Source organism: Gorilla gorilla, chromosome 5, assembly GCF_029281585.2.
Source record: "Gorilla gorilla gorilla isolate KB3781 chromosome 5, NHGRI_mGorGor1-v2.1_pri, whole genome shotgun sequence".
NCBI classification, from domain to species: domain Eukaryota; kingdom Metazoa; phylum Chordata; class Mammalia; order Primates; family Hominidae; genus Gorilla; species Gorilla gorilla.
The window spans coordinates 68661347-68733435 of record NC_073229.2 but is presented as its reverse complement, the minus strand read 5'-3'; the positions used below and the strand labels follow the sequence as shown (position 1 = coordinate 68733435).

At 36.5% G+C, this 72089-nt stretch overlaps 2 pseudogenes; both read left to right on the top strand.

Annotated features, from left to right (window-relative positions):
• The first annotated feature begins 35517 nt into the window (after positions 1–35517).
• On the top strand, positions 35518–36056 carry LOC101141755 (ferritin heavy chain-like; annotated as a pseudogene).
• A 7317-nt stretch (positions 36057–43373) lies between these two features.
• Positions 43374–51241, top strand: LOC101141398 (transportin-3-like; annotated as a pseudogene).
• The last annotated feature ends 20848 nt before the right edge of the window (positions 51242–72089 follow it).

The following is a 72089-nucleotide window of genomic DNA, read 5'->3' as shown; positions in this document are numbered from 1 at the left end:
CCTCCTCGCTAAGATTAATCATTTCTCACTTTTGATTTAAAGTGAGAGATGTGCAACTCTCCCTTTAACTTGAACACTTAGAGGTCATTGTAGGGTTATTAATTGGCCTAATTTCAATATTGTTGTGTCTCAGGGAAAGGGAAGCCCCATAAGAGGGAGAAAGATGGGGAATGACTGGTTGGTGGAGCAGTCAGAACACACACAACATTCACTGATGAAGTTGGAAGTACATGTTGGAAAAACAACATGTACTCTCTTGGTACATGTTTGTGGCAACCTGGGGTTGTAAATAATACAATAACTACAAAGCACAATAAAATGAAGTATAATTGCATGAAAGTATTTTAAAATAAAATGTTTAAAATAAATAGGCAGAAAACTGCCCACATTAATGCTTAATTAATGCAGGGATATAAAGGAATCAGTTGGTCCTTCTAGAAAGTTAGAAAATTGGAAGAGTGTAAATGGGAAAAGTAAGTATGAAGAATGGGTCTTATCCAGAGCATGGTGGAGTAAGAAGGGAACTTAGACTGATGAAAAAATTTACTTCTGAACCAGAAAGAACCAGGGATTTTTTATGTTATTTCAAAGAGTGAAACACAACACACTGAGAAACTCTCTCCAAATCCAAGCAGATCTTTGCTGCGCCTCCAGGAACCTTAATGCCCAGTGAACTAGGGTTCTAGGACCCTGCAGGCTTTAGATAAGCACAGCCTCCCACATTTTGCCCACCCACCATTTCACAAATGCCAAAACACATAAAAACACCTGTCCATGATCATAGTTACAAACTTATATTTTGTGCTTGTTGGCAGCAAACTTTGTTTCCAGTGAAATCTTATGGGGAACTACAATAAGTTAACTAATCTTTAATAAGTAAAATAAGTAAAACACAGAAAAGCCATAAATAATAATAATTATTATGATGGTTAATATTGAGTGTCAATTTGATTGGATTGAAGGATGTAAAGTATTGTTCCTGGGTGTGACTGTGAGGGTGTTGCCAAAGGACATTAACATTTGAGTCAGTGGACTCGGAGAGGCAGACCCACCTTCAGTCTGGGTGGGCACCATCTAATCAGCTGCCAGCATAAAAGCAGTCATGGAAAGAGCCGACTTGCGGAGTCTTCTGGCCTCCATCTTTCTCCTGTACTGTATTCTTCCCGCCCTGGAACATCAGACTCCAAGTTCTTCAGTTTTTGGATTCTTGGACTTACACTAGTGATTTGCCAGGGGCTCTCAGGCCTTCAGTTACAGACTGAAGGCTGCACTATCAGCTTCCCTACTTTTGAGGTTTTGGGGCTCAGACTGGCTTCCTGGATCCTCAGCTTGCACACAGCCTATTGTGGGACTTCACTTTGTGATCATGTGAGTCAACTTTTCTAACAAACTTCCCTACACATGTACATCTATTCTATTCTGCCCCTCTAGAGAACCCTAATACAATAACTAATATGATTATTAATATAATAATAATGGCTCATGCCTCTAATCCCAGCACTTTGGGAGGCTGAGGCGGGCGGATCACGAGGTGAGAAGATCGAGACCATCCTGGCTAACACAGTGAAACCCCATCTCTACTAAAAATACATTAAATTAGCCTGGTGTGGTGGCAGGCGTCTGTAGTCCCAGCTACTTGGGAGGCTGAGGCAGGACAATGGCGTGAACCCGGGAGGCGGAGCTTGCAGTGTTTCATTATCGGGTCTACATTACAGATGAGGAAACTGAAGCAGGGAGACATAATTCCCTCCTCCCGCTGCCCCAAGTATATTTTAAGAGAGGTTTATTGAGTACAACTACATACAGTAAAGTCTACTCTTTTTCAGTGCACAGTTAAATAAAATTTGAAACACGTACATGTATATAGTCCTCTAACTACTACCACAAAGATATAGACTATTATCCTATCCCCTGAAAAAAATTCCTTTTGGGCTCTTTGTAGTCAATCTCTCTCCCATCCTAGCCTCTGGAAACCACTGATCTGCATTCTGTTCCTCTACTCTTGCTTTTTCTAGAATTTTACATACATGAAGTCACACAGTATGTAATACTTTGTGTCTGACTTCTTTCACTTTGCATAATGCTTTTGAGGTTTATCAAGGTTGTTGCATTTATTGGTTGCTCATTTTTTCATGTTGCTGAGTAGTGTTCCCTTGTGTGGATTTATTACAACCTGTTTAGCTATTCACCAGCAGATGGACAACTGGGTTGTTTCCAGTCTGGAATTACTGTGAATGATGCTGCTATCATCAACATTCACATATGTAGCTTTTTGTGAACATATGTTTTAATTTATCTTACCTAAATATTAGTTTGATGCAAAAGTCATTGTGTTCTTTGCCATTAAAAGTGTGGCATGTGCCTGTAATCCAAGCTACCTGGAAGGCTGAGGCAGGAGAATCGCTTGAACTCAGGAGGAGGAGGTTGTAGTGAGCCGAGATCACACCACTGCACTCCAGCCTGGATGCAACAGAGCGAGACTCCGTCTCAAAAAAAAAAAAAAAAAAAAGTATTGTATTGAAAGTAATGCCATTAAAAGTAATGGCAAAAACCGCAATTACCTTTGCACCAAACTACCTAACCTAAGAGTGAGGTTGCTGGGTCTTACAGCAAGTCAATTCTATGTTTAAGTCCATAAGAAACTGACAAACTGTTTTTCAAAGTCACCGTACCATTTTGCATTCCTACCAGCAATGTATGGGACTTCTAGTTGCTTTACATCCTTGTCAGCACCTGGAATGCTCTATCTTTTTAATTTTAGCTTTTCTAGTGGGTATGTAGGCATATCTCAATTTTAATGGGTTTTAATTTGCATTTCCCTGATGACTAATGATGTTAAGCATTTTTTGTGTGTGTGTTTTCTGACCATTCATACATCTTGTCTATTGAATTGTCTATTGATTTTTTTTTAATCAAGGATTTGTCTTCTTACTATTGAGTTGTAAGAGTTCTTTATATATTCTGGATATAAGTCCTTTATCAAATATGCATTTTATAAATAGTTCTTCCCATTCCATAGCTAATCTTTTCATGTTTTTAACAGTGTTGTTCAAAAATTATAAAATGTTTACAATTTTGATGAAGTCTAACATTAATTTTTTTCTTTCATATTTCTGTATCCTATCTAAGAATGCTTTGTCTAACTCAGAGTCACAAAGATTCTCTCTGATATCTTCTTCTAGGTACTTTAAAGTTTTAGCTCTTACATTTAATTATGTGTTCTGTTGTAAGTTAATATTTATGAATGTGTAAGGTAATGGTTGAGTTTTTTTATATACAAATAGCCAATTATCATTTGTTGAAGACTGCCCTTCCCTCAGTTTTCTTATTTCTAAATATTTTATTTCTATGCCATTGTGAGTGAACTACGCATTTCAATTTCCATTTGTTTGTTGCTAATATATGCAAGTAAGACTGCGGTTCAGAAAACAGACTGCAGCCTACAAAAAACACTACTAGAACTAAAAGAACTAAAAAGTGATTTTAGCAAAGCTCTAGTCTATTTTCCAAACTCAACCAATTCTTTATTAGAGTTTTGAATTTAAAAGATAATATAAGCTAATTATGAAAGATCAAGAATCACAAAAGAGAATAAAGAAAATATTAATGATCTTTTTCTGTCTCATCCTTAATCCCTCCTCCTTGAAGCAACCAGTGTTTATACACATTTCTTACATTCCCACATCACATTCAAGCAGGTATCCAGTTAACTTTTCAAAATCTGGGGTGGAGGAGAGGTGAGATGTGCTCAGTAAAAGAAGAAAAAGCAGAATTAGCCTGCCAGACTTTCTGTCCCTGTTTCTAAAATCTATCCCATAGGAGAACAAACAGAGTTGACAAAGAAAGCAAAAGTGCAAAGGGGAATTACAGAAACAAGGAGAGTGTCTAGAAAGAAGCAAAGGAGAACGTTGTCTTTATAAACAAGGAAAAGAATTTCCCACTGACTTGGGGAGAGGAGACAGGTCTATAAGTCCTAGAGGAGCAAAAAACAAGGGATGTAAGACCTTTGAGAAAAATAGTACCTTTGAAAATATACAGATGGCACTATTGGAAAGCTTGTAAAGATTGTTATTTCTCAACTGTGGTATGAAAACAACAATGACCCTCAAACCTAAAGTAACAATGGAAAAAGAGCAAATGCACAATGAGATGCAGCCTGCTTGGAGAGAAGGCTAATGATCAGAGAGGACCACCGGCCAAGGCATTGTACCTACCTTTGATTACTCAAGACCCAACAGGGGCCCACAAGAATGATAAAGATAGAATATTTCACCAGGGAGGATGGTCAAATCAAATCACTTTATAAAGAATGGAATGCAACATTTTGTACCTCACAAATCTATTCTGAAGGCCTTAGAAATAAAATTTTCTACAGCTTAAAGACTATGGCCTATTTACTGAAACTCCTAGATGGATGATGGATTATGAATGTTTGAATAGTCCTAACGGTCAGGAAGTCTGAATTCTAGTCTTGTCTGTGCTTGAAATATGATGTGTAGCTTTGAGCAAATATCTTCCTCAAATTTTCCATATGTGAAAATTAGACATCTTAAAATATGCCTTATAAATAAACCTGAATTTTTGAAGTTCTATTACAAACTACCAAAATATTGTGATATAACCAAAACACAGAATAAATACTAAATAATAAAATGCAGAGTAAAAATACAAAGAACTCATCCAGATAGCATTATATAGCAACTTCCTCTCTCAAATCATTGCAAAGATCTTGTAAGAGCAAGAAACTCTTCAATGAATGATCTGATGCTCCATCTTTTGTTGTTTGGATAGCCAGCCCCTCAGACGTCAGTTCATTTGCTCTTGGCTTATATACCATTCTCGTAAGTGGCTTCTCCCAAGTCCATTAGATTAGAAGCAGCAAACTAAAGGTAGAGGAAGGAGATCTGAAGATCAAGAACAAAAATAAGGATAATATCACAAACAGCTGAAGAGAACAAACCTCAATAACAGATATAATCACTCCCAATCATACTGCACTGAAACTAGTACTGTGGCATATGTTAATTCATGGTGACTAAATTCATAGGTTTGGAAATGGAAGGGACTTGGAATTTATCCAGTGAAACTTGCTAAATGTCAATGAAGTAAATCAAGCCAAAGCCTAGGGAGATGATTGAGGGGATCTCTCAATTAAGGTAACCTCCCACGCACACACACACACACACATACACACACACAGACACACACATACACACCCCTACTTAATCATCGAGTTGAAATAAGAATCTTAGTCCTACTTTATTATTCTAACAATTGATTTTGAATTAAGAAAAGATTACATTTCTTAAGGTATACTCTATATCAGGCTTGTCCAACACGCAGCCTGAGGGCTGCATGCAGCCCAGTACAGCTTTGAATGTGGCCCAACATAAATTCATAAACTTCCTTAAATCGTTATGAGATTTTTTTGGCTATTATTTTGAGCTCATCAATTATCGTTAGTGTTAGTGTATTTTATGTGTGGCCCAAGACAGTTCTTCTTCTTCCAATGTGGCCCAGGTAGGCCAAAACATTAGACACCCCTGCTCCATATTGTCAGCAAGGAATTTGATCATCTATTTTAGCAAGAGAAGCCTCCAATGTGGTAAAAATTTTAAGTATCTCTGGATGTATCAAGAAAAACATATTGTTGAACATATCATCTCCCAATACAGTTGTATAAATTATAAATGACAGTGTGTGCATGTCTGTGCTCATGTACACGTGGCTCTGTGTTTGTGTGTGTATATATGTTAAGAAGCACCCAATGGTGTGTGGCAGTCAACTCGTACAACCTCTCAAGAGCCATTTTGTATATCTTTGCTTAACATCACATTAGAGACATCTCACAAATAGTTTGAAATCAGCCATGGTGGGAATATTTACATGACCAAAGTTGGCAACAGCTACAAATTGAGACTTTTCTTTTTTCAGGAGATCTGATTGCTAAACATTTACCAGCATACCGTCTGATAAGGTATATTATCACACACATATATTTCTTGAAAGAAAATACAGCTTTAATAAATACATTCACATTATTGAATACATGCAGGGTAAATAACATTATCTGTAATTTTGTACTGTTGATACTTTAAGAGTTTTATTTGTTCTTATAAACATTGAAACTAAGAATCATTTTTCTTTAAATATAGGAAGGAAAGAAGCAAGGCCTTTTTCTATTACTGACACCTTATTACACAATTAATAAGATGAATAGGGGAGAGAAAATATATATCTGTTAAAACTTGTGAAGCAGTACTTTAACATGATGTGAGCAAAAACCAACATCCCAGTTCTGTAGTTTGCTGTGTGATAGATGCAGATTATATGGCCAACCACATCCCATGTTCTATATGCAGTCCTAACAGCTTAACAACAATTTTTTAATGTCTCTTTATGAATTTGAAAGGTCTGAAAGAATGGAGTATAAATGAAGTGCCACATGACAAGAGTCCAGAAATTTCAGACCTAATTCATCAAGTATATATATTTACAAGTCCTATATATATTATTGCCAATTACTTTTGCTTTTACAAATCCTTCTGAAATGAATGTGGTTCTCTTGCAATTGGCTTCAGTTGGATTTTTCATGGTTAAAAAGGGGCTTTTTTACACAGTGACCAAAAGCATTGCTGGTATATTATATGTGATAATAAGATAGTTCCCCTAGCTCTCATATACCCACCTTATAAAATGGAATATAAGTCATAGTAAATCTTTATTAAAAGAGACCAAAGGTGAACTAACATAATACAAGTAAGGGTTTTAACACTGATAATATAAAGTGGTTTGGTTTTATATACTGGGACATTGAATGCAGGCAATATTCTTCTTATTAAAAAACAGCTTTATTGAGATATAGTTCACATACCATATATTTCATTCATTTAAATTGTACAATTCAATGGCTTTGAGTATATTTACACAGTTGTGCACCATCACCACAATCTTATAGCCTTTTCATTCCCCCCAAAAAACCCTATACCCCTTAGCCATCACCCTGCAATCTCCCCAAACCCCTCCTTCCTCCACCGGCCCTAAGCAATCACTATTCTACTTTCTGCCTCTAAGTATAAATTTTCCTATTCTAGACATTTTATATAAATGGATTCATATCATCTGGGTTACATTGTGACTGGCTTCTTTCACTTAGCATAATGTTTTCAAGGTTCATCCATGTTATAGTATTACGTTTCTTTATATTGCCAAATAATATTCTATTATATGGATATACCACATTGTGTTTATCCATTCATCAATCAGTGGACATTTTTGTTGTTTTTACTTTTTGTCTGTTATGAATAATACTGCTAAGAATATTATGTACAAGTTTTTGCATGAACATATGTTTTCATCTCTCTTGGGTATATACCTAGGAGTAGAGTTGCTGGGTAGCTCTAGGTTTAGCCATTTGGAGAACTGCCAGATTGTTTTCTAAAGCAACTGCACCATTACATTCCCACCACAGGTGACATTCTTATTTGGCCAAAATACCCAGGGAAACTATGGAATTCCACTTAAAACCCCCAAAATCCAGTCAATTAATATTTTCTTTCCTTTATTCTGCCCATTTGTATTAATTCAATAGCTGCTCACTATATAGAAAAGTTGGCTACCACTAACATGACTATTCTATTCTAACACTGTTGGCTTTCTTTTCAAAACACTCGACACTCTAAAGCAGTTTTTATCTTAAATTTTAATGAAGGAGAATTCGGTGGTGATAATTAACATAAGGTTTGATGTTACTAAGACAAACTCAAACACAATGGCTGTAGCCAGGTCAAGAGGTCTCATTTAGGCTTCTTCTTCAACACCCACATGTAGAGGACACAAAAAAATGTGGTTCTAATTTTTTACAGGATCACAGTCAATTAAACCTGCATAATGTTAGTCTCTTCTGGATCTATTTTCAGTGAGGGAATTTGAGAAGGTCATACTGTAAGAGATGGCTCAACAAACCAAAACTCACATTAAACAAAAGAAAGGCTTTGATACTTCAATATTCTCCCCTTCTGTTTGGAAAAAGTGACCATTGCACTAATGACTACACATTACAATGAAGCAGCAGCATCTTACATTATCTTTCCAGTCCATCCAATTATTCACCTCTACATGTTTATGTACCACTATCAATAATTGTTCATGGAAAGAATTTATGCACACATCACCAAAAAAATTCCAAAATGGTCTATGGAAAAAAAGAAATGGCTTTTATTTTGGGGAGGAAAGGGAGCCAAATGCACCTATTAATATTTCCTTCTTTCAAATATTATAAAGGCAAAGTGAATGATTGGTTTAGAGAACAGTAAAATTGCTAGAAATGTCCTCATGGACCCCACAGGACATTGTTGAGGTAGCCTTATAGATGCACCTGTTTACATCTGCCTAAGTCCCCTACCACACCAAAGCTCCTCGAGAACAGCACTTTGTTTTCTCTTCTTGTAGCATCCCCATAATGACTCATGTCCAATAAGAGCTTCATAAATGTTTTCTAATGAAGGCATTAATACTATCAAGAGGAATATGATAAGACTAAAAACACAGGTCATCTATAATTTGCACCAGGGGCAACACTGCTGCCCAATTGGTAGTTATTATCAGTAATGCACACTAATCCTGCTTCTGCCAAAAGCCCGCTGGCACCTCTGAAATCATGACACATTCACAGAACAACAGGCCAGTGCTACATGTCATTGCCAAGTATAGTGGGTAAACAGGAAATAAGGAATATTTGATGCCACTGAATTGGTGGGAGATGAATTTGGGTGGCATGAAAAAAATTCCACATATTTGTTCAACTTCTAGACACCAATATATGTCAAAATTTGTGGGAAAGTTTCAGTGGCCCAGAATGTTAAAAAATCAGTTTTTTTTCCCATCAGGAATTCTCTTACATCAGTTGGATAAAAAGAAACCACAGAAATACTTTTCATAACGTCTTAGCTTACCATGAAGTGCCACTTGAAGCACATTCTCTCTAATCCCCCAAATCCTTGAACAATGCAGAGTGCTGAGAGATCAAACCCAATCTTGTGATATTCCAAATTAATTTCAGAAGAAGTCTTTGCACATGTCTTCAGTACACTTTTTAACATGAATCTCATCCTACAAGGACAAGACTAGGCATGTGAAGCTTTGAATTCTAATTCCAGTTTGTCTACTTGGATCCTCAATGAATTACTTAATATCACCCAGTTTGTTTTTAGATTTTTACCGCAATCAATTTTACCCAATATCCAGGTTACAGAGTTGTTGTCAAGATCAGATGAGTTATGTTGGTGAACCTGCCATGTATATGGGAAAGCATTTCACAAATACACATTAGCGTAGTCAACATCCTGTGCGCATTAGCCAAAGATGTTATTTTTCTTTTTGTTAGGGAGATAAAATTCCTACTTAAGTAGTAGATACCTCAAAGATATTAATACATCATTTTGGACTGCCACTGGATTGCAATGATTTTCAAATTCCATAAGAAATATAATAAACATATAAATAATATGTGGTGGAATGTAAAAAAAAAAATGCCCCTGAAGAAAAGAAAATGGTTTTCTTTAAATCAAATTATCTGGTCTTAATTTTATTTCCATCTTAGACTCAGTTTCTTTAGTTGTGAAAAATAATTATCACTTCCCATTTTGGGGGTGGTATTGAGAAATAAATAAGATATGTCATAAAGGATCTGGCATGTAATAGATACCAAATTAAATATAATTTCTCTTCCTTCACCATTCATTGGTTACAACACTATAAGCCATAGATCATAAAATCAATGTTTGCATTATACAAGGGACTGGGGCTGCTCTACAAAATCACTTACATAAGTTTATACATGAAGTTGAGTATAAACAAGAACTAAAGCAAAAACTCTAAAATCACTCAAACTCTTCACACCTTCCCCAAACACATCATGTTCTTTCATCATTTTTGGTAGTGAAAGAAAAGGAAAAAATCAAGTCTTCTTCATTCATGCTGTTGATGTTCTAAATTACCACCAGTGACTTTCAATGTTCCACTTCTGCAGGATTTAGACTGCAAACTCCACCCCCTTGTAAATCCTGCTGTGACAATGGATTTGATGTTGTCCCTTTCATTTGAACAGAGTAGAGTTTTAGAGACTGTCCTGTCATATTCAGGTCCAGTCACAGTACCTGAATTCAACTTGAAGAGGTCTCTGCTTGTCAAACTTTCTTTCGGTCCCCATCTCTTTTCCTCCTTGCTTCCTTCCTTACCTGCCATTTCTCTGGTCCACAATTAATAGGCCCTGGAGTTCCAAGTCCCACTTCTTAATCACTCTAGGCCATGGCATCACCAAGTGTGCCAATATGACATTTCTGGGGTGCTAATGTTGTTGCCATTCTCCAAATAAACTGCTTGGAGCCTTCTTTCCAGAGTTTTGTTTTTGTTTTTGTTTTTGTAAGAGACAGGGTCTTGTTATGTTGCCCAGGCTGGTCTCAAACTCCTGGACTCAAGTGATCCTCCAGCCTCAGTCTCCCAAGTAGGTGGGACTATAGGCATGCGCCACCATGCCTGACTTAGAGCTTTGCTATTTGAGGCCTCTGGAAACCAGTATACTTGGGAGCACAGGTATGGGATATCTAGCTCAATGTACTATCAAAGACTTCCCAGGGCATAGGATGAAATGCTTTTTGAGGTTTGGGAGGAGGTGCTGGAGAGACAGACATTAAGGAATCCCAGCCAATTAGGTTTTGTCATGTAGAACTCTCAAGGCAAATATATGTTTCTGTGAAATGCACTATATGTGATATAGGGGGAATATCCAATACTAACACAGATTGAAAGTCCAGAGAGTGAATGAAGTGAGAAAATAAAAAGTATAAAATTATATTCTACTTTGTGAAGTAATATTAATTGCACATACTTAAAAATTCTTATTCTTTATGCCTAATCACCACTGAGATTGAGAATTAATATATAAATTATTAAATGTTTTAAATTAATTTGTATAAATATTGCTGGACTAGAATGTGTATGTCAGCCTTCTTAGAATCTTGCTCTCATAGCATGTTCATCTGTCATAAACTTGTCTGCTCACAACTTTAAAAAGCATAAAGGAAGATCTTGCATGTTTCATAAGACATTAATAATTGAGATGACCAATTACTTGATTACATAAGTTAATTAGTTAATGTCTGAATATTTATTTTAATTCCTCTACTAAAACTACATATTTATTGACTTTTCTTTACATATGTTCTTATAATATGAAAAGAAATGTAAATGAAACAGAAGTACAAATAAACACATCTGTCTTAAATGCACTAAATCACACCACAAGAAGTGGATACAAAATTTGTTAAGCTCTTATTTTACTCTATTTTATTTTTACTTTTAGACACAGAGTCTCACTCTGTTGCCCAGGCTGGGGTACAGTGCTGCAACGTTGTCCAAGATGTCTGGAACTCCTGGCCTCAAGCAGGCCTGCGGTCTTAGCCTCCCAAATCTCTTGGATTATAGGAGGGAGCCACTATGCCCAGCCCTGCAGTTCTTTTTAATACATCGATGGTGCTTACATTTGGCACTGAATTGTTCTGCCATTATGGTTTGCATGAAGGAGAAGAAAAATCTCCTTGAACACAAGGTTAAATTGGTAAATTTGAAAAGATCATATGGAGTTGCAAGCACTCTATTGATAACTACTTATTTGTGTTTTACCAGCTATTTCCATGACTCTCCTACCTTCTTTTTCCAAGTCAATTTCTTAAATGACCAGGACATCATACACCATAATCCCCATATACACAATTAACAAATAAACGTTCTTTTAGGGTATGGGTGGAGTGAATTTTGATTCTTTAAGCAAGGGTGAAAAATCTCGATTTTATCCCTATTGTACATGCAGGAAAGCAAGAAGACATTTTAGCCGTGCTATTTGGCTCTTCTATTTTTTACCTTGGAATGTATGTCCTTCTGTGCTCCCCTCCCATCCCACATTAATTCTCCAGCAGCTCATACATATGGCTGTGTAAGTCAGAGCCTTCATTTCTAATAATTTTCAACTGAAAGACATGCTTTATTTTTTAACTGGAGCATAGCTAATAATGCAGATGAAATCTGGTCCTGGTAACATTTGATCTGGCCTCAGATGAGAGAAGCTAGGTGGCATCAGCCTTTTCTGATATAATCTGCAGCCAAGGAGTGGCACCAGTATACAAGTGACATGCATATCACATGTATCAAAGAGGAAGCTCAATCTGTAAGGCAGTAAGACTCTCTCATATCCCAGCATGGGTGCTGGCCCTGAGCTGCAGTTCCAGTAATTGACATAGTTGCCCAATGCTACAAAACAAACTCAGAAACTATTCTCATTAGACATCCCCCTGCTTTGTGACTCTGTTATTGTAAAACCCAAACACTGAGCCCCATACCAGCGTGGCTCTGTTTTTAATTAGTTCTGATGGCATTGGGCTGTAAGCCAAAGAAAAAATGAACTTCCTGTGACTGAGGCTTGTTGCTCAGTATGTTGCTTCCTTCTTAGAGAGATTGTTTTCACAACATTTTATGAAAAGGACTACTGACAGAAATTATAAGTTTTTACTGCTTTTGATATTTTTTTCAGGCCTATAAAAAGCAGCCAAAAGTCAGATTTGTACAGTTACAATGCCATTATTTAGTCTTTTTTGCGACCCAGTTGATTTGTCTTTTGATTAAAGACATCCTACATGATTAATTTTTTTAATGGAGAAAACACAGGCTTCTGTTAAAATTTTAAGACCATGAATGTTTTAGTGTTTCCACTAAATTAATTTGGTGATATATTTTTTACTGCCTGGGTCATTGCCAGCATAATGTTAGAATTGAGATGCTGGTGAGGTCACCTTTGGAAAACAAGGAAGTAAAGGGCAGATGGGAATTTCAGACAGATAAAGAAAAATTTAGACAAACGCTGGAATCCTATACAAGATGAGACTTCCCTGGCCACTGATTTTTTAACCTATCTGGGACATTTTGAAAATCCTTTCAATATGAGAAATTTTTCAATTTCTGAGTCTTTCCTCCTCAAGTTAGAAGCTGGGCATTTGTTTTCCCAGATCCTCTTGTAATTTGTTATGACATGTGACTTAGTCTCTGCCAATTAGACCCACCCACTTACAACTTCAATTTGGAAGAAAGTGAAAGGAGAAAGGAGACACCGCATGGAACTCCTTCCTTCTGGCAAGAGAGGCATAGGGCTATCTAGCAGCCAGGAGCAGCAGTGGCCCTGGTCTTACTGGCACCTTGAATCAGTGTCAACAGCACCCTGTGCAAAGCCATGTACAAAGGTGGCGGTCATGGGGTCTCTATCAAATCAGTGCAGCAGTAGGGCTGGGTACCCTATCTGGATGCATAGCCTTCAAGTTTGACTCCTGGCTCTCCTAAAGATTCAGTGAGTTGGCCAATCACCTTTAACAATTTACTTTTCTGTTTATCTTAGCTAGAGTGACATTTGTTTTTGGCAAACAGGAACTCTACTACAACCATATTGACTCTATGCTATGCTTCCAGTAAACAGGTAAGAAGAAGGGGTTAAGCAGAAGTGAAGAAAGAGTCTTTGGAGTTGGTAGGACATGGTTTGGAATCCTAATTCTTCCACTTAATGGTTGTGTGAACTCAAGACAATTGCTTAACTCCACTGAGCATTCCTTCACCTGAAAAGTGAGGATGTGAAATCCACAATTTATGAATTTCTTTGAAAATTTTAGTAAAATATGGTTGCAGTTATTATTAGTACCACTAAGATGGGCATTTATGTGATTTTTTTCAACTCTTTTTAGGTATGGATATAAATTTTATTTTAAATAAGTAGATATTTACTTTATTTGGGTTCAGGCTTAGAGAATCACTGAATTATAGTCTCAATTTATCTAGACATCGCCTCAGTCATGCCTATGCCTCTAAAAGGGTAATTGTCTGCATTTTTCAGTAAAAGACCAGAGGAGATGTCACTGATTATTTTTTATTCAAAGCTATTCATACATACGAGTACTTTTTGATCAAACAAAATAATTCCTACAATGTTTATGCACCTGTTCCTTTTGAACACTTTTAGTAGCCTGTCAAATTTCTATGAATCCTTCAAAGCACACTGTAAATTCCATCTCCTCTCTGAAACCTTTTCCTGCCTCTTTTGATCAAATAGGAGTTTGCCTTCTTTGAACGCTGATTATATTGTCTCTTGTGACAGTTAATTCATTCTTGCTTACGTGAAAGTTATTTGTATACATGCCTTAAGTCCCCTCACTGGCATAAACTAGGCTCCTTAAGATGAGGATTCATCTCTGTATCTCCTGTAGCCTTTTGCCAAGTGCTCTGTACATGCCATTCCTGTATAATATATTATAATCTATACTACTGTAATATTTTCTCTTAGCTCTGTAACTATATTGGAAGCTCCTTGAAGACACATATATTTCTTGTTCATCCTTATATTATCCTTGGTGTCTAATATTCTCCTTGGTGTCTAGCATATATTTGTGGAATTGCATTAATAAACATTAAACTGAAATTTTCTCTATATTTTCACCTTTTATTCTTTTTTTTTTTTTTGTGAGAGGAGTTTCACTCTGTCTCCAAGGCTAAAGTGCAGTGGCACAATCTTGGCTCACTGCAACCTCCGCCTCCTGGGTTCAAGTGATTCTTTTGCCTCAGCCTCCCCAGTAGCTGGGATTACAGGCATGCACAAATTTACTTTTGGAAATGAACAATGCAGAGAAAGAAAGCTGCTACTTTATAATGTGAAAAATATTACCTGTTGGCTGGGTGTAATGCTGTCACAAGGACAGGCATTTGGTGAAGAAATGTAATATATTTCATTGAGGAGTTATGGTTTCATTTACACTGATATAGGGCAAGCAGGTAAGGATGTAAGCAAGAAAATCCAACCATCCACGATCATGGTGAGGGTGGGATATCAGATGCAAATACAATACCTATGTTAAGATTGTGTATTATTTTGTAGTAAAATTCCCATGTGCAAGTGTGAAATTGCAATATTAATAAATTTACTTAAAATAGTTCTGCTGTTTTAATGTATTTTTTAAAGTAAGAAAAACATTGTATACAACCTGCAAAATAAACTCCAAAGCTTTAGCTTCTAAACCACATCACTTTAAGCGTTTTCTAAAGTAGTTGTCCTTAGTCTGTGTAAATATATAATATATAATTACATTGTATAAACATGAATATACATATGTGTATCTGTCTCTGTGTGAGTATTCTTTGTGTATGTGCATTCTTAAAATTGTTCTTGAAATGCTCAAAATATTATTAATTGGAATTACCTTTGCAGCAAGTAAAACACAGTGTTTAGGGAATGAAGAAGTCACTACCTTTCACATTATGCCTTGCTTTAGTATTTGAATTTGTACCATGGGAATTTATTATGTTATGTTTATTATGTTAATGCATTTTTTGTTTGTTTGTTTGTTTGTTTTTTGAGATGGAGTTTCGCTCTGGTTGCCCAGGCTGGAGTGCAATGGCAGGATCTCAGCTCACCGCAACCTCCACCTCCCAGGTTCAAGTGATTCTCCTGCCTCAGCCTCCCAAGTAGCTGGGATTACAGGCATCCACCACCATGCCCGGCTAATTTTGTATTTTTAGTAGATATGGGGTTTCTCCATGTTGGCCAGTCTGGTCTCGAATTCCTGACCTCAGGTGATCCACCTGCCTCGGCTTCCCAAACTGCTGGGATAACAGGCGTGAGGCACTACGTCTGGCCTAATGCGTTTATTTTTAAACTAGCCTACAATAGGAAGTAGACAATGAGTATATCCTTCAACTAATAAATTCTTCCTTTTAACTGTCTGTTTTCAAGAAATATGTGCACTTCAGCAAAAGAAACTACCATCAGAGTGAACAGGCAACCTACAAAATGGGAGAAAATTTTCGCAACCCACTCATCTGACAAAGGGCTAATATCCAGAATCTACAATGAACTCAAACATATTTACAAGAAAAAAACAAACAACCTCATCAAAAAGTGGGCGAAGGACATGAACAGACACTTCTCAAAAGAAGACATTTATGCAGCCAAAAAATACATGAAAAAATGCTCACCATCACTGGCCATCAGAGAAATGCAAATCAAAACCACAATGAGATACCATCTCACACCAGTTAGAATGGCAATCATTAAAAAATCAGGAAACAACAGGTGCTGGAGAGGATGTGGAGAAATAGGAACACTTTTACACTGTTGGTGGGACTGTAAACTAGTTCAACCATTGTGGAAGTCAGTGTGGCAATTCCTCAGGGATCTAGAACTAGAAATACCATTTGACCCAGCCATCCCATTACTGGGTATATACCCAAAGGACTATAAATTATGCTGCTATAAAGACACATTCACACGTATGTTTATTGAGGCATTATTCACAATAGCAAAGACTTGGAACCAACCCAAATGTCCAACAATGACAGACTGCATTAAGAAAATGTGGCACATATACACCATGGAATACTATGCAGCCATAAAAAATGATGAGTTCATGTCCTTTGTAGGGACATGGATGAAATTGGAAATCATCATTCTCAGTAAACTATCGCAAGAACAAAAAACCAAACACCGCATATTCTCACTCATAGGTGGGAATTGAACAATGAGAACACATGGACACAGAAAGTGGAACATCACACTCTGGGGACTGCTGTGGGGTGGGGGGAAGGGGGAGGGAGAGCATTACGAGATATACCTAATGCTAGATGACGAGTTAGTGGGTGCAGTGCACCAGCATGACACATGTATACATATGTAACTAACCTGCACATTGTGCACATGTACCCTAAAACTTAAAGTATAATAATAATAAATAAATAAATAAATAAATAAATAAATAAAAAGGAGGAAAAACTCTTCAACAAAAATGAAAAAAAAAAAGAAATATGTGCACTTGATTAAAAGGTGAACCTATAAGGAAGCATCACTGTATCTAAAAACAAAAATTTGTCTGGTTGTCATAACTCATGCCTATAATCCCAGTGCTTTGGGAGACTGAGGCAAGAGGATTGTTTGAGGCCAGGAGTTTGAGATCAGCTTGGGGAAGATAACATAGTGAGACCCCATCTCTACCAAAATAAAAACAATTAGCTGGACATGGTGCCATGCATCTGTAGTCCTCACTACTTTGGAGGCTGAGGTGGGCAGATCACTTGAGCCCACACGGTCAAGGCTTCAGTGAGCCATGATTTCATCACTGCACTCCAGCTGGGCAACAGAGGAACCATCTCTAAAAACAAATAAATAATGAAATTTATTTTTTATTATATACTATATATTATTTTTAATACACATTTCCTTTGTGAAATGGAGATATATAAATAAATAGTAAATAAAAATATTCCATAGAAAGCTAAAAAAGATAATCTCATAGAAGTAGAGGATAGAACAGTGGTTACTAGAGGCTGAGAAGGGAAGGGGTAGGGTAGATAGGTAGAGCTTGATTAATGGAGGCAAAATTTCAGCTAGATATAAGGAACAAGCTCCAGTGTTCTATAGCACTGCAGGGTGATGATACCTAAAAATTTATTGCGTGTTTTCAGGTAGCTAAAGGAGATGGTTTTGAATTTTCCCAGCACAAATAAATGATAAATGTTTGAGGTAACAGTAATCCCAATTACCTTTATTTGATTATTACACATTGGATACATATATCAAAATATCACACTGTACCCCATAAACATATAGCATTATTATGGGTCTATTAAATATATTTTTTAAAAAATTCCACAGAAGTGTCTATGGAAATGTTTTATGAAATAAATATATTCTATGGAATACTATGTAACAAGTAAAAAGAAAGAAGTAGGATAGTGGCATGGAAAGACTCCCAAGACCTGTCAATAAATAAAAACAAGCCAGGTGTGGTGGCTCACGCCTGTAATCCCAGCACTTTGGGAGGCTGAGGCAGGCGGATCACGAGGTCAGGAGATCGAGACCATCCTGGCCAACATGGTGAAACCCTGTCTCTACTAAAAATGCAAAAATTATCTGGGCGTGGTGGTGCATGCCTGTAGTCCTATCTACTCGAGAGGCTAAGGCAGGAGAATTGCTAGAACCCGGGAGGCGGAGGTTGCAGTGAGCCGAGATCGCACCACTGCACTCCAGCCTGGTGACAGAGTGAGACTCCATCTCAAAAAAATAAAATAAGTAAAAAATAATAAAAATGGCAAGTTGTAGGACATGACTCACAGTACGATCTGTCACTTTATGTGTGTAAATGTACAGATATATGTAGGTTAATAAATAACAGAGTTCTAAAAAGATGCATACCAAACTGTGATTAGTGCTCCTGGAGAGTCAAGTAGTTATTACAAGGAAAGATAATAAAGAAATTTCACTTTTTAGTCTTATAACTCTGTATCATTTGAATGTTTTAAAGTTAAAATATTGTAATATATTTTCTATATAAAAATTAATTTAAATAAATAGGTAAATAAAGTCAACTTTTCTGGAAGTTGGAAAAAGCATTTAATGACTATGGTAACACTGATTATTGAGTGCTAGGGGTCCAGATAAATAAGCACATTTGAAAACTAAAACAGGAAATTTCTGGAACACAGAGTTTTCTTGGAATAAAACTACAAGGATGCAGTCTGTTACCATGAAATTTGGATATTGTGCTGAACAACAAACAGGAACACAGATAAAAGCAATTTGACTCTATGATATACATATAATGTTATCACTAAAAATGTAACTCCTTGTTCCAAAAACTGTTCTTCTCAATTTATTTTGAGATTGTCACCCAAAATTATTTGTTTTGCTTTATTTGTTGTTTCAAGATTTGAAAGAATAACTGTTAGATATGTCTCAAAGCATGAAGGTAAAAAACAGAAAATGTTTAAAAGAAAACCTTATTAAACATTTTTGTATTGATAAATTCACAAGTAGCTGTCCTTGCTCAGTTGCCAAGTCACAGTCTTTTGAAGACAAGGTAAAATACTATCTACCAAATCACATAATGAGAGGTGCAGGCTGCCTTGCCTTCATGCTTCCCCATAAGGACACTTGCTCTCTATTCCCTTCTAAACATCTGTCAGCATAGCCCTTTACAGGGATACTGGTATATGGATTGATTTTACCGATATGAAAAATTTCACTTAAGAATTTCCCTGGGCAACCAATCCTTCACAGTTGCCACATTATTACAACTGGGTGAATAGACTTAAATACGTCAAGTAAGTCCACAAAAACAACAATGAAGCTGTCTCCAACCTCTGCCCTCCCCCATTCCCCCGCAGACCTCACCTCCTACTGGTCTCTCCCCTGTACACTCCACTCCTTACTCTCACTTTGACAGTCAAACTTCAGGAATCAGGACCTATTTCCTTATGGGTCTGTGTGCCAGGGAGACTGTACACTCCATACTTCCTTCTGGCCTCTGCTCAAATGTAACCATCTCAACGAAGGCCTTCTGTTCTTTATTTTTCTCAATAACACTTACCCACCATCCAACATACCACACATTTTATTTTTTCTTGTTCCCCAGCTTTATTTATAATAACTAAACAACTAAAATCAACTTACATGCTCAAAAATAGGAGAACTGATAAGTCCTCTAAGACACCTGGAATACTGCTGAGCAATACAAATCAAGAAATGTTGGATACGCACAATTGTAGTAGTTTTCTATTGGCACCATAACAACTTATCACCAACTTGGCTGCTTAAATTTATCACGTAGTTCTTTTTATATGTATTTTATTTATTTTTTACTTTTATTTTATTATTTGTCCCATCCTATCCCAATAGAATATAAGCTCTTTCAAGGTATATATTTTTGCCTGTGTTTTTCACTCCTTTATCTTCAGAGATAGAACAGTATCTGACAGAAGATTGATGCTAAACAAATAACCCCATAATTATAAGACATCTCATATCAATGATATTTTTTCCCTAAATGTTTGATGCACACAGAAACTAGATCTTTATATGAAGGAGTCAAAGCCACTTTTATGAAAAACTGATTTTCTAGACGAGAAAAGCTATAGTACTGAGTTTAGATTAGTAGATTAACTGAAACAACTACTGGGTTCTCAACTCCCTGTGGGAGTAAATAGATAACAGTGCCATCAAAATGCCGATGACCACAGAGCAGATAGAAGGGTTTTGACAGCATCGGTGCTCAGTCACCACTCTCCCAATCACAATGGAGTTATCAATCACTCAAGAAATCTCAGGAAGTTCCTTGGCCTAGCCCAATAGCTGGAAGAGAAGATACAGGTGGGGCAAGGTTCTACCAATGAGAGAACGTCCAAAAAGGAGTTAAAGGGGCTCAAACACTACTAATCTGTCTTATGTCACCTTGGCAATAGAGTAGAGAAAGGCTTACATTAAAATACATGGTCACGGAATTCCCAAAACATTGCAGGTTCTAGTGGACTGAAAAACTGAATCATGCTTGGCCTGGTAGTGAAAGGTGTGATTATAGGAACAGTTGCCACCCCCTCTGATAAAGTCTCAAAAATGCGTAGCAACAGCAGTGACAACACGGCTGGAGCACACACTTTAGAGATGAAAGCACACTAAACCAGGCCAAAGGACACTTGAAGAAAAAGGTCCAAAAGTGTCTTCAAATGGTGTCATCATCATAGCTTCTCTGCTCGAGCTCAGATTCATTAAGTAGTAGGTTAGGAATAAGCCACAGTACGGCGCTGACCACCACAACCTCAGAACCCAAAAGGTATTTGCTAGCTCATTCCTTTGTCAGACGGTTGAACTAACCCAGCCACAGCACAGCCAATTTTAGCACTTTGACTTGTTAGCAGGGTAGCTTCCACTGATGAATTTTGAATCCGGTGATATCATATAGTATTAGTCACTAAACTGCTATGTACCACCCTTTTCTGCCTATCTACATGGCACAGAAATAATCATTAATGGATACCACAGCTATCCACATGCATTCATTTCCACAATGAGAGAAGTTTGTCCAGGTAGCCTAAGAAAGAAGGTATCAGGTTTTTGTGTTATTTTTTCACAGGAGAAATGTGATCCCTCATCTAGGGCCCTCGAAGCCACTTTCAGTCTGCTTTTGTTTCATATTATGTTATCCAGATCTGTGCCAACTACTTAGTAGGCCTCATTCAAGTAAATTACCATCTCTGATTATGATGAAATAGATCTAATGCACTGATTAGGGTCTCTTCCTAAACTGCCTGCCAAGCTTCTTGCTGAGTTTCTCTTGTTAATATTCTCCTTTACCTTTCATGGCTCCTTCCTAATTGGGCATCATTTAGATTTAGTAATGATGCTTCATATTATGGTGGCAATCTTTTCCCAGGTAACATAAATGGAAATATTCAACTAGAAAAAAAGAGAGCGAGAGAGAGAGCACTCATTTGTTGAAACCCAGGTGTACATCTGCATTCTATAATCCCAGGTCCAGTTGATCAGATGATGTTCATAAAAATCAAGTAGTGGCCTCCTTTAATGATATATTTTATTGCTTACAATAAAAATCAACAGATGTACAGAGCACTATTACAGTTTTTTTCAGCAAGTGATCTGCATCTGCCATTCTGTAGACACAGCTAAAGTTAGCCATTATATCTGTTCCAGTGAATTCAGCTAAATCATCATAACAAGCATGGTTATTGTGCTAAAAGACATTAACAGTCACCATTTTTCATTTCCATCAGGGGGTAAAAACTGCTCTATCTTTACTTCTAATAGATGGAAATTGAACTAAAACTGGAAATAGCTCCAAATGGCAATGCTAATAGTAAATGTGACATCTAAATAATTATCCTAAAATAAATAAATGGGAGGAGATATAAAAAGTCCTCTTCTTCATTTTTTTCCTAGAACAGAAAAGAGTTATGAAACACTATATCTTTTAAAATAAATTCAGTTTAAGACTCAAAACAATAATTGGGCTGGTTCTCCAGACTCTATTATGAGTTCAAATCAATGACTCTGTTCCTAACACAGTCGTTTGTTTCTACTTCAAGAAGAAATGTATTACTCACCTATCTATGAGAGAAAAAGATAACAATCAGTGAACTTATAGAACTTCTCACCACTATATGTCTATACCAATATCAAGTAAAACTAGAATTTATACTATTGATTATCATTTCAGTAAGTCCTGCCAGTTGATCATATAAACCTAGTAAGCTCACCAGCATTTACTTAAAGAATAAAAGCAGATCAACCTTATATTGCTCTTGAGTTAAATATAAGAATAATAATAATCTTCTATATTTTATATTGATGACTTGCATCACAAATCACTATCTTGTTATGATGTATTATACTTACTGACAATAAGGATTTGAGGTTTTTCTGGTCTGGAATGACCTGACTGCAAAAAGGAATTTTTTTTCTAGTGGTTCTGTTTCCTTCGCTTAATGCCAGGCACTGTGGCTGGCCATGTAATTTATCCAGAAAAATATTTCTGGAAATACAGATATTAATATAAAGATATAGATATATTCTACTTTCTGGAATATACACATTTCATGTGAAGCAATGAAATATGGAGATTGCTGGACAAATTCTACACAGACCAGAGTGTGTAGAAATCCACTGATAACCCTGGACTGTGTGGTAAGAATGAATCAAACTCAGTCAAGAGGCTGAAAGACTTTGGCTCTGCCATCCAAATTCTCTACATAATTGCCTGACTTTGTGACAAAACCTAAATGACTGGTGCAGGTCAAGTGGTCTGAGCTACAGTGCTGCACTGACAAAGTCAAACAAAGAATAAAAAGAAGATTATTGAAGTAAAAAGTGAGGTATTGCCTTAATTATCTGCATGATTACCTTATATTTTAATTTCCATATACACACACAGAATCCTTTATCTGGATTCAAGTAATTTCTTAAAAAATATGACTGTGGGCAAATGTTGATTCAGATTTGGGGACTGTCTTAATGAGCAATTTGTGGAGTCAGACACAGATATTGAGGCATACTGGGTCAATCAACAGATATTGAGGCACACTGTGTGTTTATTCCCTATCTGGAAGACAACAGGCACCCAGAAGTATGTGGCATGACCTCATCCTTCATGTACATAAAAAGTAGCCAGGGAGCTAGACCTGCAGCAAAGACAGGCAGTGTCACATGCTGATGAAACACACAGGTCCTAGTGCCCATCTACTGGGGTTTGAATCCCAACTCTGACATTTACTTCTGATGCCTTAGATCAGTCCCTGTCTGCAAAATCAGCATGACAACAGTATCTACCTCTTGTTGTGTAGATTAAAAGATTGGATCGAAGAAGGTACACTGTCTATATTTTTGAATGGATGAACAAATGAATAAAATTTCACACACAGTTATAGAGTACAGTGGTCCAAAATATAAGAATCCTAATTTTTTTTTTTTTTGAGACAAGGTCTGTTCCGGATACCCAGGCTGGCATGCCATGGCACCACCATAGCTCACTGCAGCCCTAAATGAGTAGCTGGGATTACAGGCTCCAGAAACCATGCCTGGATTTGAATTCTAGTTCAGACTCCACTGCTAGCACTTTGTGTGAGCCTGAGCCAGTAACCAACTTCCCGAACTTTAATTTCCCCTACCTAAACATAAAGATTTAGCCCAGATGGTTTCAACACAATATTATAACACTGGCTTACCATTCTATAATTACACATTCTTAGATAAATAGAGAAAGAGGGTATCAGTGAGGACTGGAGTCATGGAAGTTTTCATTAAGGAAGTTAAGGTGATCTACCTAAGGGAAAAGGTGAGAAATAAATTTGCAGGGTCAGGGCCAGAAACAAACATATGAGAAGATGCTGAGAAGGAGTGGGACAGACTAGGGGAACCAACAAGACAAAGTTCTGCCCTTTTTGGAGGCTTCACACAAGAAAGTAAAAGGAAGTGGGCTTTTATATGAAGGATGAGAAGTATGCGGGTAGAGACTTGAAAGAAAGTAAACGGTTTCCCTTGTAAGCTGATAAAAACTCAGACGTTCTAAACTTTTTCTGAGAAAGGGGAATGACAGCGTAAAAGCAGTGATTAAGGAAGATTAATTTGATAAAGTTATGTAGGAGAATTGGAGGAACATAGATAACAGATCCAATTACTCTTTCTAAAATTGACTAGTAATGCTCAGAGGAAAAAAAATGCAATGGTTGCAATAGCTGCCTCAGAACAAGTTTTATTAGTCTACAGCTAAAACTCAAATTTTAACCATAGGTGGTATGTAAGGAATTTAGTAAATCATTTGACATAATTAAAAATTAAATACATATAGGTGTGTGTATGTATATGCATCTATGTATTTAGATTAAGTACCATATGGTACATGCAAATAATATATTTAAATACTATTGCTCTGTCTACATATTTCTCCTTAAAGATAAATGTGGTGTGAATCAAGTGAAATCTTACAGATTAGAACCTAAAATTTACAGATAACCCCAATCCCACCATATGATATTATAGCCGTGTATAATAAAATAATTTTTAAACACTTGCAAACTATCATTTAGCACAAGAGAAAAGGAAGGCAGATGTTAGGGGTCAAAAACTGTACTATTCAATGAGCCCCACTTGTGTTTCTCTACTATTCACATTAACAGCATAAGATTAAGCAATTCTTAGCAATTAGACAAATCTTAGCAATAGAAGCAGATGATTTATTAGCCCTTGGACACTCAGAAGGAAAAGAAGTTTGGGCAGTTTTCAACAGTGTGGGCATTGTTTAATCTTCACATTTTGAGAACAGAGTGAATTGAATTTGGAATCGCAGAACTAATTTAACAAACTCAAATAGTATTTTTTCCACACTATCATAAGCAAAGAGAAGTGAGAAGGGACACAAAAATATAGATACATTAAATACCAACTATATACTCAACACCATGCTGGACACAACTTAAATGTTATTTATTTCTATTAAGAAAGCTCTGATATATTCCTAGTTTTAATGATAAAAGTTTAAAGTTTCAAGTACTAAAGAAATGTATCTAAGGTCTCACAGCAATTAAATGGCTGAGCCATTCAAACCAATTGTGCCTAAACTTTGATTTAGGCCTCTATGGAATAACAGGGGAAAAATTTACTTTCCTGCTTGAAACAACCAAAACATAAAAAATATGTAAAATAGGTTTTCAAAATATATAAAGCAAAATATTCAAAACACTTAATATTATACAATAAGGAACAGCAAGAAAAAAATGTTTCCTGAGAAACAGGAAACAAACAAGTGAGCCCTGCAATTTCCCACAATTTATTGCATTGAGAGGGTTTCCCAGCTCCCACATAAGAATATGGAACCCAGGTGAAGCCCAGAAGACCCCCCTAAGATGAGGAGACAGTGCTGAGAGTCTGAAGAGATCAAGGCAGCCAGAATTTGCAGGACAAATTCCTAAAGAGGAGAGAACTGCACATGGAGAGAACTCCTTAAAGATCTACAGAAGATGCCCTTCAGTGTTCAGCTAAGTACAAGTAACACATGTATGTGAGGAAATGACAGGGAAAGAATTATAGGAAATAGCTAGCAATATCAGTGCCTGACACTCACATGGGGTCAGCTAAAGTACCTAGCAAACCTCAGGATTCAAGGGGAATAGGTAGAGTACACAGGATGCTCTTGCCTCAGTAATGGAGAATCCATTCCTACTCATTAAATCTTTAAAGCAAGACCTGAAAAGATCAAAATAATGTCAAGTAACTTAACTGCATCCCAAGAACAAAGCTCAAGAATATCCATAGAAATAGAAAACTCTCCAGTAACTAACAATGTACAATTCACTGTCTGACATAACAATAAAAGATTACTAAGCAGAAGTAGGAAAATAAGACTCACAATAAGAAGAAAGATGAATCATTCAAAACTGACCCAGAGCTGATACATTTTTATATTTAGCAGACAAGCACATTGAAATGGTTGATAACTAAACTAAACAGGTTCAAAAAATGAAGTAGAGTCATGGCAGATTTTTTTAAAGGCCTAAATTGAACTTTCAGAGATAAAAACTACAACATTCAAGAATAAAAACACACCAGTTGAGATTAATGACAGATTAGGCATTGCAGAAGGAAAGATAAGTGAACTTAAAAACATAACAATAGAAACTATCCAAAATGAGTCATAGAGTAAACACAGAATTAAAATAAAGAAAAGAAAAAGAAAGAAAGAAAAAAGCAAAGAATTAATATTGTTAAAATATCCATACTACCCAAAGAAATTTATAGATTCCATGCAATCCTTATCAAAACCCCAATGGCATTATTCACAAAAATGGGGAAAAAAATCTTAAAATTCATATGGTACCACAAAAGACCCCAAATAGCCAAAGCAGTTCAGAGAAAGAAAAAACAACATTGTGCTGGGTGCAGTGGCTCACACCTGTAATCCCAGTACATTGGAAGGCCAAGGTGGGTAGATCGGTTGAGGTCAGGACCATTCTGGCCAACATGATGAAACCCCATTTCTACTGAAAATACAAAAATTAGCCGGGTGTGGTGGTAAGTGCCTGTAATCCCAGTTACCTGAGAGGCTGAGGCAAGAGAATCACTTGAACCCTGGAGGTGGAGGTTGCAGCAAGACTTCCAGCCTGTGTGACAAAGCAACAATCCACCCCCATACCAAAAAAATATGTATATATATATTGGAGGCATCACACTTCCTTATTTTAAATTATATAACAAAGCTATAATAATCAAAACAGCATGGTACTGGCATAAAAGCAGACATAAACCAGTGGAATAGAATAGAGAACCCATAAATAAATCCAAACATTATGGTCACTAACAGCACACAATAAGAAAAATTGTCTTTTTGATAAACAGCAGAGGGAAACCTGAACTCCCACAGGAAAAAGAATAAAATTGGGCCGTTTTCCGGGGCAGTGGTTCCAAGATGGCTGAATAGGAACGGCTCCAGTCTACAGCTCCCAGCGTGAGCAACTCAGAAGACGGGTGATTTCTGCATTTCCAACGGAGGTACTGGGTTCATCTCACTGGGGATTGTTGGACAGCGGGTGCAGGACAGTGGATGCAGCGCACCAAGCATGAGCCAAAGCAGGGTGAGGCATCACCTCACCAAGGAAGCACAAAGGGTCAGGGAATTCCCTTTCCTAGCCAAGCAAATCTGTGACAGACAGCACCTGGAAAATCGGATCATTCCCACCCTAATACTGTGCTTTTCCAATGGTCTTAGCAAACAGCAAACAAGGAGACTATATCCCGCGCCTGGCTCAGAGGGTCCCATGCCCACGGAGCCTCGCTCATTGCTAGCGCAGCAGTCAGAGATTGAACTGCAAGGCAGCAGCAAGGCTGTGGAGGGGTGCCCACCATTGCTGAGGCTTGAGTAGGTAAACAAAGCGGCCCAGAAGCTCGAACTTGGTGGAGCCCACCGCAGCTCAAGGAGGCCTGCCTGCCTGTGTAGAATCCACCTCTGAGGGGAGGGCATAGCCAAACAAAAGGCAGCAGAAACCTCTGCAGACTTAAATGTCCCTGTCTGACAGCTTTGAAGAGAGTAGTGGTTCTCCAAGCACGGAGTTTGAGATCTGAGAAGGGACAGAATGCCTCCTCAAGTGGGTCCCTGACCCCCAAGTAGCCTAACTGGGAGGCAGCCCCCAGTAGGGGCAGACTGACACCTCACACGGCTGGGTACCCCTCTGAGTCGAAACTTCCAGAGAAACAATCAGGCAGCAACATTGGCTGTTCACCAATATCCAGTGTTCTGCAGCCTCTGCTGCTGATACCCAGGAAAACAGAGTCTGGAGTGGACCTCAGGCAAACTCCAACAGACCTGCAGCTGAGGGTCCTGATTATTAGAAGGAAAACTAACAAACAGAAAGGACATCCACACCAAAACCACATCTGTACTTCACCATCATCAAAGACCAAAGGTAGATAAAACCACAAAGATGGGGAAAAAACAGAGAAGAAAAACTGAAAGTTCTAAAAATCAGAGGGCCTCTCCTCCTCCAAAGGAATGCAACTCCTCACCAGCCATGGAACAAAGCTGGATGGAGAAAGACTTTGACGAGTTGAGAGAAGGAGGCTTCAGACAATCAAACTACACCAAGCTAAAGGAGGACATTCAAAACCATCGCAAAGAAGCTAAAAACCTTCAAAAAAGATTAGATGAATGGTTAACTAGAATAACCCATGTAAAGAAGTCTTTAAATGACCTGACGGAGCTGAAAACCATGGCACGAGAACTAGGTGATGAATGCACAAGCCTCAGTAGCTGACTCAATCAACTAGAAGAAAGGGTATCAGTGACTGAAGATCAAATGAATGGATTGAAGCAAGAAGAGAAGTTTAGAGAAAAAAAGAATAAAAAGAAATGAACAAAGCCTCCAAGAAATATGGGACTATGGGAAAAGACCAAATCTACGTCTGATTGGTGTACCTGAAAGTGATGGGGAGAATGGAACCAAGTTGGAAAACACTCTGCAGGATATTATCCAGGAGAACTTCCCCAATCTAGTGAGGCAGGCCAACATTCAAATCAGGAAATACAGAGAATGTAACAAAGATAATCCTCCAGAAGAGCAACTCCAAGACACATAATTGTCAGATTCACCAAAGTTGAAATGAAGGAAAAAATGTTAAGGGCAGCCAGAGAGAAAGGTCGGGTTACCCACAAAGGGAAGCCCATCAGACTAACAGTGGATCTCTCAGCAGAAACTCTACAAGCCAGAAGAGAGTGGGGGCCAATATTCAACATTCTTAAAGAAAAGAATTTTCAACGCAGAATTTCATATCCAGCCAAACTAAGCTTCAAAAGTGAAGAAGAAATAAAATCCTTTACAGAGAAGCAAATGCTGAGAGATATTGTCACCATCAGGCCTGCCCTACAAGAGCTACTGAAGGAAGCACTAAACATGGAAAGAAAAAACCGGCACCAGCAACTGCAAAAAAAGGACAAATTGTAAAGACCATTAATGCTAGGAAGAAACTGCATCAACTAACGAGCAAACTAAACAGCTAACATCATAATGACAGTATCAAATTCACACATAACAATATTAACTCTAAATGTAAATGGGCTAAATGCTCCAACTAAAAGACACAGACTGGCAAATTGAATAAAGAGTCAAGACCCATCAGTCTGCCGTATTCAGGAAACCCATCTCACGTGCAGAGAAACACATAGGCTCAAAATAAAGGGATAGAGGAAGATCTACAAAGCAAATGGAAAACAAAAAAAGGCAGGGGTTGCAATCTTAGCCTCGGATAAAACAGACTTTAAACCAACAAAGATCAAAAGAGACAAAGAAGGCCATTACATAATGGTAAAGGGATCAATTCAACAAGAAGAGCTAACTATCCTAAATATATATGCACCCAATACAGGAGCACCCAGATTCATAAAGCAAGTCCTGAGTGACCTACAAAGAGACTTAGACTCCCACACAATAATAATGGGAGACTTTAACACCCAACTGTCAACATTAGACAGATCAACGAGACAGAAAGTTAACAAGGATATGCAGGAATTGAACTCAGCTCTGCACCAAACGGACCTAATAGACATCTACAGAACTCTCCACCCCAAATCAACAGAATATACATTTTTTTTCAGCACCACACCACACCTATTCCAAAATAGACCACAAAGTTGGAAGTCAAGCTCTCCTCAGCAAATGAAAAAGAACAGAAATTATAACAAACTGTCTCTCAGACCACAGTGCAAGCAAAGTAGAACTCAGGATTAAGAAACTCACTCAAAACCACTCAACTACATGGAAACTGAACAACCTGCTCCTGAATGACTACTGGGTACATAACGAAATGAAGGCAGAAATAAAGATGTTGTTTGGAACCAATGAAAACAAAGACACAACATACCAGAATCTCTGGGACACATTCAAAGCAGTGTGTAGAGGGAAATTTATAGCACTAAATGCCCACAAGAGAAAGCAGGAAAGATCCAAAATTGACACCCTAACATCACAATTAAAACAACTAGAAAGGCAAGAGGAAACACATTCAAAAGCTAGCAGAAGGCAAGAAATCACTAAGATCAGAGCAGAACTGAAGGATATAGAGACACAAAAAACCCTTCAAAAAATCAATGAATCCAGGAGCTGGTTTTTTGAAAGGATCAACAAAATTGATAGGCCGCTAGCAAGACTAATAAAGAAGAAAAGAGAGAAGAATCAAATAGACGCAATAAAAAAATGATAAAGGGGATATCACCACCGATCCCACAGAAATACAAACTACCATCAGAGAATACTACAAACACCTCTATGCAAATAAACTAGAAAATCTAGAAGAAATGGATAAATTTCTCGACAGATACACCCTCCCAAGACTAAACCAGGAAGAAGTTGAATCTCTGAATAGACCAATAACAGGAGCTGAAATTGTGGCAATAATCAATAGCTTACCAACCAAAAAGAGTCCAGGACCAGATGGATTCACAGCCACATTCTACCAGAGGTACAAGGAGGAACTGGTACCATTCCTTCTGAAACTATTCCAATCAATAGAAAAAGAGGGAATCTTCCTTAACTTATTTTATGAGGCCAGTATCATCCTGATACCAAAGCCGGGCAGAGATACAACCAAAAAAAGAGAATTTTAGACCAATATCCTTGATGAACATTGATGCAAAAATCCTCAATAAAATACTGGCAAACTGAATCCAGCAGCACATCAAAGAGCTTATCCAGCATTATCAAGTGGGCTTCATCCCTGGGATGCAAGGCTGGTTCAATATACACAAATCAATACATGTAATCCAGCATATAAACAGAACCAAAGACAAAAACCACATGATTGTCTCAATAGATGCAGAAAAGGCCTTTGACAAAATTCAACAACCTTCATGCTAAAAACTCTCAATAAATTAGGTATTCATGGGATGCATCTCAAAATAATAAGAGCTATCTATGACAAACCCACAGCCAATATCATACTGAATGGGCAAAAACTGGAGGCATTCCCTTTGAAAACTGGCACAAGACAGGGATGCCCTCTCTCACCACTCCTATTCAACATAGTGTTGGAAGTTCTGGCCAGGGCAATTAGGCAGGAGAAGGAAATAAAGGGTATTTAATTAGGAAAAGAGGAAGTCAAATTGTCCCTGTTTGCAGATGACATGATTGTATATCTAGAAAACCCCATTGTCTCAGCCCAAAATCTCCTTAAGCTGATAAGCAACTTCAGCAAAGTCTCAGGATAGAAAATCAATGTACAAAAATCAAAAGCATTTTTATACACCAATAACAAACAGAGAGCCAAATCATGAGTGAACTCACATTCACAATTCCTTCAAAGAGAATAAAATACCTAGGAATCCAACTTACAAGGGATGTGAAGGACCTCTTCAAGGAGAACTACAAACCACTGCTCAAGGAAATAAAAGAGGATACAAACAAATGAAAGAACATTCCATGCTCATGGGTAGGAAGAATCAATATCGTGAAAATGGCCATACTGCCCAAGGTAATTTATAGATTCAATACCATCCCCATCAAGCTACCAATGACTTTCTTCACAGAATTGGAAAAAACTACTTTAAAGTTCATATGGAACCAAAAAAGAGCCCGCATCACCAAGTCAATCCTAAGCCAAAAGAACAAAGCTGGAGGCATCACGCTACCTGACTTCAAACTATACTACAAGGCTACAGTAACCAAAACAGCATGGTACTGGTACCAAAACAGAGATATAGATCAATGGAACACAACAGAGCCCTCAGAAATAACACCACATATCTACAACTATCTGATCTTTGACAAACCTGAGAAAAACAAGCAATGGGGAAAGGATTCCCTATTTAATAAATGGTGCTGGGAAAACTGGCTAGCCATATGTAGAAAGTTGAAACTGGATCCCTTCCTTACACCTTATACAAAAATTAATTCAAGATGGATTAAAGACTTAAACGTTAGACCTAAAACCATAACAACCCTAGAAGAAAACCTAGGCATTACCATTCAGGACATAGGCATGGGCAAGGACTTCATGTCTAAAACACCAAAAGCAATGGCAACAAAAGCCAAAATTGACAAATGGGATCTAATTAAACTAAAGAACTTCTGCACAGCAAAGGAAACTACCATCAGAGTGAACAGGCAACCTACAAAATGGGAGAAAATTTTTGCAACCTACTCATCTGACAAAGGGCTAATACCCAGAATCTACAATGAACTCAAGCATATTTACAAGAAAAAAACAACCCCATCACAAAGTGGGCAAAGGATCTGAACAGACACTTCTCAAAAGAAGACATTTATGCAGCCAAAAAACATATGAAAAAATGCTCACCATCACTGGCCATCAGAGAAATGCAAATCAAAACCACAATGAGATACCATCTCACACCAGTTAGAATGGCAATCATTAAAAAGTCAGGAAACAACAAGTGCTGGAGAGGATGTGGAGAAATAGGAACACTTTTACACTGTTGAACTGTAAACTAGTTCAACCATTGTGGAAGTCAGTGTGGCGATTCCTCAGGGATCTAGAACTAGAAATACCATTTGACCCAGCCATCCCATTACTGGGTATATACCCAAAGGATTAAAAATCATGCTGCTATAAAGACACATGCACACGTATGTTTATAGCGGCACTATTCACAATAGCAAAGACTTGGAACCAATTCAAATGTCCAATGGTAGACTGGATTAAGAAAATGTGGCACATATACACCATGGAATACTATGCAGCTATAAAAAATGATGAGTTCATATCCTTTGTAGGGACATGGATGAAATTGGAAATCATCTTCTCAGTAAACTATCACAAGGACAAAAAACCAAACACCGCATGTTCTCATCCATAGGTGGGAATTGAACAATGAGAACACCTGGACATAGGAAGTGGAACATCACACTCTGGAGACTGTTGTGGGGTGGGGGGAGGGGGGAAGGATAGCATTAGGAGATATACCTAATGCTAAATGACGAGTTAATGGGTACAGCACACTAGCATTGCACATGTGTACATGTGTAACTAACCTGCACATTGTGCACATGTACCCTAAAACTTAAAGTATTTTAAAAAAAAGAACTCAATAGTATAAAACTACTTTTTAAAAAAGACAAGAAATAAGTGTTGATGAGGGTATAGAGAAAAACGGAATCCTTGTGCACTGTTGGTGGAAGCAGAGATTGGGTCAGCCATTACGGGAAACAGTATAGAGGTGCCTAAATAAATTACAAATAGAACCATCGTATGACCCAGCAATCCCTCTTCTGGGTACATATCCAAAGGAAATGAAATTAACACCTTGTGAAGATATCTGTATTCCCATGTTTGTTGCCTATTCACAATAGCCAAAAAACCTACATGTCCATCAATGGAAAAATGGGTAAAGAAATTGTGGTGTGTGTGTGTGTGTGTGTTTGTAATGGAATGTTATTCAACCTTTAAAAAGAAGATCTTGCCATTTGCCAAAACATGGATAAATCTGGAAGACATTGTGCTAAGTGAAATAAGGCAGACAGAGAAAGATAAATATTGCATGATCTCATTACATGTGGAATCTAAAAAAAGAAAAGAAAAAGAAAACTCAAATATACAAAAATAGAGACTAAAACAGCTGTTATCAGGGGCAGGGGTTAGAGAAGAAATTGAGAGATGTAGGTCAAAGGATACAAAGTAGCAGATAAGTAAGATGAAGGTCTAGAGATCTAATATATAATATAAGGACTATAGTTAATAATATACTATTCAGGATTTTTGCTAGTTGAGTAAATTTTAGCTGCTCTTGCTACACATAGAAAATGGTCATGCAAGCTGATATACATGTTAATTGGCTTTACTATAGTAACCATTTTACTGTCTACATATATCCTATTACAACATGCTATATACCTTAAATATACACAATACAATTTATTTTACAAGAAAAAAGCAATGGTGAACTGGGAGACATTAGCAGTCTAATGTCTCCCAGTTGCTCTTGCCTCAGTAATGGAGAATCCATTGAGTTCAATGGAGTTCATTGAATCAATGGAGTTCTTGAACTAGGAATGACATAAGTCAGAAAAGTTGAAGAAATATTGACCTAAAATTATTCCCATTTGATGAAAATTATAAATCCAAAAATTTAAGAAGTCCAATGAACACAAAACGTTAAAAATCTGAGGAAAACTAAAGTGCATTGTAACCAAACACTTTAAACCAGTGATGAAAAAAAGTTTCAAAACCAGCAAGAATGAAAAACATTTTATGTACAGAGAATCAAAAACAGGATGACAGATTTCACATCATAAAGAATGAAACATAGCAAGCAAGACAGAAAAGCAATCTCTTTAAGGTAATGAGGACAAAGGGTCAAACTAAAACTATTCTCATTGAAAACAGCTTTTAAAACTGAAAGTAAAATCAAGACTTTTTAGAAATATTAAAGCTGAACAAATTCATCTCCAGCAGACTTATACTAAAAGAACTATAGAAGGCAGTCTTTCAGGCAGAAGGAAAATTACACCTGATGGAAATACAGATCTAAACAAAAGAATGAAGAACATAAGAAAAGGTAACTACATCAGTAAATATATTGTTTTTTTCTTCTTATTTAAATGCTTTAAAAGAGAATTGATTGTTTAAATAAAAATATCAATGTAGGCTACATGCAGTGGCTCACACCTATAATCCCAGCACTTTGGGAGGCTGAGGTGGGTGGATCACTTGAGGTCAGAAGTTCAAGACCAGCCTGGCCAACATGGTGATCTTTGTCTCTATTAAAAAATACAAAAATTAGCTGGGCGTGGTGGCAGGCACCTGTAATCCCAGCTACACTCAAGGCTGCGGCAAGAGATCACTTGAATCCAGGAGGCAGAGGCTGCAGTCAGCCAAAATTACTCCACTGCCCTCCAGCCTAGGCAACAGAGTGAGAATCTGTCTCAAAAATAAAAATAAAAATAAATCAATGTAGTATCAGACTTATATGTAGAAATTAAATATTTGACAAAATAACATGAAATTATAAGGAGAGAAATTAAAATTTATTATTTTAAGATTCTTAACATACAAACTAGTATATTATCAGTTGAAGATAGTCTGCAATAATTTAAAGCTATATACTATAAACTCTAAAGCAACCATTAATATAGCAAAATTGAAAATATGAAGTTAATAGGGCAACAAAGGAGATAAAATGTAATTTTAAGAAATATACAAATAATTACAAAAAGACAGCATAATAGTAAAAGAGAATGAACAGATAAAACAATTATAAAACAAACACCAAGCTGAGAGACTTAAACCTAATCACACAATAATCACACTAAATGTAAATGGTCCAAATACCCCCATCAAAAAGGAGAGACTGTCAAATAGATAATGAAAATTCAAGACCTAACCACAAAAAAACACACTTAGAATATAAAGTCACAGATAGGGTAAAAGTGAAAGAATGACAAAAGAAGAGACATTCTTTGCCAAGAGTCCTCGGGGTTTCCTGCTTCTGCAGTGCTTGGACGGAATCCAGCGCTTGTCCCCCACCCAGGCCAGCTGCCCATAGCCAGCCCTCCGTCACGTCTTCACTGCACCCTCAGACCACCCCAAGGCCCCCGCCCGCCGCTCCAGCGCCACGCAGCCACCGCTGCTGCAGCCTCTCCTTAGTCATTGCTATGACGACCGCATCCAACTCGCAGGTGCGCCAGAACTACCACCAGGACTCAGAGGCCGCCATCAACCTCCAGATCAACCTGGAGCTCTACGCCTCCTACGTTTACCTGTCCATGTCTTACTACTTTGACCGTGATGATGTGGCTTTGAAGAACTTTGCCAAATACTTTCTTCACCAATCTCATGAGGAGACAGAGCATGCTGAGAAACTGATGAAACTGCAGAACCAACCAGGTGGCTGAATTTTCCTTCAGGATATCAAGAAACCAGACTGATGACTGGGACAGTGGGCTGAATGTGATAGAGTGTGCATTACATTTGGAAAAAAATGGAATCAGTCACTACTGGAAATGCACAAACTGGCCACTGACAGAAATGACCCCCATTTGTGTGACTTCATTGAGACACATTACCTGAATGAGCAGGTGAAAGCCATCAAAGAATTGGGTGAACGTGACCAACTTGCACAAGATGGGAGCACCCAAATCTGGCTTGGCAGAATATCTCTTTGACAAGCACACCCTGGGAGAAAGTGATAATGAAAGCTAAGCCTCAGGCTAATTTCCCCATAGCTGTGGGGTGACTTCCCTGGTCACCAAGGCAGTGCATGCATGTTGGGGTTTCCTTTACCTTTTCTATAAGTTGTACCAAAACATCCACTTAAGTTCTTTCGATCTGTACCATTCCTTCAAATAAAGAAATCTGGTACCCCCCCAAAAATATAAAAGAATGACAAAAGATAGCACATGTGAATACAAATAAAAAGTAAGCTACTGTGGCTATATTCATATCAGCCAAAGTAAATTTCAGAGTAGAGAATATTACCAGTAATAAAGATGATTATTTCATAGTGATAAAGGGGTCAATTCATGAAAAAGACATAATCCTAAACCTAATACAACAGTTCAAAATAAATGCAGCAAAAACTGGAAGGAGAAAGAAACAGATCTCCAATTACAGTCAGAGATTTCAATCCTCTTTCTCAATAAATGGCAGACTAATTAGCTAGAAATCAGTAAAGATATAGAAAATTTGAACAGTATCAATCAGTTTGACCTAGACCCTTCACCCAAAAACAGCTTTCTGTGAAGTGCACACTGAACATTTTCCAAGATGGAATACATTCTGGATCACAAGTAAGTCTCAACAAATTTGAAAGCATTCAGATCACACAAAGTATATTCCCTGAATAAAAAGAATTAAATTAGAAATCAGTTAAAACATTTAAAAAATAAATCTGATAACTACTGTTCTACTCTCTACTTCTAAGAGATCAACATTTTTAGGGTCCACATACATAGAATTTTATCTGTCAAGTTTTTAAAACAAAAATAAGTAAATATGGCAGTTCTATTAAAAGATAAATCAATAACATAAAGATATCTGAAAAATTCCTCCAAATAATTGGAAACTAAATACCATACTTCTAAAAATAAATAAGAAGAGTTACTGAAAAGCATTTGGAACTGAATGAAAATTTTTAAAGAACAAGTTAAATATATGTGATACCACTAAAGTAGCATCTATGAAGAAATTTATAGCACTAAATGCTTATAATGTAAAAGAAGAAAGTTATCAAATCAATTATCTCAGCTTCAGACTTAAGAAACTAGAAAAAGAAGAGCAAATAAAATCCAAAGCCACTAGAATAAATGCTGTAATTTTTAAAGGGCAGAAATCAATGAAAACAAAGTAGAGAAAAAAACAACAAAACAAAAATGTTATTATTTGAATAAAGAATAAAATTGAAAGACTTTGTCCAGACTGATCAAGAAAAAAAGAGTGAAGATACTAATCTTTTATCTGTTAGATTGGATTTTTAGTTAAAAATTTTCTCAGAAAATTCAGAACTAGATGGATTCACTGATGAATTCTACTAAACACCTAAGGAAAAAAATACAATTCTATGCAAATTCCTCCAGAAAATTTAAAACGGAGGGAAATGTTCCAACTCATTATTGGAGGCCATCATCATGCTATTACCAAATCCAGACAAAGCTATTATCGGAATAGGAAACTACTGGCCAACATCCTTCGTTAACATGGATGTAAAAATTCTAAACAATATTTTAGCAAATCAAATCCTATAACATATAAAAAAAGATGAGGCATCATGACAAAGTGACATTTATACCAGGAATGTCAGATTGGTTTAACATTTACAAATCAATTAATGTAATTCACTATACTAACAATCAAAAAAAGAAAAACCATATAATCATTTCAACAGACATACAAACAAAGCATTTGACAAAATCCCAAATCCATTTGTCATAAAACTCTCAACAAACTAAGACTAAAACAGAACTACCTCAACTTGATAAAGGGCATTTACAAAGAACCTACAACAAACATTATATTTATAATATTTATTAGTGAAAGGCTGAAAACTTTCCCCCAAACATCAGAAACAAGACAAAGATATCTGCTATCACCAATTTTATTCAACATTGTACTGGAATTTCTACTCAGAGAGAGAGAAAGAAAAAGGCATAAGAAACAAGTAAAACTGTATTTGCAAAAAAACATGGTTCACAAAGGTATAACTGGAAATCTGATAATATCTACCAAGAGAAAAAAATCTACAGAATTTATCACTGAATTTAGGAATGTTTCAGGACACAAAATCAAAATACAAAAATCAATTGTACTTCTCTATATTATTGATAAACAATCAGGATTTGAAACTTCAAAATAACATTATTTGCAATAGCATCAGAAACAAAGTAAGGAGAGATAAATTTGACAAAACATGGAAGTTCTGTACAGTGAAAACTTCAAAATGTCACTGAAAGAAGCCCTAAATAAATAGATACACCATCTTCTTGAGTCAAATGACTCAATATTTCTAAGATATCAAGTCTAAAAAGTGACCTACAAATATTATGAATTTTCATTTATAATCCCAGCATGGGATTTTTTGTAGAAAATGACAAACTGATTCTTAATTTATAGAAAATAAAAGGACCTAGAATAGCCAAAAACACCTTTGAAAAAGAGTAAATTTAGAGAATTAACATTACCTGATGTCAAAGCTCATTATGAATCTGCATGTGTGGTATTGGTATAAAGATGAATTCATCAATGCTACAGAATATAGATCCCCAAAATACACACACACACACACACACACACACACACACACACACATATATGTGGGAAACTGGTTTTTGACAAAATTGCAAAGGCATTTCTGTGTAAATAGAATAGTCTTTTCAAAAAATCAGAAAATAATACTGGAATAATTAGATATCCATATGCAAAAAAACCCCAACATCAATCCATACCTCACGTTATATACAAAATTTGCCCCAAAATAGATCATAGACCTAAATGCCAAACCTAAAATTACAAAGCTTCTAGAAAAAATAGGTATCGGCACAAACTTATTAGCTACAATACCTAAGTACAATCTGTGACAGAGAAAATTGATAAATTGAACTTTATTGAAATTAAAATTTTCTGTCACAGTGCCTTCAGAAGATAGTTAATGGAATGAAAAGGAAAACCACAGGCTGTGATAAAGTATTTGCAAGTCACATATCTGTTAAAAGACTTATACCCAGAACATATAAAGAACTCTCAAAACTCAGTAATAAGAAAAAAAATTCCAATAGAAGTATGAAATTATGGACAAAAGACCTGAACAGACATTTCCCCAAAGAAGAAAAATGATGGCAAATAAGCACATAAAAAGATGTTCAATCTCATCAGTCATTGTAGAAACGTACCACAATGAGGTACTGTTACACATCTGTTAGAGTGGCTGATTTGTTTTTTTAATTGACCATATCGGGCAGGGTTTGGAAAAGTAGTGAAAAATCTGGAACTTTCATACACCACTTATGAAAATAGAAAATGCCACAAACTTTGGAAAACAGATTAGCAATATCTTTAAAAATTAAATATACACCCATCATATAATCCAGCCATTCCTCTGTTAGTTATTTACCCAAGAAAAATGAAAGCATAAGTCCACAAAAATACTTGTACATAAAGGTTCCTAGCATCTTTACTTGCAATAGTCAAAGCCTTAATGATCAAATGCTCATCCACAAATAGATAAACAAGCTACGGCACATCCATATAATGGAATATTATTTAGCAATAAAAGGGAATGAACAATGTTGGTACACACTGCATATGGATGATTCCATTTACATAACTTTCTTTAAAAAGCAAACTAATATATAGTGAGAGAGTAAATGACTGGTTGCTTAGATAGTAGGAGGACACAAAATAACACAGAAGAACACAAGGTAACTTTCGATTGTATAGTTTTCATTATTTTATTTATGGTGATGGTTTCACAAGTGTCTGTAAGTTTCAAAATTTATCAAACTTTATAACGTAAATACATGCGGCTTACCGTATATCAGTTATATCTCAACAAACCTTTTTTTAAGTAATCAGACTTCAAATACCAATCTTTTCTCCACTGTCCTCCCACATCTGACATGCAAGTATTCAATTAAATGAGTATTTATTGACCCCACTATGTTCCAGATCCTGCATTTGGCATTAAGAATACAAAGAAAAATAAGTGGGCTTTTGGAAAGCTTATTTTTAAAAAATAAATGTATATGTAGATCAAATGGTAAGCACTGCTAAATCCCATTTCTGGTTCCACTTTATGTCTCTGTCCTTGTTTCTTTCCTATGCTATATGATTGTATTTTCTGTATTCTTGATTCTCCTTGAATTATCTCTCAAACAAGATGAGATACAAATAAATATAAATAATTATTCAAATGGCTAAAACATGAGATTTGTCCTCAAGAAATCTGCAGCAAAGAACAGTCTGGCTTTCTCTTCAGGTACTTTGCATCTAGTGGAGAGAGTAGACATGTACACTAATAATTATGCTGCAAGTTTTGATTTGTTAATATTATGAAGATATTAATACATTTAATCTGTAAATGTGTATAAATTTTATAGGAGGGAGCACTGGAAGGTTTAATTCGGACAATGCCAATACAAGTTTACAGAGAAGAGAGAACTTTCCATTGGGTTTTGAAGGTTCTGCTGATTTTTCAATGGGCAGAGGTGGAGGAACAGTCTGAGCAGAGAGAACATCATAAACAAAGGAGTGAATGTGAGAAAGTTCAGCATATGTTCTTAGGCTAAAGAATAGTTTAATCAGATGAGATAGACACCCAACACTAGTACTAGCCTCGTGGCATTTGGGGATTATTTAACCTCTTTAGGTTCCAGCGCCCTTAACTATGAGGTGGGAATATTTACACTATTACATCTACCTAAAGAGTTTCTTAAAAGGCCTAAAAAAGAAGTGATGAACCCAAACCACTTAGCATTGTGCCTGGCACAGACCAAATGCTTACAAAACCGGTAGCAGTTATTATTAGCATGAGGTTAGAATCCAAGGGAGCACAAGGAAAAGAAAAATTTATATCAGTGACATATTTTTATTTATTTTTTATAGTGACAAGTTGTTACCCCTAGTACCTTCATGAATGTATACATTCAATTATACTATGACATCATTCTTTCTAAAACAAAGTTCTGACTTCACCTGGTCTGCTAAAAAAAAAAAAAAAAAGTATTAACAATGTGAGGGGTGGGAAGGGGAAGCACAGATGGCAATTTCATGCTTGAGAATTCAATCCTTCTCATTTGGGTTGAAAAGATAAAACAGACCTTATGGATCTCTTCCTCTATTAGTGTGTCTTTGACTATAAAAATATATAATAATCTCATCATAATTTACAGTTGCATAATTCTAAATCTTGTTTTTTAAGTTCATAGAATCGTATTTCTTAAAAGGATCATCTTTTCCAACTTCACATTTTTAGGCCAATAATAGAATAAACAAAAATTCCTTGAACAAAGCTACCAACAAACAAATAAAAGCTCATTTGCAACTTGCTGCATACTACATTCTGATTTCATTTACAGGAGTCTCAGACAAAGAAGATCACCATAACTCTCAAAACGGTTGTGTCATTGACAATTAAACATAAGTTGAGAATGGCCGCAACAAAAACCTGAATAGACATTCATTCACGTGTCTGGTATGATAAGGCATAATCTAGCCTGAAGGGAAGGAGATTGAGTAGATCAGAAAAAGTAACAAGATTTATTTGCTCTAAGACTAACTATATGCCTAGTAAGGCAGTGGTATACTGTTAAAGATTTACATGTTTGCAAAACTAGAAGTTATCATAACCATATTAACTTTCCTTCATTTTTCTTTCCCAGTTCCACCCTTGCATTTCTATCCCCAGTCTATATGATCTCTGGAAACATTGTTGATGAAATATTCTAAGAGTGCACTCCCGGAGACCAGTAGTTCTTGCTTAAGCAATTTTTTTTCTTATAAAAACAATGAATTACATAAATTCTTTTAATTCATGAACAGAGGCATTCAATCTTAAATATGATACATTTTATAGATATAGATAAAACACTTGAAAATTTAGAGTTATTGAGAGGGCAGCAAACCTGTAAAAAGGAAGTATATTAATAATCCAACAAACTGATTATCATGATTAGGTTTTAAAAACAGAATATTCCATAAGAAAACAAGGAAAGGGGTTCTAAACATAAGCAAAGGCCTTGCTTCCAATGACATTCTTTTTTCCGACATGGAACACCTATACAGATAGATGAGATAGAGATGCAGATTTTTTTCCTATCCAGGAAGTTTAAGAAATGCCTCTGGAACTTTCCATATTAGCAGACCAAGCTGAGAGCCTGAAAAATTTAGTGGGGTGTAGAAAATTCGTATAACCCTTTTAACACAGGATCTATTTCAGTAAAGACTTGAAAAGTAAGAGAGATACAGGTTTCATTCCACTTTTTATAAATACATATATTCCAAATAGAAGAGGTGAGATAACCAGAATGATATTTTATTAAACAACACATAGCATTTAATTTGTACCAGAAACACATAGAAGCATTTCACAAGTACTATCATTTAAGTGAACCTTTAAGACAACCTTAAAATGAAGTTTCCATTATTATCTCCAATTAACAGATGAGAAAACCAAGACACAGAAAAGTAAAAACAAAACAAAACAAAACAAACGAACAAACAAAAAACACTTGTCCAGGCTCACATGACTATTAAATGGCAGAACTGAGTTTTGAACCCAGGCCATTTGTCTGCAAAATCCATATTTGTAATCACTTCATTGCTGCTTATTTTTCTTTAGAAGAGCTTCTGATTGGAGATAATCTTTGAACATTTCTGCCTGTTACAGAACGCCAAAAGAAATTTTATTTGTATGACAGAGACTATTCTACATGCAAAATCAATATTCCTATGGGGAAATTTCCCTAGCAACTAGTTTAAAATGCCTTTTTAGGCCAGGGCTCATGCCTGTAATCCCAGCACTTGGGGAGGCCAAGACAGGGAGATCACCTGAGGTCAGGAGTTTGAGACCAGCCTGGCCAACATGGTGAAACCCCATGTCTACTAAAAATACAAAAATTAGCCTAGTGTGGTGGTGCATGCCTGTAATCCCTGCTACTCTGGAGGCCGAGACAGGAGAATCACTTGAGCCTGGGAGGTGGAGGTTGCAGTGAGCCGAGATCATGCCACTGCACTCCAGCCTGGGTGACAGAGTGAGACTATGTCAAAAAAAAGAAAAAAAAAAAGAGCCTTTTTAATTACTAATCACTTCAGAATGACTGCTCAAGGGGTTAATAATCTTCCACCTCCCTTTAGGAGAGAGAGATAGGTGATAAACAAGTATATGACTCATTGATTTTATAAACATTTCTGGGAGGCAGGTGGTATGCTTGCTTTACAGGTGAAAACAGAGGCATGGAGCCATTCAGCGACTACTCCATGACACACAGATTCTTTACAGACAGATCCTTCACAACGCGCTATGAGCACAGCAAAACCTTATGTGGCAGCTGCGAAGTCTTCTCCTCATCTATCCTATTACAGAAAAAGGAAACCTGGTACAATCTGTGACTCTTCACAAACGAGACTTCCTGCAGTAGAGGAATCATAAATGACAAGGCCCATGAGCAACAAGAAAGAAGAAAAATAAGCTTTCTTAAAGAAAGCAGGCCCAGACAGCACAATGACTGATTGTAGAGTAGATAGTGCTGAATGTAACTGGCTCCTTCTTCTTGATAAAGGTCAAAGCCATCTTCAAAATGACTGCCCTATTCAGGATTTTCATAATAGATTGGAAAATATAACTCAGACAAACACCCAGGAAGGCTTGGCTCCTAATTTGTCAGGTCTTTGAATGGATAATCTTTAAACTTCCTACAAGAAAATACTCTAGCATTTCCCAAAGTGGTTTTCTTTTTCTCTTTCCACCCAAGAGAACAATATAAGCTTGAGAAACTGTGTTGTGTGTGCATGCCTGCAGATTTGTGTAGTCATCCCCTACTTTTCAGACAACAAAAATAAATCGACCACTAAAAACAAAAGCCAAACAGAATGGGGCACATAAGGTTCCGTTCAAATACCACTGCACTCTGAGGTGAAGGTGAAGCTTAGCAGTCCTTCCTGATTGCTTGTCTTTGTACTAATACCCCTAACTGAATGAACATCCAGAGGATGGTGCTTACTCAGGATTTCACTTCAGATTGTTACACTGAGGTATCCACATAAAGCATGAGTAGTGGTTATTGCCCTAGGCTTACTATTTCTAATTGTATTGTTTTGCTGTTCTGTTTGTTTCAGTAAGCTCATGCATTAATTGTGTAATGGCATAGAAAATAAAATATGAAAAACATGTTTGTTTAAGCAGCGGCATCCTGGCTGCCTTCTTTAAATATCACCAAGGCTAGCAGTCAGTTGGAATGAGTAGCAAACATCATTTGATTTCCAGCAAGGTGAGGGGTACCTTCTCCCAGTTTGATTTATCCTGCTTTCATCATTACAGAGCAAACCCTGGAATGTTGTCATCCTTTTCAGGCTTCAGGTCCCATCAGAGTACTGGCTTCACTTTGACTGTAGAAGATTTAGTTGAAGCAGTATTCAAAAGTGTAGAACTTGTCAAGCTACCTATCCAGTGAGAAGTCTTGAAATAAATGGAATTTCATTACTTTCAGAGTAAGATAAATTGCCAAAAAAGTCATACAAGGCTCATAATAATGTAGCCACTGAATAGTTGTTCAGCCTCAACATTAACCATACCTTAACCATACCTTTACTGCCTAAACTCATCCCAACCTCAAATAAATACATAATCATTATTCTATCTGGAAAAAAATTATATGACCTCTTCGATTCCCTGTGCCTTCTATGGTCATAATACATTTAGACATGCCATTTGTATTGGTAATGATAGGCTAACTGACATAACAAATAACCTTAACATTTTGTCACTTAATGCATTAAGGTTTATTTCTCACTCAAGTCACTATCCAATTCAAGTCAGCAGTGGTTCTTTCTGCTCTACTCAGTCATTAAGGAACCTAAGCCCCTTCCACTCAGTAGCTCTAATATCCTCTAGGACAATAGTCAGTCAGGATTCCACGAAAGACTTAACCTGTAATTTCCATAGACATTTACTACATGTGAGGAATTAGCCATCTCCTACACATCTATAATGATGCTAGCTAAGTACTAGCCTTGCATGAATTGAGAAAATAGTCATTAAATCATTTTCTATAGACCTTATTTCTCTATGAACCCTTTGAGGAAGGCTGCTCCAGGGCATGGTCTTCAACGTTGGCTGCATATTAGAATTATACAGGAGCTAAAGCTAAGAGCCACTAATCTGAGAGCTCAGCATTTTTAGTTAAATCAACTGCCTGCATCCCAAAGAAGGAAGAAAAAAAGGGTAAAAAAGAATGCATGGAAAATCATCCAGGAGGTCTTCATGTGGATTCAGCACGGAAATGGTATAAATCACTCTGCCCACATTCCATTGGCTGGAACAGTCACATGGCCCCACGTAACTGCAACCAGGTAGGAAATGTAGTTTCCTCTCATGTACCAGAAGGAAAAGGAAGTGGAACTTCCTCTAGCAGTATCTGCCATACTCTTCCCTTTACCTGAGAAGACATTGCCTTTCCCTTCCCCCACCTCTCTCCAATTGTTCCTTTGGGTTAGGTCCTCTTGTCTTCTGAAACAGTGGTTACCTTCTCTGGAAAACCTTCTCTCTCCATCCTCCAAAGCTCCTGGGGTACAGCTTTATCAGCACACCTATCACACTGATTCTGGTTAGTTTCTCTGTCTCCTCTGGCTCCTAAAGATACACAATAGGTCCTCCATATGTTTCAAAAATTAACGAATGGAAGTGCCAAAATGTACTTCACATACACATATACCACAGTTAAAGACTTAATATTATCCCTATGTCTTAGATTTAAGAAACTTAGAAGCCCTAAAAGTAAAAGACGTATTCAACAACATAAGATGCAAGAGATAAACAGGAATAGTCTTATACTTGAGTAAATAATCTATTGCTTAATTTTTCCTATCTTTTACTCTTTCTGTTCAATCTTAAAAATAGAGTAATACATTTATAGGGAAAAACACTATGCTCCCTTATAGGTCTCCAAAAACTCTTCTTGCTGCAACAGCATACAAAATACTTTCCCTCTTCAAAGCCCAATACAACACTGGAAAAGCAATGGAGAAGAAAGTACTCAGTATCTTTTCCCCACTAAAAGTTGTACTGCAATGCTTGAACACAATTGGAGGAGCCCTAGGTTTATCAAAAGTATCTGCCATTTCTAAAAGAATATAAGTTTATTACTTACATCAGATATAACAAAAAATAATCAAGTTTCATCATGTCTTATATGGGATTTTGAAGTTCGTTCCTTCCTTCCTTCCTCCCTCCCTTCCTTCCTCTCTTCCTTCCTCCCTCCTTCCCTTTCCTTCCTTCCTCTCTTCCTTCCTTCCTCCCTCCCTCCTTTCCTCCCTCCCTCCGTCCCTCCTTTCCTCCCTCCCTCCCCCTTCCTTCCTTCCTTTCTTCCTTCCTTCCTTCCTTCCTTCCTTCCTTCCTTCCTTCCTTCTTTCCTTGTATTATTGCCTCTTGTCCTGCAACAGCTAAAATGAAATCACCTGTAGAAAGTGGCTAACACTGTTATCTATTTCTCAGTTTCCAAATTCAGAAATCCTATGGAGTTTCTATTTCAGTAAAAAGGTTCCTATTAAAATAAATAAATTAAAACAAAGTAAATATTAATCCAAAATACAGAAGCAAACATTCTAAAGATCAGGAGAAGAGGACAAAATATTTTAAAAATGCATTATTCATATGTTTACTGACTGTTGGCTTTCCCACAACCATCATTTGTTTTGAAACTTGTAAATATGTGTAGCTAAAATAAAAAAAAAATGCTGTCGTTTTCTTAAATTAGATATGAGAGGTGGCAAAATTCCCAAAATCAAACAAAACCTTTCCTATATTCAAAGTGTCAAGTTTTGAAACCAAACTTTGAACATGGAAAGATAAATTAATTCACTTAGCATAACCTGCTTCTAAGAAAAATAACATGCTGGAGGTTTATAGACTCCTAAATGGCCATTTCCAAGCATACTGATGGTTCAAATATGTATAAGTCAAAGAGTTGTCAATTAAATATCTTATAAAATATACATTGATTTAGAATTGCCTAGGAAGATAAAAGATTTTGACAAAATATAAACTATTTGATACCTTAAAATAGGCTTCAAGCCAGGCACAGTGGCTCACACCTGTAATCCCAGCACTTTGGGAGGCCAAGGCAGGCAGATCACTTGAGGCCAGGAGTTCGAGACCAGCTTGGCCAACATAATGAAACCCACATTTCTACTAAAAATACAAAAATTAGCTGGGCATGGTGGCGTGCCTGTGAATCCCTGCTACTCAAGGGGCTGAGACCCAAGAATCACTTGAACCCCGGAGGTGGAGGCTGCAGTGAGCTGAAGATCATGCCACTGCACTCCAGCCTGGGTGACAGAGCAAGACACAATTAAAAAAAGAAAGAAAGAAAGAAAGAATAGAATAGAAAAGGAAAAAAATTGGCCTCAAAATTTCCAATATGTTGCATCTAGAAATAGAAACTTGTCTACATAAACACAAAAGGATTAAAGCATTGCCATACTGTGGTGGTAAAGGTGGATCACAGATATGCAATAGGAATACCCAAACTGGGATCAGATCATAAATCAATACCAGAAAAGCAGTGGAAAAAGTCAGATTCTGGCCTGTAAGAAAGAGGAAAGAAGCAAAGTGAAGATCTAGAATTAAGGTCAGGATTTTTTTTAAAAAAAGAACTGAGTGAAAAGGGTTTCAGAATTCAAAATTGAGAAAATGGAGTGATAGGAACCAAATTCAGACAATTCCAAAGGTGAACAAGTTAGCAAAAAATGACAACATGAGGAGGAAATAGCTATTCTACAAGAGCACCAAACCAAATCTTACTCTGTTGGGGACATTATGAAAGAGACATTATACACCTTCTTGAAGGAATTGTGGAACATTTAAAGATGTGGTCCTGGTATCTGACATCAAGAATTTTAGATTTTTAATTTATGGTAGTAGGAAAATTCATGACTTATTTCATGGGTCACAAAATGAGCAAAAATTAGTAATCATGAAAATTGATTGAGTGCCTCAAGGATAACATACCTCATTTAATTGTTGAGCTAGATATGGTATGTATATACTGGCACTCAGCACTTTTTCCCACCTTCTTCTATTGTTTCTCATTTTATTACAAACACTGGAAAGTTTAAAAGTATATTCCCAGAATTTCTTTGCAACTAACAAAACACATTAGGTTTACAAAGTAGGTTTCCCCAATTAAAAGCACTCCCTGAAATCTGGAAAGCAGAAGTAAATGGAGATCACATACCTGTGGCTTTCAGCATATTTTCTGATGACAAGCAAGACTATGAAGAAGCCAATGCCCACAGCTTTATAGATATTGAAAAGGAATTGGAGAAATAGCACCTGGGCTCAGTTTCCCAATCCTCAAGTAGTTATAGATGTAGCAGTGGGAGTGGTGGTAACAGAGGCTATGACAAGCTCCCATATCCTAAATTTTAGTGAGCTATTGACACATGGTTCTAGTGGCAGCCTCTTGACTCCCACATTCTTATGTGTGGCAGAGGCAGCAACTCTCTTGGGAAACCAATTGAATAGTTTTGTTTTCAGAGGATACCCTCGCAGTCCAGCCTAGTGCTTGCTCTTTAGCTCTTCCCACAATTTCATAAGCACATAATTAACCTGTATTAAATATCTTACTGTTTTAAAATACCCAAAGTGGTTTTAAAGAATTGAATCTTAATTGATATAAACTTCAATATAATCCTGTGGGATTCTATTATTATACTTTTTTTTCCAATGAGAAAACTAAGGCCCTGAAAAGTTAAGTAAAAAGCAAATGGAAACAGAGGCTACAGACTGAGAGGATCTATTTGCAAAACATGTATCTGATAAAAGAGTTGTATCTAAAACATATTTAAAATAAAACTTTTAAATCCCAATATGAAAACAAGCCAATTTTAAAATGGGCAAATTTCTGAAGTGGACAACTTATGAAAGATATATCCATGGCAGATGAGCCCATAAAAAGAAGTTCGACATCATGTGTCATCAGGGAATTATGAATTAAAATAACAATGAGTAGCACTACATACCTTTTAGAAAAGCCAAAATCCAAAACACTGATAATGCTATTTATGATGAGGATGTGGAATGAAGCAGCTCTTATTCATTGCTGGTGGTAATGTGAAATGGTACAGTCACTTTGGAAGGCAATTTGTCAGTTTCTTATGAAACTAAACATACAATCCAGCAATCACATTTTTACCCAATGAGTTGAAAAAATGTCCAAAGAAGGCCTGCAAATCGGTGTTTACAGCAGCTTTATTCATAATTGCGAAATCTTGTAAGAAGTCCTTCAATATGTTAATGAATAAGCAAATTGTGTTGCATCTATACAATGGAATACTGTGCAGTGATTTTTAAAAATGAGCTATCAAGCAAAGACATAAAGGAAACTTACAAACGTATTGGTAAGTAAAAGAAGCCAGTCTAAAAAGGCTACAAACTATATAATGTCAAGTATATAACACTGTAGAAAAAAAAAAAAAACACGAAAGAAACAGTTAAAATACCCATTGTTGTTAGGGCAGTGTGGATGATGCTGTAATAGTGGATACATGACATTGTGCATTCCTCAATCCCGTAATATAACACAAAATTTGAACCTTCATGTAAACTATGGATTTCACTTAGAATATATCAATATTGATTCATCATTCATCAATTTAATGAATGTACAACACCAACACAAGATGTTAATAAAGGAAACTGAGAGGGAAAGATAACATTAAAACTCTTACTTTCTACTCAATTTTTCTGAAAACCTAAAGCTGCTGTTTTTTTAAAAAGAAAATTATTAATTTAAAACATACATGATATAAATCGCCATTTATGAGAATCTACATCTATAATCATACATAAAGTTGAAAGAGTGAATGTGTTTTCCCTGACATCAGGAGCAAAACAAGGATGTCTGCTGTTACCATTTCTATTCAACATTGTACTAGAAGTTTTGATCAAGGCATATAGTTAAGAAAATGAAATAAACAATATCCAGATTGGAAGGTAAGAAGTAAAATTATCTCTACGTACAAATGGATGATCTTGTTCATAGAAAATCCTGAGAAATCCACTAAAATGTACAACACCTAATAAACAAGTTCAGAAAGACTTCAGGACACAAGATAAACATATAATAATAAATTGAATTTCTATACACTAGTGATAAGCAATCCAAAAGTGAAATTAAGAAAACAATTTTATTTAGAAGAGTATTAAAAAGAATAAAATACTTAGAAATAAATTTAAGAAGAAGAGTGCAAGGATTATACACTGAAAGCTGCAAACATTTCATAAAAAGAAAATTTAAAATATATTAGTAAATTAGTAAATGGAAAGTCATTTCAAGTCCATGGATTGAAAAATTTAATATTAAAATGGTAATACTCCCAAATCGATCTACAGATTTAACACAATTTCTTTCAAAATCCCAGTTACCTTTTGGCATCAATTGACAGTTTGATCATAAAATTCATGTGGAAATGCAGGGGCCCAAAATAGCCAAAACACAGGAACTACTAGACATGTCCAGGCACTATGCATCCCCACCTTTCAGCTCCTAGAACAGCAGAATGGTCTCCAGAATCACCCTGACACTATAGATGACATGTTCAGCCTGGATAGCTACCAGGTTTATTTAGTGTAGCCCTGTCATCTTGCTGAAGAGCCAAGTAATCATCCTTATATCACAGTGGGCCATTGCCTCTACTACCCTGGACCACTGGGATGCCAACTGTAGTGTCATGAGTTTCCCACCAGACCTCATCCATACAGGGGTAGCCAATGATCATGGGGAAGACTTTGATTTACAGAAAGAACTGATTGGGCAGATGATGAACCAGCTTAGACAGTAACTTGCCAGCCAGTTGCTCCACACATGCTGCTTTTGTCTCCTCCCCAACATACCCTACCCAATGTGGCTAAAGTGCTCTAGGAGGTCATGCAGGTTGAAAGTCCAATTTTTTTTGGTCAGTGGTTAGAGAATTCCTTGAAAGGACTGCCAAAGGAGACAACCATGGAAGCCCAGCACAGTGACACACAAACAACTTACAGACTTCCACACGCAAGTCACTGGTGCTGAGGAATGTAAGCAATTTGCTGGACCTTGCAAGACTTCACCAGGTTCTTTCAACAGCTCACACTCCTGCACTGTTCCTGTCACCCAGGGATGTCTTTTAAATTAGAAGACAGGAAGAAAACAAAAAACCAGACTGTGTCCCACAATCAGAAACCTCCAATGTGGCAGAGAGGCCTTCACCACCAGCAGGCTGTATGGCCAGGCATGGAGAGACTCCAGCTTTCTGAGACCATCCTGAGGAGATCCTGTTTGGGGTGTGAGGGAAAATCAGAGCAGTTTAAAGAAAGATGACTGCAGCCTGCCCAGTGTGGTGGGAGGGGAGCTGGTTTCTTGGTAAACTTGTTTCTAAAAGGAAAAATAATTTAATTAACTTTTTTTAAAAGGGCTGGGCGCAGAGGCTCACGCCTGTAATCTCAGCACTTCGGGAGGCCAAGGCAGGTGGATCACTTGAGGTCAGGAGGTCGAGGCCAGTCTGGCCAACATGGTGAAACCCCATATCTACTAAAAATACAAAAATTAGCTGGGCATGGTGGTGTGCACCTGTGATCCCAGCTACTTGGGAGGTTGAGGCAGGAGAATTGCTTGAGCCCAGGAGGTGGAGGTGCAGTGAGCCGAGATTACAGATTATAGCATTGTACTCCAGCCTGGGTGATAACAGCAGGAAAGAAAAGAAAAGAAAGAAAGGAAGGAAGGAAGGAAGAAAGAAAGAAAGAGAGAGAGAGAGAGAAAGAAAGAAAAGAAAAGAAAAGAAAAGAAAAAAGAAAGAAAGAAAGAAAGAAAGAAAGAAAGACTTTAATAAAAAAACTAAATCTGAAAAAAAAATAGTCTTGAAAAAGAAAAACAAAGCTGGAAAATTCACACTTCCCAATTTCAAAATTTAGTACACTGCTACCGTAATCAAATCAATGTAGTATTGGCCTAACAGTAAATATATTGATCAATTAAATAGAATTGAGAGCTCAGAAACACACTCTTGACATTTACAGCTAATTGATTTTCAACAAGGTTGATTTCCCCAATTTAATGAGGAAAGAAATGTCTTCTCAACAATTGGTGTTGGAACACTGAATATTCACAAACAAAAGATTAAAATTGTACCCCTTTCATACAAAATATAAAAAAGAACTCAAAATAGATGATAGGCATAAGTGTAAGAGCTATAATTATAAAATTTATAAGAGTTTCCTATGGCTGCTGTAACAAACTATCACATATTTGATGGTTTATACCAACACAATTTTTTTTTTTTTACAAATTTTTTTCTTTTACAATTCTGGAGGCCAGAAGCCCAAATCTGGAAATCTATAGAGATCTGCTCCAGTCTTTGGCTGTGTACCAATCTATGCATGTATGAGAAGCCAGGAATCAAACCACTAGAAAATAGAATCCTGTGCATATTCTTGGAGCCGATGTAGGACTGAAAAATGTTGATATTTCCACCAGATAAAATTTCCTAAATCATGCACCATTGATTAGAATCCTCAGAGGGGTATCATCTTAGTAGTAGAACTATATTAACCTTATAGTAAAAGCTCTTCTAGACCCACCTTAATAAAATGTAAAAGCCGGCTGGGCATGGTGGCTCAACACCTGTAATCCCAGCACTTTGGGAGCCTGAGGCAGGTGGATCACCTGAGGTCAGGCATTCGAGACCACCCTGGACAACATGATGAAACCCTGTCTCTACTAAAAATACAAAAATTAGCTGGGTGTGGTGGCACGCACCTGTAATCCAAGCTACTCAGGAGGCTGAGGCAGGAGAATAGCTTGAACCCGGAAACCGAAGGTTGCAGTGAGCTGAGTTCACACCACTGCACTCTAGCCTAGGTGACAAGAGTGAAACTCTGTCTCAAAAAAATAAAAAATAAAAATAAATAAAATGTAAAAGCCAACCTCAAACAGAATGAACCATTTCCAAGTAATACAGCAACATGCCAGAAAAAAGTCCAACTTTATTTAAAGTAATACAAAAAATTACAGTACCCAAAAATATGAAATGCACAATATACAATATCCAATCAAAAATTAGCAAACAAAGGAGCAGGAAAAGATGAAACATAAATTAGAGAATAATCAATTAAAAGAAATAGACTTAGAGACTACACAGATAGTAGAATTATCAGGAAAAGATGTTACAACAACTAATATACATATATAATTATGTTACACGTGTGTATATATATTCTAAAATATATATGTTTTAAAAAAGTTCTAAAAAGTATTAAGTATTAAGTATAAAGAGTAATGCAAAATATTTTTTAAAAACCCAATGGCACTTAAAGAACTGAAAAATACAATCTCTGAAGGGAAAAATACACTGGAAGAAATCATCAGCTGATTAAACACTGCAGAAGTATAAATTGATGAACTTGAAAATATAGAACTAGAAATGTCAAAGACAAAAAATAAAAAGTAAAAAACAATAAATGAAAGACTGGAAGAATTGGAAAACCTGAACAGAGTATGAGTGACCTATAGCATGACAACCAGTTTTCTAACATACAAGTAATTTAGGGTTCCAAAAAAAGAGGACAGAGAAGAGACAAAAATATATATAATTTTCCAAATTTTCCAAATCTATAAACCCATAAATCTAATTTCAACAAACCTCAAGCAGAATAAACAAAAAGGAAACCACACCAAGACTTTTGTGTTCAATTTGCTGAACATCAGTGACAAATAGAAAACTTAAGAGCAATCAGAGAAAAAAAAACACATTATTTCCAAGAAGAAATTATATCAAAGAAGAAAACACGATAAGAACTAGAAAATGTTTTAAAGCCAAGGAAAATAAAAACATCATTTAAAATTTTATTATATGCAGCCAAAGAAGAGCTTAGAGAGAAATTGAGAGCTTTAAAATGATTATATTGGAAAAAAGTGTTCTCAAGTTAATATCTAAATTGATTATCAAAATTAATCTGTAGAAATATTTTAAAAAGAGAAAAATCTAAAATAATTGAAGGAAGAAAATGATAAAAATAAGAGGAGAAAACAAAAACAGAAAAGATAATAATAGAAAAAAATTTGATATACCAAAAATCAGTTTCTTCAAAAAAATTAATAAACTTTATAAATCTCTAGCCAGATTTATAATATTTCCAGAAGAAAACAGAAGAAACATAAATTATCAATATCAGAAATAAAATACCACTAAATGTTCTATAGACAATTAAAATAACAATAAATGATCATTATGAATAATTTTGGGCCAAACAATGAACAATTCAGATTAAATGAAAAATACAAAGTACCAAAATGTACTCAAGAACAAATCAATAACGGGAATTGCCCTATTTTTAAGAATGAATAAAAGATTGAATATAGTAAATAGAACTTCTTAATCTGATCTTGTGTATTTTAATTTTAGGCCCCAAATCAAGAAACTAGCACTAATTCTGAATATTGACAACAAGGGTTTATGTGAATTGAAATGGAAGCAATCATGGACATTTAAATTCAGGCTAAGACAACCACATCTATGTAATCGTAGACTTGTAAATCCACAAATAACAAACCATTCTGCCTCTTTCCAGGATTCCCCAAATTCTCTCCAACCTTCCTATTCCCTATGCTCTCAAGCAAAGTTCAGGCCAGGCTGTAAACCAAAGCCAATCCTGGCAGTACCATATTAATATGATTTCAAGAAATCTGCCTATGTATCTGAGTCCTTTAATATGGAGTCTAAGAGAACTTCTAGAGAAGAGATTTAAAATGCAAATAGCCCTAGAGGTAGTATATACATTAATAAATTTTCAATAAGATTTAAATGACTAATTTGAAGTATCATTTTTCAAATAAATTTTTGAGAAGGGTGAGATGTACATGTCTGAAGAAGCAAAAGGACAGCAAAGAAAGGAGAATCCAGTATATACCTGGGAAGTTGATGCCGAAACAAATTTCATTTAGTTCAGTTTGACAAATGTTAGTGTTACCATTGTGTAACACCAGAGTAGTCTGGCAAACTACTCTAACACCATGACCTTCCCTAGGGCCCAGGAATTAAGAGACTATTAGGTGACTCTTCAGGATAACACTTCACACACACCTCCTCCTCTTTTACAACTCAATAATGCAGAATCCCATTTCCAATGCTGGCCATGTTATTTACTTAGATGAAGTCATTTCATTCTTATTTCAAAATCTAGGTTTTTAAAAATTCTTTTTTAATTTTAATGAAAATGGATACATCCAATCTACAATAACCTTTTTGGTATATTACTATCTGTACCCCTACCATGTAGGTGAGATAATTACTCTGATTTTCCCTACCCCAGCCCCTCATTCACATTAATAAATGCGTATGTCACTTATCTTTAAAAATGAAATAAAATAACCCTTTTGCTTCTTTTTTCAAAATTAGGCACATGATAATGTTTTGAAAAAAAATTAATTAAATTAAATTAAAAAGGTTGTATGAATTCTTTTTCTTAGAAACAAGAAGTCATATATTTTTACTACTACATGTGTTTGCCTCTGAAAACACAGGTATTTAATTAATAATAATAGTCCCCTGGATTAATTTTGGCAGTTTATGTAGATTCAAAGACATATCTGACATTTTTAAAATTTACAACAATGTACACAGAATGCTACCAAAATGGTTTAAACTATGTAATTACATATGCTATAAATCTCCTTTAAGTAATTCACTACCTGTATCACTTATAAAGACAGACTTTGCTTATTCTCCTTTTATGGGAGACTAATAGAAGGCCATTATCCTTTTGGAGTGAAGAGATTTACGGATATATCTTCCATTAGCATTAATAAGTGTCCATGTAAATCACTAGGCACCAATAGTGGAAGAGACCTCCTCCATCTATTGGGTAATTGGCTATTTTAGTTAAAAGATAATTTTAGGACAAGGGGAAAAAGTAACATTCTTAATATAATTATCTGAGGTTAAGACTGTATTAAAACAACATGGTAAGAAAAAAAGGATGACTTGACACTTTATTTGGCTTTTATTTTCCCTACTTCCTAAGTTAATCATAAGCATAACAATAAGAAAGCAAACATAAAGGTGAATAAGAGTGACTGCTTTTGAAAAGACAGACGAGTGCATTACATGATATCTAAGCACATTGACATAGATCATTAAATTAACAGAATTGAGTCACAATAAAAGCATATTGTTTCCTTCATATGGCAAATGTTTGCTACACTTGTACCTTAGACTAACATAGGATTTACTTAACATTTTAATTGCATTATTTTAAGTAGTACAATGTCTTCCAAATGTTCTATTACTCTGCATTTTTTTTAATTCTACATTGCTGTTCATGCATATGGGCATCTCAGGGTCCCTGGCACAATTTTATTTACCTCTAAATATCATATGCAGATGGTTACACTTTAGTTTTTCATTCCGCACATAGAAGAACTTTCATGTGCTTAATGTAAAGCCAGGCTTAGCATGTCAAGTTGTCTTGTGTGACAAATAGTTGTATATAAATAAATTCATTGGATACACTTTAAAACAAAACAGAACTGTTTAACTTCTCAGAAATAGGGTATCAGAAATCCAGGAGTCTTTCTTTCTATATTTGGCAGGTGATTTTGTAAGACTCGGGTTCACTACTGGCAAAGTAAGTTATATCTTCATGGTTTAGACAGACAAATACCACATAATCTCTGCTCAAACTTAAAATGCATGCCTGTGTAATACACATTTGCAAATCTGTCCTAGAAATGTTCTGCCACAGATCAGATGCCTTGTTATTGAGAAATCAAACAGTTCTTTAAATAGAGGTTGAAAATGCAGCAAAAGCTAATTTTCTCAGTACAAAACTAATTGTGTGTTTTATTTTCATTTAACAGATTAAATATAGTTCTACCCTTTGCTTTGATTCCTCTTCTGTTTCTTACAAATGCGACAGTGTCAGAGTACACACAGGGATTCCACTTAATTTAAAAAAAAAAAAACAGAGTCATGAAGGAATAAAAGGAACAACAATAAAAACAAAACAATTTATAGGGTTCTAGTTACTAGCATTTCACAAAAGGCATTTGAGGGAATTTTTGGGGAGCTTTTTTATGGTTCACAGTGGATGCTACATATTTATTTATTTGTATCCTGTATTAATTTTAAAATCAAACATATAGAAGGGAACCTATAAAGAAATAAATCAGAAAACAAGAGAAATGGATGACCGCCTCTTTGTGACATATTTTCTCCCTCAGCCTTGCATATTTGCATTAAAGTGATTGTGAATAATGTACATTTGACCAGTGCTGTCTGCAGAACTAATGCCTATAAAAGGGATGGGAAGTAGCATATGTTGTGCCTAGGGCAGAGAAAGTCCAATCACCCCCACTGTGAGAGTCTCCAACTAAAACGCAGGACAGCCTGGGATTTAGCCTAAATGAACCCAGCAGGGAGAAACAGGACACAGTCCCTCAGTCCACATTTAAGCTTCTGAACTAAGATTTTTAGAGTTTGCTTCAAAAAGAACCCATAATCTCTATCACGTCCTTTGCACAAAGCATTGAAATTTTTTTCTTTGTCTTATCTACCTATTCCACAAATTTTCAAGGAAAACCATTACGGCAAGAAATTAAACACAAGAAATCAGTTGTTACAGAATCAAGATGTATACTCTTTATTGCCATTTTAGCAACTCTCTCCTCTTGCTTGAGCTATTCCCCGGCATTATCTGACAAGGCACAGTTTTGTCAGTAATTGCAAAATGTTTTAGGCTTGTGGTTTCAATTTTATGTTTTTGAACTCTCCTGGAAATGCTCTGCTATTAAATACTTTGCAGAGGTTCTCTGTCCTGTTACGTAATCTTCCTGTGACCTTTAGCACCGGTTCAGATTCAAACTAGCTTTCCTTCTACCTATATTAACTTGATAGTTGAAAAATAGCAATTATACAAGTGTATGAGAATAACAAAATCGGCTGAACTAGGGAAATAAAAGTTGCCAAATTGCTGTGTTTGAATCAGTAGGATTGCCTTTTGCCTCATTAGCTGCAGTATTAAAGGGGATAAAACAGAGTAGGGCTAGAAAATATGTATTCATTTTGGTATTTATGTAATCCAAAGGGGGAGGGCAGTAAAAATAAAATAAAATTGAAAAACTTGTAAGTTGTATCACGGCATGATATGAAAGAGCCTGTGCAATGCTGAAAATAATACAGAATTGATAGGATACAGCTTACCTTTTCTGCTGCTATCTTAGTGTTTAGTTCCTATTCAAATTACTGTGAAGATGTTGTAATGTTTCAGAATGAAAGAAAGCTCCAAACCATTGATTTTAGTTTATTGGCCTATTCCTTGGATGGGGTAGGAGGGTGGTAAGGATTGCCCTGTTTTGATACTTCAAAGGACTTCATTCTTTGAATGATTAGCTATTATGGAGGGTTACACACTGTCATGAAAATTAAGTTTTGGGCACTTAATTTCATTTCTTTGGGATCATAGCCTGAGTTGCGTAGATCAAAGACCTTACCCCTACCCTACTCCCCTCTACCCTCCCCCCACTTCACCTTCCTGATGTGCCAGAGCCCTGCGATTATTTGTTTTGGCAAGCTGGGCATCATTCATTTTTTTCCCATAATTTCAGTCTTTTCTGTCATCACCCAACAAGGAGGCCCTCATAGTGTGTAATCACTGTAGTTTCTGCGATCAACCAAACCCACCTTGATGAAATTTCATTTGAGGCCATGATTCAGTGTCTTAGATTCAGGAGATGTCAATTCCCTGTTAGGATTATAGAGCAGCTTCTATCTGCTCCGTAGCATTATAAGCACCTGTAAATCTTGGAGAAAGGAGTTAATGGAGTGGGAGCCTCCAAAACATTCTACCAGAAAAAGTAACATAAAAATTGCTTAACATTAGTTTATCAGATGCTAAAAAATAGTGGTTGTTTGACTAATTAATTGAAGCAGATAATTCTTCATCTTATATATCATCATGTCAGTATTTTCTTTTTTTTTTTAGCTTATAAAAATAGAAATTTATTTCTAGCAGTTCTAGAGCTTGAGAGGTCGGAGATCAAGGAACCAGCAGATTTGGTGTGTGGTTGAGGGCTTACATCCTCATAGACAGTGCCTTCTCACTGTGTCCTCCCATGGTGGAAAGGAAGAACTCTCATCTCTGTAGCCTCTTGTTAAGGGCACTGATCCTATTTATGGAGGCTCTGCCCTCATGACCTAATCACTTCCCTTTCCCCCACCTCCTAATACCATCATAATGGGGGTTAAGTTTCAACATATAAATTTTTTTTTTCAAACACCGCATATTCTCACTCATAGGTGGGAATTGAACAATGAGATCACATGGACACAGGAAGGGGAATATCACACCCTGGGGACTGTTGTGGGCTGGGGGGGGTGGGGAGGGATAGCATTGGGACATATACCTAATGCTAGATGACGAGTTAGTGGCTGCAGCGCACCAGCATGGCACATGTATACATATGTAACTAACCTGCACAATGCTCACATGTACCCTAAAACTTAAAAGTATAATTAAAAGAAAAAAGATTAAAAAAAAGTCAGTATTTTCTATCTTAATCTTACCTTTTGGGCTATTTTTAAACTACGGACTGGGGGAAGGAAGTGTCATTCATTCATTTATTATTTCAGCAAATATTTAGCAGGCATCAGATGAAATTATGGGCCACTGAACTTAAAGCCCCATGCTGGAGATAGACAAGTAACTAGCATTTACAATGCATTGTGATTATGCTATGATAAACTGAGATTCTACAGGAGAGCGAAGTAGAGAATGCAAAATATATATATATATATAATTAAATTATTTTCTTAGAAGAGCTTTTAAACTTGTTATCAAACATGCAAATTGCTTTACTGTCCAGTTCACACTAAGGTTGCCCTTATTATTGTTTTACCAATAATAATATATTACGGTTTATTCGTTTCTTACTCACTGAGGGTTAATATTGCAAATAAATTGGGAGTTGGTGAGAGCTAGATCACTCTGGAGGAATCTTCATATCAGACATTGTTCCTCTTATGCTTAATTTTACAGGCTTTGGTCATCTCACATATTGCTGCTGGGGCTGAAAGAAGTTTGTGTTGTGATGTATTACATTTGTCATCCTGTGCCCCCAAAGCCCCTCCTCTTCTTACATTGCTTTATTGCAGTACAAGGTCTAAAACCCATGAATCTTGCTGTCTTCCAATAGCCCCCTTCCATAACACAGTGACCTGCGCAGAATTAGAGCTAATAATTCAAACCAAAAAGGATAAAAAGCATAAAGCAACTGGCTTGCTTCCAGATTCCACCATGACATTTTTAAAGCCCAAATCAAATATTTTAAGCAGTGCCCTTTCTGAGTCAGAATTTTAAGCAGCACCCTTTCTGAGGCTGTGTGTGGTTCTGTCAGGAGCCCTGGGTTCTAGTTTTGCTTCTGCTAAATATAGAAGGCAAGTCATGAGTTTCCTCATCTTTAATTGGAAGAGGCAGAGACTGCAAGATCTCTAACATCAATGTCAACTCCAATATTCTAAAAATGAATTTTAAAATAAACTAGATAATTTTTTTTGTTATTTTAGTGTTCAAACCTTTAACCTACCCAGTCTTTAAAGAACATTTTTAGATAAGACTTCTTACACCATTCTAACATATGCAAGTGGCCAAGAAATGGCATACTCTCCACGATTCTGAAATAAAAATTCTGAAGCCCAGAGACATTTAGTGATTTTTCCAATAATATGTGGTGGCTTAGCAGAGGAATATCGAACCCAATCCTTATCTTTTCAAAATTTACGTGAAAAAACACAAAATATTCCATAGGAAAAAGACAATTTTTTATTTTTTTTCGAGACAGAGTCTCCCTCTGTCCCCCAGGCTGGAGTGCAGTGGCCCCATCTCGGTTCCCTGCAAGCTCCGCCTCCTGGGTTCACGTCATTCTCCTGCCTCAGACTCCCGAGTAGCTGGGATTACAGGTGCCCGCCACCACGCCCAGCTAATTTTTTATATTTTTAGTAGAGATGGGGTTTCACCATGTTAGCCAGGATGGTCTCGATCTCCTGACCTTGTGAGACAGTTTTTAATAATTGTATCTGATTCAGTTAATAATCTGACCCCCAGTATGAATTGGTAAAACATTAAATATATTTGGCACTCTGACAGATAAACTAGTTTAAACTGCCAAAATTCATACTTAAAGGAATCAGGTGTTCACTGGAGCACCAAATGGGCCACAGAGAAAGCACAGACTGATGCTCCAATGTCTCTGTATTTGATAGTGATAATCACCACTGGCAGGCAGGAATCTAGGCCAGAAGTATCTCAATATTAGCTTTCTTCTCTTCCCCTCTGAATGCTAAATATCCTGACATCACCATTTGATCTGTATACTTGGAAGTCTCCCTGGACTGGTTAGCAAACTAAGAGCACACCTCCTAAAAGTGAATATGTGTACTCTTAACTTGGAGTGTCTCTAGCCCTCAATGGAACACTGAGAAAAAAAGTCAGGCTATTTTAAATGATATGACATGATTACCACAGAATATAGAAGCCTGGATTCCAAAGAGGTAACACAGGTAATTCAGCCCAGACAATGTCCATGTCCTTTGCCCCCATCTTGTCTATTTTCTGCACATTTTCTAAAATGTATACAATCTAAATCTGCACTAGGAACAGATTCTGAATAAATGCTATTGCTAGACTGTGTGTGGGAGAAGAGTGTTGAAAATAATATATTTCTTGATATCTTGCCCAGGTATCAACTCAGGCCTTTCAGCCACTTCTTTCCTGAGTTGAAATACAGTCATCTAGAAAATGTAACTGCCTAACACATAGAAATTCAAGTTTTTTAAAACATATATTTCAGTGGAGATTATCATGTCAATTATGTTAATGTAACCATTTTGTATATAGTTCAAACTTCAGAATTTTATCTTTTGTAATTCAGTGTTGTCCAGTACTTTTGCTCTTGCCAAATCCCTACCTCCTAATCTGTACTCAGTAAAATTAAAGCTTGGTACTGGTCACTGTGACACTTGTCTGCAAGTAGACAGGTGATAAACAAACTCAAAAGAATAAGCTCTCTCTGTCCCAATTTTAATCAGGCAAATGAAAGAGTAAGACATACTGATAATCAAATATTTTAATTATTTTATGTTGAAAGCATATAGGGTCTTCACTTGAAGTCTGATTCTATCTTACTTTCACTCTAAGAACAGAAAATAAATGAAATTTTGAGATTAGTTTGTATGAAGGAGTTTTTTTCAATATATTTTTAGGGACAGATAGTTTTATGTAATTATTTAACAAATATTAGATAGAGCATACTCTGTGCCAGATGGTATTCTAAGTGCTTTATGAAACTTAACTTATTTAATTCTTATAACAGTCCCATGTGTTTCTATGAGTATCCCCATCTTACAGAGAAGGAGACTGAGAAACAGAGGTTAAGTAACTCTCTGAAGGTCACCAGCCAATAAGTGGAGGAGTTGCGATGCAAATCCCAGCAGTACGGCTCTAGCGTCTATATTCTCACATCTCAACAAGATGATTTAAATGTCAATAAGATAATATGAAAAGTGGAAAACATTTCATTTCCAATGAAAACTAGAAGCATCACTTAATTTCCTGAACCTGATCTCAGTCCTGGAATCATGCTTTCTCATGACTTTTTCAAACATTTACAGAGCATTCTGAGAAAAGTGCTATTGTTTCTCAAAAATAATTTTCATAGTCTTCTCTAAATCTATGATAAGTACTTGTACAGCTTTTACCAGACTGATTTTTGGAAATGAGAATAATGAAGGAAGTTCTAGAAAGAGAAAATGGAAGAGATATTCCTATTGTTTTCATCTTAATTCACAAAGAGGCAATAAAGAAAAATAGGGAACTGCAGTTTAAATGGAAACAGCCCTCCAGAGCAAACAAGCTAAATCATCATTCTGCTACTCCACCTTGTAGTCTCGTAGTTAAGGTTCTGCACTTTCATTGTGTGGCCTGAGTTTGATTCCCAGAGAACCAGCCCATTGGAGATGTAAATCCTTTAACTCAAAAGGAAATCCTAAGTCCACCGTTCTGGGACTCTGTGCTATTTGATCATGCAGAGCTTTAATTTTCTTTTGTAAAATATGGTGAAAATGCCTGCCTCACAGTGTTGTTGTAGGAACTAATTGAAATAATATAAAGTTCTTGGCAAAGTTCCTGGCATAGACAAGCCCTCCATAGATACCCAAATCCTTTCCTCTTGTTGTAGAAATAAGGGCTTTCCCGTTTTTAAATATAGAGGGAGAATTATTAAGCTTTCAAAAATGCAGTTGGAGAAAACACTCATTCAATGATTTAACAAATATTTTTCAAGTACTTATTATGTTCCAGGAACTATTATTTCAAACACAATAGACTAGAATTCCAGAAGGTTGAAAAGTCCCACAGATACTTGTTTCAATGTTTCTAATTTCATTAGAAGCAAATGTGCAAATGAGTGATTTCCACCACTTTTGATTGTTGTTCCTTTGAAAAACCACACTATTTAGTTCAACAAGAACAGAATATTCTGTGTTTACTTTGTCTATTACTTGACTTGGTAGGAAAATCATTTCTGAATAACCACACATACATACACATACATACCCAAGCATACAATGCTTGGTCCTAGGGAGCAACCACAAAGCATTCAGAAACAAGCTACATGAAGACCAATATCATTCCATTTCTGGCCATTTCAAGGAAGCCTGTTCCTAGCGATCTGCAACATCCAAGCCCCTTTGCAATGATCAATGTCTAATTGGATCATTGGTATTCAGACAGTGCCTTTCAGGTTTGGTCTATTTTGCTAGAAATCCAAGAACATGTATCTTCCTTTAAAAAATTATCCAGGTTTGTTACTTGAGTCTCTGGTACAAATATTAATGAATTTTCAGCTCCATAAGAAGAATGGAGCAAATGACCTCAGACTTAAACTGTTTCTTCTAGCTTTCTGACTTGTCCATCAGGTGGGAGGCAGCTACTACCTGTATCAGCTACCCGTATGGCACAAAGACACACTTTAATTCTTCTCAGATTGGCTCTTCACTAACACAATTGTTTGGTTCATAGCCACTGCATCTGTTCATAGAACCTAACATTAATAGCTCAGCCCTTCTCACTGTCTTTCCACTTCCCTCTTATTTCTCACTGCTGCAGGTCAAGACATATGGCCCCCTTGATTGATTTCCAGTAGTCATTCACATCATCACTCCGCAAGTAGCTATTGGGGCACCTAGTATGTGCTCCGTGCTAAGTACCATGGGAGTGTACTACAACTATGCCTCAAACAAAAGCATTTATTCTGGTTGGAATATAGGACTTAGATTAAGTTTCTCCTAACTATTCAAGAGGGTACATAATTAACAACCATTGCACACGTGTGCTGTCTGATTCATGGTTCTACACTGCCCTCCTCCAAAGTCCCTAGCAGAGATCTCAAAGAGCACTCCCCTGTGACGCTGAGCACTCATCACTATATCTTCCAAACAGTCCCTCTGCACAGGAGATGCTGCTTTGCAATACTTTATATTCTATCCAAATTCCTTTAATAATATAATCTCTCTCAAAGTTGCCCCAGGGTTTTCAATGTCTTCATCTCAACTCCAAGATGAACCCCTAGAATTTATTCCTGCTGCTAAATCTGTCAGTATTTCCACAGATTCCTTGGAGGGTTATACTTTGGCTGTACAATTTCACTTTAGGATAAGAAGATCTTAACAGGAAGACACCACACACACACACACACACACACACACACACACACGAATAAATGATCTTTGGTTGTCTATTTGATGAAGAGAAAATTTAAAATCACAAAATCCAAGATTTTTTAGGCAGAAAGGGTCCCATGAAAGTATCTAGAATTTTAAAAAATTATCAATCCTACAGAAGAGGCTCTAAGGCTCAAAGAGAATGGGTCTTGTCCCAGTTTATAAATTTCCAGGATGTTTAAGTATATTTATCTTCTTTTATTTGCTCTATGAACATACTTCATTCTCTAAAGAATTTTTCACTACTTATAGTTGACATAGACTTATAAAATTCAAACAATTCAGGCATAGTTTTCATCAACCTACTTTTTCTTCTCTGTTTCATAACTTTTACTGCTGCTTCTCTCCAAAAATGGAACTATTGGTTCCTGACACCACTTCTGAATCCAAGTAAATTCAATTAAGCCAATATTTAATAAATAATTATACTAAGCCCTAGAAATTCTCGTTCTATAGATTTAAACTCCATAGGTCTAAAAGATTTCTGCAAATAAATGAGTTGGCCAATTTGCAAGTGAATGTGAAGATTCAAGTAGTCATTGTGATTGGTACAGTGTATATCTTTACTTACTGTCTGGTGTGGGATCCTATAAAGATTAATGCATTAAGAATACTTTAGAAGAAAAAATTAGAAATAGAACTATCGTATAAGTCAGTCATCCCACTTCTAGATAATAGTATTGATATTCTGATTTAAAATACTTTTGCAAATATGACAGCTCTCCAAAACCGCTAAAGCCAACTTTTCTGCAATATGCAAACTCTACAGCTGAAACCACACTTACATTACAAGAAACTGGCTTATTTGTAAGCTCACATCTGTAATCCCAGCACTTTGGGAGGCCAAGATGGGTGGATCACTTGAGATTAGGAGTTCGAGACCAGCCTGGCCAATATAGTGATTATTGTCTCCAGTAACAATACAAAAATTAGTGGAGCATGGTGGCACGTGCCTGTAATCCCAACTACTCGGGAGGCTGAGGCAGGAGAATTGCTTGAACCTGGCAGGCAGAGGCTGCAGTGAGCCAAGATCGCACCACTGCACTCCAGCCTGGGAGACACAGCAAGACTTTGTCTCAAAAAAAATAAAATAAAATAAAATAAAAGTTATTTTGCGAACAGAACTTTTTTTTCTTTAGTATATAAAGGCAATTTGGACCAAAGTACAAGTATGGATCATGCCATTATTTGTATTACTAGGTTGTGACCATATATTTTAAACCTCTAAAAAGTATATAACCAACATATAAAATATTATACAGAGAACAAGGTTTTGAATGAATCAATAGTATTATGCTGCAGAAATGGAAATTAAAATGCTAAAATGCAGCAAGATCCCCACAGAACACAGTCTAAGTCAGGCATGAGAGACTAGCTCCTGAAAAATGCCTGCACTACAGGCCACCAGTAAGGAACCAGTGAGGAAAAAGAATTTTGCCCCCCTCCCCTAGATAGGCCAGTTTCACAATAATGGAGACCTAAAAAGCAAAGCTCCTAAAAGTTTAAAAAAACAAAAGAATCCAATGGTCAAAAGAATTAAATAACAATAAAAAAAAAATAGAAGACCAAAAAAAAAAGTGGGTTGTATCCACACAGTCAGAATATCCCCCTCTGAATGGCTTTGTCTGCAGAACATTCCCTCTGAAAGCTATGACTTACGAAAATGCTCTTTTCCCATGGATTCTCTAAGTGAAGGGATGAGTGGAATCAGACTCTTCATTTGCCTCTCTCTTTCATTAGTATTAATAAAGAGGAGGCAGGATGGTCCTGGGGTATGGCATGATGTGAGCTCAGTGAAGCAGGAAGGAGACAAAGGAGAACCTGGTTCTAGCTATACTGCCTACTCGGCCACAGGAAAGTGACATAAAACACTTTAAGCCTCCTTTTTTTAAAAAAATTTAAGGTATGTATAATGCTGCATTTTTTCATGCCTCTTATTTAACTGCCTGCACTTTTCTTCTAGCCATAGTGAAATACTTGTAGTTCCCAGAAAACAGCATGTTCTAATTTTTATTGTTACATCTACTATTCCCATTGCCAGAAATTCTCTCTGTACCCTTATTGTCCCTCCTCACCCACTTAGCTAATGTTTATTTATGATTCAGATTTTATATTAGACATTACTTCATACAGAAAGACATCCCTGATGCCTCAGTATTGATCTACATACAACTCCTATGTATCCCGATAGACAGCAAGTACTTATCATTATCTCAGTATTCCCAGCACTGAAACCCCACCCTTATCCTCCTCTAAAAACTTCCTGCAAGCTTAGCACAGACTAAGCACTCAAAAAATACCTGTACAGGAAGGGGAGGGGAGGGGAAAGGAGGAGAGAAAAGGGGACAGGAAGGGAGGAGGGAAGGGAAGAGGACGGGAGAAGAAAGGAAGGGAGGAAGGAAAGCAGGAAAAAAAGGGAGGGGAGTAGGGAGGGAAATTGAATGGAACTTAAGTTTTAGATTGGAATGAACTTTTAAATACCTGAAAATTAGATGCTTTAATGCCTATGAGTGACTAGGAAAGAAATGGGTCTGTTCAAGTTACAGACAAGGTGTAAAGAAAGAAGATTTATCAGAGCATGTTTGAAAACAATGGTTAGAAGGAAAAAAAAACTTTTTTTCTATTTGTACCTCTATCAATTTAACATAGTTTACTAAACTAGTTGGCTATAGATATAGACATAGATAGATATATAGATACAGATAGTATACCCTGAAGGTGGAGGGGCTGGAGGATGGGGAGAGAGGCCAAAAACAACTAGCACTTACTAAAAAATTAAACAACTAACACTTACTATGTTCCATGCCCTTTTTAAGCACTTTCATGTACTAGTATTTTACCCTGTCAAGGGGGTACTATTGTTACCACTAGTTTAAAAATGAGAAAACTGAGGTTCAGAGTAATTAAATAATTTACCCAAGGTCACAGAACTACTAAGTAGCATTTTCTATGTGGGTATCCTTTGTTGAAGCTCCCAGTATATTTTGTTTGGCTGAAACAGTGCTTTTTGTCTGCTTGTTTTAATTTGATGACTTTAAGGTGGGTACAAGCTCTCCTGGTCAGCCCAGTTCCCACCACTCCTAGTTGTCTTAGATGTTTTCCTACTTTGATAATTTACATTGCCTGCCTAGCCCATAAAGGAATGTAAGTTCATAATTCCTCTCAATCAACCTAATTTAATTCCTGTCCTTTACCTTTTTGTCTTACCCATCTGCCCATACTTATACCTGTCTCATAATCTGGAATATTTTCCATGACCTCTTTTCCAGATTAAACTGCCATACTCAATTCTTGCTCAAGGCCCAGCTTAAAACCTTCTCAGATTAACCTCAGTACTTCAATAACCTTGCATATGTCTTGAATTCCAATAGTACCGCATAGTTTTTTTGGATTATGATTTTACTCACTGGCTTCATTAATGCACACCTTATAACCCTCCTGACTCTCTATCAGAGTGTAAATGTAGTTGATGGCATTTGTGATATGCCACAATAACTAGACCATAGTCTAGTTATTTAATCAAATACTAATCTAAATGTTACCGTAAAGATATTTTGCAGATGTATTTGGGGGCCTGTCATCATCAATTGAGTTGAAGGAAAGGAAAGGAAAATGTCCTGAATTACCTGTTGGAGGCTTTACAAGTAGGGCTGAGGCTTGAGAGACAGAGAGAAAGAAATTTCACCTGTGGAGTTTCATCCTGCTCATAATTTTCCTTTCCTGACTGCTTGACCTATAGACTTTGAATTTGTTTTCCCAGCTCTGAAAATGCAAAGCAATTCTTGTTTTTCACACACACACATACACACACACACACACACACACACACACACACACACACACCCATCCTACAGGTTCTCTGGTTGAAACCTGACTGATACACAGTAAGTGAAAAGAAACATCTTTTCTTTTTGAAACTCCTACCATACTAACACACACAGACACAGACGCTCACAGTTAATATCATTGAATAAAAGATAAAATTGTGAAAAAGTATTATATGTTTGGAAAAATATGCAGGATAAATTAGATAAATAAATGCTGAGAAATAGGAAAAAAGAAATTATTAGAGCAAGCTAGTATAAATCATGGAAGCCTTTTGAAAAGAAAAATGTTTGAAATGCAGTCTTAAGTAAGTTTTGAATGTAGATTAGTAGAGTCTACATAACAGTGGAGGAAGAAAGAGGAAAATATTTCTAAAATAGTGGCAGTACAAATACTCAGTAAACCATATGTATACCTGCATATTTGTTTGAACAGTTTTTTTCAACATATAGAGCTCCAATAATTAAAATGCAACAAAACATGTATTTTAACTGTCTAGGTTCCCCCATCTTTTAAGTTCATTCTACCAAGCTGTCACAGTGATAGCAATAATTGATGTTTACCATTTTAATATTAAAGTTTTCTCACTAATGGCGTTAGATATAAATGACTTCGATTTGCGATTTTCCCCCAACACTGTGCTTTTAGAATGCATGACATGATTATGTATGAAATGGGAGTTGAAAATTCCCTTAATATCCATGAGCATGTAGTTATGCAGTCTTTAAAATTTAGAATTATGTAGGTTGCCTAAGCACTAGGTTCAAACTTACAAATATAAACGATTACATATATATGGTAATCTTCCCATATATGAAGGAATTGCAAAAAGCAGGGAAAGAAGCAGTGAGTACAGAAGTTCAAGGTTACAACTTTCTGGACATCCCACCATCCATACAGCATGCATATTTTTTAAATATTCCGAAGCTTCTAGTTAGCTATGCAACGACTCAGAATTGGCACAAAATGTCACTAAAACCAAAGGATATTATTTGGCTTGAAAATTGGTTTCTTGTGTCAGTTAAAATTCAGAAACATATTTTCTACTCCATTCCAAATCATTTCAACTCCCCCACTATTATGTAAAATTATTTTAATCAAATGAAACTATGTAGATCAAATTTAACTCTTCACCGAGTTATAAACCCTGAGTGCAAGAGTTATAGAATGGAAATATTGATATTCCACCGAGGCAAGTAGAAGAAGTAGCCTTTTTATGATATTGTTTTAGGAGCTAGAGAAAGAATTCTTGCCCCTAAAATATTAAATTTAGTTCATATTTAATTTAGCAGGCATATATAAAGTGCCTTCTGTTTACTAGGTCCTGAGTTGACAAATGTGAGAACACAGTTGTTGCCCTCAAGAAAATCACTATGTAATGAAAACAATAGCTGTGAAATAATGTGATAAGTATAATAATAGGTATCTACACAGAACATTATGGGACCAGAAAAGAGGGTCTCCTACCTCTGGAAAGGACAAGAGTACCAACGGTGACTTTTTGAAGTAGTTATCCCTGAGCTGAGTCTCAAAAGATAAGGAGGAGATAGCCAAGCAAAGAGGAAGAAGGAGGGCCTTACAGAAAAAGGGGGACGCATGAATCGAGCCAACATCAGAGCCACACTGTTTTTAGGCTACTGAAGATAATTTAGGGTTGTTGCAGCATAAGGAATGTGGCAAGGGGTAATAAATACAAATACACCTATTTAAGTTCAGAGCAAACTATATATGATGGATCACAAAGCCTCCCCTGCTAGAATAGATGTACTTTCCACTTGAGAGTGTGGAGAAAGGGAAAACCATGATCAAAACGAAGCCTTAAGACATTAACGGCAAACATTGCTCCTTTGCAATTTTGGTTAGGTGGGTCCTAAGCAGAGACAGACAAACAACTGCCCCTTTAACATCAAAAAGCCATCCACAGACAATTAAGCTTGCCTACAACATAAACAATGAAGCCACAAACACGCTCTTAGACAATTTCAAAAATATCGTTAATATTATGATGAATCAAAATATTGAGTAATCAAATTATTGTTTTAACTGCTCTATTCATTGTCATCACAAAAAATTGTCCAAGTTGTATGATATCTCATACACTCCTCCATACTATACCATGTGTATTAGATTCCCTGGACATTTTGCATGTAAATAAACAAATAAAGGAAAACAATGTTAGTGTATGTAACATGTAATACTTTCCTTCAAGACATTTTAACTGTTGAATTTCCTGTCTACTATTCTGGGAATAGTGGTAGGCAAATCTATTTTTTATCATCTCAAATTCTGGTGATAGTCTTATGGACATAGAATTAAATGATATAATGATATAATCTTTAAAAATCAGTCAGTTGGACATCAGATTATGCCTGATCACTAAGAACATGTGACAATTTTGTTCTTACCCGACTTCTATCTTCTAGACTGGGGGATTTTAAATAGACATGAGATTATCATAAGAAAAATGTGCCATATAGGCAAACATTACAGCTTAGTAGTTAAATAGAAGGTTTTGAGAGTCACACAGATCTGAATTAAAAATCTGTCTTCTGCCACTTATTAGCTCTGTGACCTAAGGAGATGTATTTAACTTCCCTAAGCCTGGGGGACAATGAAAGAGACACATTACATACTGCTCCTCAAAAGCCCAGGCAAGACCAAGCCCCAGTCCCCACAGGGTGGCCTAATCAGTAACACACATTCTTACATCTTTTAATTTTCTCTCCCTCATTCCTTATATCAACTCCTCCTCCTGAACTCTGGCTCCCTGGGATGGAAATGCTCAAATAAACTACCTCCATCCACACTTTCATCGCAGGCTCTGCTTTCAGGGGAACCCAACTAAGATAGCACATGAAAGTCTATGGCTGTGGACTTTAACTACAGAGTCAAGACCCAAGTTTAGGTTTTTCACTACTCCAGACAGATCCCAAAGGAAACTGGGTCCTTCCTTGACTGGCTTGAAGGAAAAGAGCACTTCTGTATTAAATACTTCTTACACTTATGGGACATTTTGTTTTCTCCAGGTGTTTCCAAGGCATCCAGAAAGAGCTCTTTCCAACTGCAACAAATTCCATTTGCTTTCCACACCCTGTCCCGACAAGGGGTGCTGCAGAAGCACAAAGCCAGCCAGATGCATGAGCACACTTGGAAGTATAAGGCAAAATGTTCCAGGAGCAATTCTGAACCAATTCTGGAGCTTGGAAGCTGAAGGATATACATTTCTTTCCTTGATCTATATTTTGCAAAGTATTGATCAGTTCCATAATGCACATTTTGATTGCTTTTAAATTGTTCTTGATTTCACTTTTTCTAGTCCTTCACCCCTGTTCTGTGGACTTTCTTCCCAAAATAACCATATCAAACCCTTGTCTCAGCCTCTTCTTTTAGG